The following is a 72,089-nucleotide window of genomic DNA, read 5'->3' on the forward strand; positions in this document are numbered from 1 at the left end:
TACAAATACAATAAAAATCAAGGTACTAAAAGATTAACTGATTAATAAAGGCTAGACAGTTTATTGTAAAAGTTAAGAAGAGAGAAGCATTTCTTTTATTGATTAAGTAAAAATTAAACCTACTCTACGCAGTAAGAAAATGCTTAATAAGCTTGCTTTTGAACGCTACTAAATTCCGACAGTCTCTGATGTCACTGGGTAGGGTATTCCACAAGCGCGAGAGCGAAATTGTGTATGATGATGAATACGATGATGTCTTATGTGTTGGTATGGCTAGTATGCGGCTATTTTGCGTGCGTGCGAAAAGATTATGATATGATGACAGGTAACTGAAACGGGAGGCAAGGTAGGTAGGTGTAGAAGTGTGAAGGACTTGGAAAAGGAGAACAAGAGAATGAATATTTCTACGTTCGTTAAGCCGTATATATATTTATTGATTTATTCATTTATATAATAAATGAATGAATATATGAGGACTACACGGGAAGAAGGATAAATAAGCATTTGAGTGCATGATGTTCCTTGTGCTTTTCTTGCGCGGAGGAAATAGCGGCTACCAAGGATTTGTCCCCTCCTACTCTTCTAGTAATCCGCAGCAAAGAGTTTGCAACGCAATAGTACTTTGTTATGATGTAGTCATAGAATCTATGTTATTTAATGCATAGAATTTACGATATTAATTAACTTACTAACTATAGTAGAGTAATAAAATATATAAGAGAAGAGAATAAATGATCGGGTTAAAGAAGAAAACCAAATAAATTGTTATAATATAGCCTAATAACTACATAAATAGGAACTTTGTTATCTACAGATTGTAGAGACAAAAGTATTAATAATCCTACTTCTCTCATTTTCTGCAATAACTTTGAAATACTGAAATAGCTTACCAGCATGGATTTGTTTCATGTGATGATCGCCGTAATTTTTTCATTCCGTTAGTCAATCTCCCATACACTTTTCTTTTTTTACTTTCAATTTTCGCTTCAAGTATAGATTCACCACTGTCAGATAACATGTGTCTTTTCTTCCTGTATGTGAAAGCATACTATACGCGGTATTCTCGCAGAATGACGCTGTATTCGCTTTGTTTCTGTGTTTACGGCTAGGTCCGGTCTGCTTCTAAGTTTCATACAAAAATGAGATATGACGCTGAATGTTCCGGCAACTCTATTCATCCTTTTTGCCATGTACAGTTCATATACACAGGGACATCATTTCATTTTTACTTCAGTTTTTATTGTACCTGAGTTTTTTAATGTACTTCACTCCCACCCCCTCTACTAGTAAACTTCCAGCCGTTCTCCACACAGAACCAAGGCCGCGTATGCAGTACTGAGTTAGTGGGTATAGTTTGTTCCAAAAATATGTTCGCGTTTTCCAGTGCCGAAAGAGCTTTCAATATTGAATCATATTTTCGCACAGGTACTGTCGTCCGTTTGCCTACGTCGCATCCCGGTTTTCCCCACCTGCTTCTGTTCACCCCTCTGTAAAGTCTAGTGGCTGGGCTGTCTTAGCTCTTTTATGAAAACATTAATTTCTGTTAGGAATTGGACGTCTACATAATATTATACAACTGTTTAAAGTAACTTAAATAAAGGGGTCTCGTTAAGTAATTAAATGTCACGTGATTTCCCCTCCCCTTTCTACGACCCTGCGACAAAACCACTTGGACGGACAGTAGATAGCATGTCTGAGTAATTTTATCTTTTCGGATCGGGCAGAAGTGAAGATTGAATTTACAGTACGTAAGGTACTCTTTTATAGAGTAGGTATAGAATTATTTCAACATGAATTACTCGTACGAAGGACGAAACTGGTAATTGGAATTAGGTACAATAGTCTATAGTGCGATAATATGCACAAAATAACTTAGCCTGTATCGAAATGAACGGCCACCATTTTCAAAAATGTGTTTAAATATCCATATTATGATTATTTTTCAATTTAACTTCATTCTCTATATTTTACGCTAATGTGTTGTAACAGTACAATATACACTGCATAATTAATAAGTCCGAACGGATACCTCAATTCGTGAGTAAAAACACTAAGTGTTAATACAGTACTGTATTTTGATTAAACAAAAATCTAATGAAAATTATCAAACTCAAAATTGCGATATTTCCTAGTTTACGTAAATGGATGAACTACTTTTCTTCCCTCCTATACCTAGTAAAGTGATTTGTATTTTACGCCAGTATCATCGAACTCCAGTCTTGGAAGGGGGAGCAAGCGGTGTTTCCGGTTCTAGACCTTTGATCCAAAGATATAGCCAGGTTAATATTAAAAATGTTAGTAAAAATAAAATGAAGTTCCTGTATAAACTTATAGTTTTATTTATTTATTCTATATGTAATAACGTTGTAGGCCTATCACATTCTCTTTTTATAATGAATTAACAACTCTTAAATACTCGATTATTTACTCTCCATAATATTCCTTGACTTTCTACCTAAGTGGTGTTTAATCTTTTTGGCAGCGTACCCTCAAAATATATTTCTACCCACGAACTGTATTGCAATTATATTAAGAATTAATAAAGAAACTAATGATTGATGTACTAAAAATAAATTTATTATTATTATTATTATTATTATTATTATTATTATTATTATTATTATTATTATTTAAAGACTGGGTAGCTCAGTTCGTAGAGCAGCTAGTTACGGACTGCGTTCGATCCCAGGTAGTGACAGGATTTTTTCTCGTCTCCAAACTTTCAGAACGGCCCCGAGGTTCACTCAGCCTCCTATAAAATTGAGTACCGGGTCTTTCCCTGGGGTAAAAGGCGGTCAGAGCGTGGTGCCAACCACACCACCTCATTCTAGTGGCGAGGTCATGGAAAGCGTGGGGCTCTACCTCCATGCCCCCCAAGTGCCCTCAAGGCATATTACGGGGATATCTTTACCTTTACCTTTTATTATTATTTAAAGTGATAGGTTTGGAAGTAAATCCCGAAAAGACAAAGTATATGATTATGTCTCGTGACCAGAATATTGTACGAAATGGAAATATAAAACTTGGAGTTTTATTCTTCGAAGAGGTGGAAAAATTCAAATACCTTGGAGCAACAGTAAGAAGTATAAATGACACTCGGGAGGAAATTAAACACAGAATAAATATGGGAAATGCCTGTTAATATTCGACTGAGAAGCTTTTGTCATCTAGTCTGCAGTCAGAAAATCTGAAAGTTAGAATTTATAGAACAGTTATATTACCGGTCGTTCTGTATGGTTGTGAAACTTGAACTCTCACTTTGAGAGAGGAACAGAGATTAAGGGTGTTTGAGAATAAGGTTCTTCGGAAAATATTTGGGGCTAAGAGGGATGAAGTTACAGCAGAATGGAGAAAGTTACACAACGCAGAACTGCACGCATTGTATTCTTCACCTGACGTAATTAGGAACATTAAATCCAGACGTTTGAGATGGACAGGGCATGTAGCACGTATGGGCGAATCCAGAAATGCATATAGAGTGTTAGTTGGGAGACCGGAGGGAAAAAGACTTTTGGAGAGGCCGAGACGTAGATGGGAAGATAATATTAAAATGGATTTGAGGGAGGTGGGATATGATGATAGAGACTGGATTAATCTTGCTCAGGATGGGGACCGATGGAGGGCTTATGTGAGGGCGGTAATTTATTTATTTAGATATTTATTTCTTTATTTATTACTTTAGTTATTAATTAATTTATTTATTTATTTACTTATTAATTAATTTATTTATTAATTAATTTATTTATCTATTTATTTATTTAATTTTGCTAATAATTGTAACATAAAATATATTATATACAGAAAACTTTAGCTCGCCCCTGAAAGAGTAGAACTCAGGGGCAGTGAACCTCCGGGTTCCTTAAAAACCATTTGTAAGCATTATTATTATTATTATTATTATTATTATTATTATTATTATTATTATTATACAGTAGTTATTGATGCAATAATAACAGCAATGATTTACGTAAAATGTTATTCAAGCAAGGAAAAAGCAAGAGTTTATATTGCAAAAGAAACAATAATATAATGCAATAAATATCAGCAAGTATAATAAAACAAATACGTCAGCATTTTTACATACGTATTTAATGGGATGTATACCCCTTGAGACAATTCCGCGTACCCCTGGAGGTACGACGCGTACCATAGTTTGAATACCACTGCTCTACCAAAACATGATGCTTGCCGATTGCAAGGTACTAGGTGTTATATCTATGTAGGCCTAGGTAAACACTGACTTTGTACTAAATCGAATAGGCATTGTACATTTTTTTATTTTCAAATGATAATTAAATACAAACTTCTGCTTTCTTTGTACACATCGCGATTCAGCCATATAGTGTCATCTGTGGATTCAGCCATGCAGGCTTAGGATCCGATGAAGTCCCACTAGCCAACCCTTTTACCATCCGAGAGCGAAATATGTCTCCTCACACAGAAACCATCTACAGGCCTACGTCAGTCACAGCAGTAGATCATGCTGTAACGTTTTGGGTAGAAATGATATTGGAATAATGACGATGAATATTTAAGTGGAGAGTGACGATAGAAAAATGGAGGGAGAAACCCGAGAGTTTACTTAATTTTTGCAAATATTTAAAAACAATAATTAACAGTGCAATTTAGGTGAAATTGCAGTGGTAAGTCTCCAATTTATAATTATTACTAAATTGAACGTCTCTAAAAATAATATGTTAAAAGCCTAAAGCAGTAAAATCAATATGTCACTTAAGCGGTAAGAAGAGGGAAATTGTTATGTGTGTTAGGTTGGGAATACTGAATGTGGAATTTTAGACTTTCCGCGGATTGGTTTTGTGCGGAAATCAAGCAAATACGCACGATCTCGCACAAATTATATTGATATATTATTGTCTGTGTAACATAGATTCAAGGAAATAATATTCATGTTCCATTTTGAATCTTGCGTACATCACTTTTAACACTTGAATATAATTAATTGATGAACTAGTGGACTTACTCGTGTTAAATATGTATATATATGTAAATATATTTAACACGAGTAAGTCCACTAGTTCATCAATTAATAATATTGATGTCTTATAATACGACATTATAAGATGTAATGGTATTTACATAAAGTCCCAATTTTTTAAAACAAAATAATATAAATTCATTAATTCAGCCAAAGACTATTTTATATTTACATTTTAATTGTTCTGTTTAACTCAATATAACTTACGTTATCTTTTTTGATGTTGTTATGGTAACCTTACACAAACAGAAGAATATCACGTAATATTACGACAGAGTAAACTCCACTACAACATAAGATCATATTAAAACTGTAGCATATACTGTAGAGAATCTCAATTCATATTTCAGAATAATTAATTCATTTGTAACTTAAATATATGAAAATAATAGATGTCTTATAAAATGACGCTGTAAGTTAAAACTATAATCACTCAAGACCCCAATAACTTGAATAACCATTGTCCACTCCGCAATCGCCGAGATTCGATCCCGGGTCCGCAGTAATCCTAAGCCAGTGCTCTACCAAGGCACGCGCAGACATTTTACACGTAGACTATGTTTATGTAGACACGACGGTTGTACTTTTTAATTTTTCACCTGCTATGTCGCATGTAGTCTTATATGATGAACTTTTCAATGAGTTGCCAACGTAAGAGAGGTGAATGAAGCTAATTACACACTTAGAGATACGTTTTACGCTGTCGTTTATTCGCTATTATTCGTCCACATCTCTTTACACTCGGAAACAGTCTCTTGTTATGATCCAGCTTGCATGATATCTACACGTGCTTTCTTTTGCCAGGCTTACACCAATTAATTACGTTTGTTCTGTTCACATGAACCGACTTGTATTCCCATGAACAGATTTATAATGAAAAAACTTCCGACTAGTCATTGTATAGTCACCTGAGGAACTCTCTTCAAAGGATATCGACTTTCTTTGTAAATGAATTCAGTATTATTGAAATAAGCAATATAGAATATGTCGGATAAGTACAACATGTGGGCTAGAATGAAAATATTTTGAATACTTACTTGGCTTTTAAAGAACCCGGAGGTTCATTGCCGCCCTCACATAAGCCCGCCATTGGTCCCTATCCTGAGCAAGATTAATCTAGTCTCTAACATCATATCCCACCTCCCTCAAATCCATTTGAATATTATCTTCCCATCTACGTCTCGGCCTCCCCAAAGGTCCTTTGCCCTCCGGCCTCCCAACTAACACTCTATATGCATTTCTGGATTCGCCCATACGTGCTACATGCCCTGCCCATCTCAAACGTCTGGATTTAATGTTCCTAATTATGTCAGGTGAAGAATACAATGAGTGCAGTTCCGTGTTGTGTAACTTTCTGCATTCTCCTGTAACTTCATCCCTCTTAGCCCCAAATATTTTCCTAAGCACCTTATTCTCAAACACCCTTAATCTATATTCCTCTCTCAAAGTGAGAGTCCAAGTTTCACAACCATAAAGAATAACCAGTAATATAACTGTTTTATAAATTCTAATTTTCAGATTTTTTGACAGCAGACTATATGATAAAAGCTTCTCAACCGAATAATAACAGGCATTTCCCATATTTATTCTGGGTTTAATTTCCTCCCGAGTGTCATTTATATTTGTTACTGTTGCTCAAAAATATTTGAATTTTTCCACTTCTTCAAAGGATAAATTTCCAATTTTTATATTTCCATTTCGTACAATATTCTCGTCACGAGACATAATCATATACTTTGTCTTTTCTGGATTTACTTCCAAACCTATCTCTTTACTTGCTTCAAGTAAAATTCACGTATTTTTCCTAATCGATTGTGGATTTTCTCCCAACATATTCACGTCATCCGCATAGACAAGCAGCTGATGTAACCCGTTCAATTCCAAACTCTCTCTGTTATCCTGGACTTTCCTAATGGCATACTCTAGAACAGTTAAAAAGTAAAGGTGATAGTGCATCTCCTTGCTTTAGCCCGCAGTGAATTGGAAAAGCATTTGACAGAAACTGGCCTGTACGGACTCTACTGTACGTTTCACTGAGACACATTTTAATTCATCGAACTATTTTTTTGGGAATACCAAATTCAATAAGAATATCATATAAAACTTCTGCCTTAACCGAGTCATAGCAAATTTGATTTAAATAAAGGGAAAATCGATTTAAACACGAGTAATTTCGAACAGATTAATAGACTTAATACTAACTGCCAATATCTTTATTGACATTTTTATTCCGAAGAGTGTAACAGTCACAAGAAAGTCTTGACGTAAGAACATACTATCGTAAATAAATTGATACAATCGCATGTCCATTTTTAAAACACTTTTTCAAATACAATCTATCACTACTAGACAATATTATTTAAATCTTTTGCTACTAAATTTGATCTTTTCAGAAACTTTGAACAATATTGCAATAGTTACTCCACTACAGAATGTCTAATTCAAACTGTACAATTGTCTTCAATATTCTGGGAGTCTGAACACGTATTTAAAATAATTATTGTCTGTGTAACATAGATTCAAGGAAACAATATTGATTTCTTATAGTACGACGCTGTAAGATGTAATGATATTTACGTAAAATCACAATTTTTTAAAACAAAATAATGGAAATTCATCAATTCAGCCAACGATTATTTCATATTTACATATTAATTGTATTTTTTAACTGAATATAACTTAGGCTACTTTATCTTGTTTGATGTTGTTATGGTAACTATACACAAACAGAAGAATATCACGTAATATAACGACAGAGTAATCTCCACTACAACATAATATCATATTAAAACTGCAGCCTATACAGAGTCTCAATTCATATTTCAGAATAATTAATTCATTTGTAACTTAGATGTATGAAAATAATAGATGTATTTTAATATGACGCAGTAAGATATAATTATATTCACTCAAGATCCCAGTAACTTGAATAACTTAAAAAACAAAATAATGTGAATTAATTGATTTAGGTGAGAACTTGTTTTTAATTATACTTATTATAATTATTAGGAACCGTGCTTTATCCCAGGAAGCTACTGTAAGTACGAGTATTAATGGAGTTTTTACTGTAGCGGATGAAGTTGCGTGAATGTAGCAAGCGTTATGCTTAGCGACTCCCGTTTGGTCAAGTTGGGCGGGAGAAAACATAGACCACTTTAACAATTACGCTAATATTTACTATTTACATTATATTATTTAAACTGTGTAAACTAGAATACGCTAATTTCAATATTTACACTATAATAAAGAATGTAGGCCTACGATGATCAAATTTTACACTAATACGTACAGTATTATGTATCGTTTGAATAAATATGGGAAATGCTTGTTATTATTCGGTTGAGAAGCTTTTGTCATTTAGTCTGCTCCCAAAAAAAGCTAAAAGTTAGAATTTATGAAACAGTTATATAACCGGTTGTTCTGTATGGTTGTGAAACTTGGACTTTCACTTCGAGAGAGGAACAGAGATTAAGGGTGTTTGAGAATGAGGTGCTTAGGAAAATATTTGAGGCTAAGAGGGATGAAGTTACAGGAGAATGGAGAAAGTTACACAACGCAGAACTGCACGCATTGTATTCTTCACCTGACATAATTAGGAACATTAAATCCAGACGTTTGAGATGGGCAGGGCATGTAGCACGTATGGGCGAATCCAGAAATGAATATAGTGTGTTAGTTGGGAGGCCGGAGGGAAAAATACCTTTTGGGGAGGCCGAGACGTAGATGGGAGGATAATATAAAAATGAATTTGAGGGAGGTGGGATATGATGGTAGAGACTGGATTAATCTTGCTCAGGATAGGGATCGATGGCGCGCTTATGTGAGGGCGGCAATGAAACTCCGGGTTCTTTAAAAGCCATACATAATTTTTTTTTTCGTAACTTTGTATAGAGTCGAATTATGCCGAATGATGATAGCCTATATACATTGTAATGTCATTCGATATACTTTTTGTACACGCCATGGTTATTTTCTTTTTAACGGGAGCCAATGTGTATCCCTTTTCTTCCTTAAGTTAAAGGGACTGGATTAATCTTGCTCAGTATAGGAACCAATGGCGGTCTTATGTGATGGCGGCAAGGATCTTCGGGTTCCTTAAAAGCTATTTGTAAGTAAGTAAATAAGGCTTCTATGAATAGCTATTTCATATGAATTTGTATAAAAACATTTGTATAAACACATATGTCTAACGTGCAGTTCATAGCTGAAATAAAATCTTTCACTTTTTTTGGAGTTATAAGGAACAAATTTCCTTTTCCTTGTTTATGTTTTATAAATTAGTTTGTCAGTCTTGAACATTGTAATTTCGCCTATTAGCCTATGTTCAATAACAAATAAATAAACAAAAAAAAATATTTTGTGTACAGTCCAGAAAACATTAAGTTTATCTTATAATGAGCGCAATATTTATGATTACATTTCGGTTTTTATTTCAGTAGGTTAATTTACGACGCTTTATCAACATTGTTTAGGTTATTTAGCGCCTGAATGAGATGAAGGTGATAATGCCGGTGAAATGAGTCCGGAATCCAGCACTGAAAGTTACCCAGCATTTGCTCATATTGGGTTGAGGGAAAACCCCGGAAAAAACCTCATCCAGTTAACTTGCTCCGACCGGAAATCGAACCCGGGCCACCTGGTTTCGCGGCAAGACATTTTGGTTTTATGAATTAAAATTGGAATGTCATCTGCAAACCTGATAAAGAATCTAACTGTTGTAACATTTGAAAATGTATCGTAACCCTATAATGAGATTTAATGGACGTCAATTCATACCGATTTTTTTAATTGTTCTTACGCTTATTATATTGTGTTGGCTAGTATGTGGGGGTAAACATGTCATCAATCAACTTGTCCATACCACGCTACTCATTTCAATCAAGGGTAAGTAATTTCTGATCCACTACTTGAATAGTAATATACGTTACAAGAGCGGTATGTTGACGTTTTCATGTTCGAGGAAAAGATTGAAAAAGCGAAACGTAGTTGAGCTTTTTTAATTTCCGAGAACATGAAAACAAACATACGGCTCGTGTATCTTACATTATTTTGTGCGAAGATCGTTTATTACATACCTGAAAGACGAATTTCTAATTAGTTGCAATGAAATCTCCATGTTGGTTTCTGTTTAATGACGGAAACTTCGGAAAACCAAAATATCTTTCTTCAACGGTGTTGCTATAAAATGTTTTCTGTGTTTACTATACTCTAACAGGCCGTGATATACGTCTGTCTTTTTTTCCCCCAGTCTATAAATGCGAACTTAAAACAAACGGTAAGGTTATGTAATGATTTATTTTTAATTTTAATATTTTAACAATATTATTTATATAACATATTGCAGTAATAACATCGGCATCTGGAATCTTGATAATTTTTTCACAGCTTCCTTAATGTTACTTGCATTACAAATGCAGTAACTTTTGTGGTGTTGTAGAGTTTACTTAATTTCTGCAAATATTTAAAAACAATAATTAACAGTGCAATTTGGGTGAAATTGCAGTGGTAAGTTTCCAATTTATAATTATTACTATGTTAAACGTCTCTAAAAATAATATGTTAAAAGCCTAAAGCAGTAAAATGAATGTCGCGCTTAAGCGGTAAGAAGAGGGAAATTGTTATGTGTGTTACGTTGGGAATACTGAACGTGGTATTTCACACTTACCGCGTATTGGTTCTGTGCGGAAAACAAGCAAATACGCACGATCTCGTACAAAATTTATTGTATCTATTGGCGCCTCATACTTCTCGCTCTTGCTAGAATTTTATTGATAAAACGGAAATAACATCGTCATCTCACTGAATCGAGGGTAGGTCAGGGAACCAATATTTCCACACACCACAGCAACAAACTACATTAAGTTCATGAAGTGTCGGTAAACGAACCAAGAAGTCTCACCTCAAAGTGATTATAACGTTTTTCCACGCTCTGGAGTGGCGTCCCCACCAGCGTTATGACGTAACGTCGGCGCTGCCGCCAGGGAATGCCTCGGGGATGGGGGTGCAGATTATGTCCTCGCCCGGGGCAGAACTCCAGTGCTTGAGGATGCTATTTCTCATGTCCAGGCGTGTACAAGCGTATCGAACTCGACGTAACGTTCTACCCCTACGGATGTCATCGTACAGTATTTCTGGAGGGGGTGAATAGATCCATGAAGAGGACAGGGGGAGAAGGGGGAAACGTATGGGCTCCGGGGTTGGTTACAGGGGAGATATAGCCGTAGAGAACACTCAACTGTGATTGGAGGAAAACCCCCTCTGCGACTGTATGGTATATAAAAAGAATATATATACGTACATCCCCCTCCCTTCGTCTTCCCCACCCTACCCGTATAAACAGCAAGTAGCTGCCTTACTGCGCAGACGCTCGGCGTCTGTCTTCTCTCGAGCGTCGCCAAGGTTTCTACGAGAAATACTTCAGACCTAAAGCAAAGTCCATCTCACTTTTTACCTCCTGTTCTTAAAATAGAATCCACGTTGATATCTCTAATAGATATGTTTAATTTAGAACACTGCAGAGGTTATCTGAAGTTCTTTTCTATTACATACATGAATGAAACCTTAAAGCAGATGTTACTGACATAAATATGTGATAGATTAAGATTAGTCCCGATCTAAAACAATATGGTTTCTATTGGATTGACTGCCATAAAGAAATTATAATAATAATAATAATAATAATAATAATAATAATAATAATAATAATAATAATAATAATAAAGGTAAAAAAGGTATCCCCGTAACATGCCATGAAGGCACTTGGGGGGCATGGAGGTAGAGCCCCATGCTTTCCATGACCTCGGCACTAGAATGAGGTGGTGTGGTCGGCACCACGCTCTGACCGCCTTTTACCCCCGGGAAAGACCCGGTACTCAATTTTATAGGAGGCTGAGTGAACCTCGGGGCCGTTCTGAAAGTTTGGCAACGAGAAAAAATCCTGTCACCACCTGGGATCGAACCCCGGACATTCCAATCCGTAGCCAGCTCCTCTACCAACTGAGCTACCCGGCCGCCAATAATAATAATAATAATAATAATAAAAATAATAATAATAGTTTTATGTTCCCTGCCAGAGCTAAGGCCATTAGGCTTCTCTTCCACTCAACCAGGATCAAATCACATACAGAAAAATACATAGGTACTCGTATACAAATATTAACTTAAAAAATAATACACATAATAAAGTAAAAAAGTGAGATTGAATACATATACACAATCAGTATTAACTTTAAAATAATAATAATAAAAACTATGTATATAATAAAAAAAGAGACTGAATACATAATCACAAACAGGAAAATACATTCTAGTATACAAGTATTAACTTAAAAAAAATTAATACATATGAATATAATCCCATAACTAAATGAATAGTACAGGGACATCATTTTATTTTTACTAACATTTTTAATATTAAAATGGCTATACCTTTAGAGAACCGGAAACACCGTTTGCTACCTACTTCCACGACTGTAGTTCGATGATACTGGCATAAAACACAAACAAATCGCTTTACTAGGTATAGCAGGAAAGAAAAGTAGTTAATCCATTTACGTAAACTAGGAAATATCGCTATTTTGAGTTTGATAATTTTCATTAGGTTTTTGTTTAATCAAAATGCAGTACGGTATTAAGAATAAGTGTTTTTACTCACGAACTGAGTTATCCATGTGAACGTATTCATTATGCAGTGTATATTATACTGTCTACAGCACATTAGCGTACAATAAAGAGAATGAAATTAAATTGAAAAATAATCATAATATGAATATTTAAACACATTTTTGAAAATGGTGGCAGTTCATTTCGATACAGGCTTCAGTTCTTTGTGCATATTATCGCACTATAGACTATTGCATCTAATTCCAATTGCAGTTTCGTCCTTCGTACTTTTTTTTGGGTTATTTTACGACGCTGTATCAACATCTAGGTTATTTAGCGTCTGAATGATATGAAGGTGATAATGCCGGTGAAATAAGTCCGGGGTCCAGCACCGAAAGTTACCCAGCATCCTTCATACTAATAACTCATGTTGAAATAATTCTGTACCTACTCTATAAAAGAATACCTTACGTACTGTAAATTCAATCTTCACTTCTGCCCGACCCGCACAGATAAAATTACTCAGACATACTATCTACTGTCCGTCCATTATGCCGAAGGATCGTAGAAAAGGTGGAAATCACGTGACAGTTAATTACTTAAGGAGGCCCTCTTATTTAAGTTATTTTAAACAGTTCTATAACATTACGTAGACGTCCAATTCCTAACAGAAATTAATGTTTTCAGAAAAGAGCTAAGACAGCCCAGCTTTTACAGAGGGGCGAGCAGAAGCAGGTGGGGAAATCGGGATGCGACGTAGGCAAACGGACAGTACCTGTGCGAAAATATGATTCAATATTGAAAGCTCTTTCGTCACTGAAAAACGCGAACATATTTCTGCAACGTACTGTACTCACTAACTCAGTGCTGTTTACTATCTGCGGTCTTGATTCTGTGTGGAGGACAATTGGAACTTCATTAGTAGAAGGGGTGGGAGTGAAGTACATTCAAAAACTCAGGTACAAAAAAAATTGAAGTAAAAATAAAATGATGTCCCTGTACAATTAGTATGATCAACACAGCACGGGTTACATTGAGACAATGACAATTACCTAGATATTAGTGTTAATGGAAAAATAAAGTAATGACTGTGTAAAATAATAATAATAATAATAATAATAATAATAATAATAATAATAGTAGTAGTAGTAGTAGTAGTAGTAGTAGTAGTAGTAGTAGTAGTAGTAGTAGTAGTAGTAGTAGTAGTAGTAGTAGTAATAAATAAAAATTACGCCTAAAAAAACTAATTCCCTGCATTTAAAATATTTCTAAACAACCTAATTTTAAACAACTGAGGACTAAGACTACCCCTGATTTCCAACGGCAGCGAATTCCATGAGCGGGCCATGGCTATTGAGAAAGAACTTGAGTACAGAGATGTCTGATGACGTGGTGTTGATAGCAACAGATTGTGCTGTGAACGTGTATTACGATTATGATGTGAAGCTAGGAGAGTAAACCGAGAGGCAAGGTAGTTGGGTGTGGAATCATGTATAATTCGATATAGCAGGCAAAGAGAATGTACTAAACGTCGATCTTGCAAGCGGAGCCAGGAGAGTCGTAGAAAATATTCAGATATTATGATCATGTCGGCGGATATTGAAAATAAATCGGACGCAGACATTATGTACACGTTGAAGTTTTTGAGAAAGTTCAGCACTTATAAAATATCACAATAGTCAAAGTGAGGCATTACAAGGGTCTGTACTAGAATTTGTTTGAGTTTAGTACGAAGGAAATTTTTCAGGCGTTTCAAAGAATGCATGATAGAGAAAACTTTTCTATATATATATATATATATATATATATATGTCTACAATTCTTAAAGAAATTAAAAACATTTTCATGAATTAAAAATTAACAGCGAAAGAAATAAAAAAAATCAAAATTTTTTTAAAAATATTTGGGGACCCTATGGAATGCCTCAAATATAGCAGCCAGATTGGAAATGGTGATGGAGTATAGTAAGGGAACAATATTAGTTAGGAAAATTAAATTTTTTAGTTATATTTTAGGGAAAGAAGAAAATGATATCACGAAAAGATGTTTCAGATTTGTACAAATGACGAAAACTAAGTCTAATTGGGTAAAAGAATTAGAAAATAACGTAAGCAGTTTAGGAATAAATTGGTTGTGGCAAGAAATTGGTAAAATTATTAATACAAATTTTATAATGTCAGTTAGTTTTTATTTTCAGTCAATCACTTATCATGTTAAGATGGTAGAAGTAGATTCTGTTACATCAAGTTACAATATTAATATACATCACGAATATTTTCGACTTACTTTTTAAGTCATCTTCAGGTGATAGTTTACTAACAATCAAGTACATTTGAACGTAGGTGAAAAATATAAAGATAAAAACACTCATAAAACACAAGTACAGGGACATCATTTTATTTTTACTAACATTTTTAATATTAACTTGCCTATACCTCTGGATCAACGCCGTTTGCTTCCCCCTTCCACGACTGGAGTTCGATGATACTGGCGTAATATACAAACAAATCACTTCATTAGGTATAGGAGAGAAGAAAAGTAGATCATCCATTTACGTAAACTAGGAAATATTGCGCTTTTGAGTTTATTCATTTTCATTAGGTTTTTGTTTAATCAAAATACAGTACAGTATTAACAATGAGTGTTTTTACTCAGGAACTGAGCTGTCCATGTGGACGTATTCATTATGCAGTGTATATTATACTGTCTACAGCACATTAGCGTACAATATGGAGAATGAAGTTAAATTGAAAAATAATCATAATATGGATATTTAAACACATTTTTTTTTTAAATGGTGGCCTTTCATTTCGATACAGGCCTCAGTTCTAATGTGCATATTATCGCACTATAGACTATTGTACCTAATCCCAATTACCAGTTTCGTTCTTCGTACTAGTAACTCATGTTGAAATAATTCTGTACTACTCTATAAAAGAGTACCTCACGTACTGTAAATTCAATCTTCACTTCTGCCTGATCCGAAAAGATAAAATTACTCAGACATACTATCTACTGTCCGTCCAAGTGGTTATTTCGTAGGGTCATAGAAAGGAGGGAAATCACTAGACAGTTAATTACTTAACGAAGCCCTTTTATTTAAATTATTTTAAAAAGTTGTATGGGTATAATATTACGTAGACGTCCAATTCCTAACAGAAATTAATGTTCTGAGAAAGGAGCTAAGACAGCCCAGCTACTAGCTGGCGAATAAAAGCTGGTGGGGGAAACCGGGATACGACGTAGGCAAATGGACGACAGTACCTGTGCGAAAATGATTCAATATCGAAAGCTCTTTCGTCACTGGAAAACGCGAACATATTTTTGGAACGTACTGTTTACTGTGACCGTAAGGCTACTATGACTGTGTATGCGGTGTGGAAGACGGTTGAACTTCGTTAGTAGAAGGGGTGGGAGTGAAGTACATTAAAAAACTCAGATACAATAAAAATTGAAGTAGAAATAAAATGATATCCCTGTAGAAGTTTAACCTTGCTTGCTTTCTTAAAGTGGTCAAATGACGTACATGGTATTAAAATAACATTCAGATATAACCTTCCAGTGAATATAGTTATAATTTATACAGTATATTAAAATGGCAAGCAATGTGCCAGAGTTGTAAAGTTAAATACGGTATTTTAAATTATTATTATGTGAAACTGAAGGCTAAGACTTGTTCATTATAAAGTTCAATATGTTGGAAGACTGTAGTAAAATGGATGTGAAAAATATTCTCGGTCAATTCGCCGCGGTGAAAGGCATAATATGAAAGGTGTACAGTAGAGGTTTTCAGAGGTTGTGGCCTTCTCATCTTGGCGTTACATGGCTCAAGCAAATAAACTTTTATATGAAAAGTTTTCTATGTATGAGAAGATACTAATGTTTTATCAACAGTCATCTCAATAGACGTTTTGATTTTATCGATAAATATGCGAGTGGAACACGAGCAGATTTATCTAGAGAAAATCAAAACTCGAGTGGGATTTAATTGACTATTACACGATTAGAAGAAAGTACAGAGACATCATTTTATTTTTACTTCAATTTTTATTGTACCTGAGTTTTTGAATGTACTTCACTCCCACCCCTTCTACTAGTAAACTTCCAACCGTTCTACACACAGAACCAAGACCGCATATAGTAAACAGCACTGAGTTAGTCAGTATAGTACGTTTCAGAAATATATTCACGTTTTCCAGTGACGAAAGAACTTTCAATATTGAATCATATTTTCGCACAGGTACTGTCCGTTTGCCTACGTCGTATCCCGATTTCTCCCACCTGCTTCTGCTCGCCCCTCTGTAATAGCTGGGCTGTCTTAGCTCTTTTCTGAAAACATGAATTTCTGTTAGGAATTGATCGTTTACGTAATATTATACAACTGTTTAAAATAAATTAAATAAAAGGGCCTCGTTAAGTAATTAACTGTCACGTGATTTCCCCCCTTTCTACGATCCTGTGGCATAACCACTTGGACGGACAGTAGATAGCATGTCTGAGTAATTTTATCTGTGCGGGTCGGGCAGAAGTGAAGATTGAATTTACAGTACGTAAGGTACTCTTTTACTGTATAGAGTAGGTACAGAATTATTTCAACATGAGTTACCAGTACGAAGGACGAAACTGACAATTGGAGTTAGATGCAATAGTCTATAGTGCGATAATATGTACAAAAGAACTGAAGCCTGTATCGAAAATGTGTTTAAATATCCATATTATGATTATTTTTCAATTTGACTTCATTATCTATATTGTACGCTAATGTGCTGTAGTCAGTATAATATACACTGCGTTCGAATGGATATCTCAGTTGGTGAGTAAAAACACTTATTATTAATACAGTACTGCATTTTGATTAAACAAAAACCTAATGGAAATTATCGAACTCAAAATTGAGATATTTCCTAGTCTACGTAAATGGATGTACTACTTTTCTTTCCTCCTGTACCTAGTAAAGTGATTTGTTTGTATTTTACTCCAGTATCATCGAAATCCAGTCGTGGAAGGGGTAGCAAACAGTGTTTCCGGTTCTCTAAAGATATAGCCAGGTTAATATTAAAAATGTTAGTAAAAATAAAATGATGTTCCTGTATATAAAGATTAGAAGTAACGAAGTACTCCAATACAATAAAATATTAATTGACTTACGAAAATACAACTGTCTTCAAATGTATTATTGTACCATCTCAACATTACAAATATTACGCTAGATGCATGCTAAGATGGCAGTAGTGAGCAATGCCTTCTCGTCGAGAAGTTCTCCATCTATACACGATGGCAATGTTACTAGTCAAGAAGGCTTTGTTGATTCAGTTTCATTTTTATTATTAAAACAGTTGCATTCCACTTCAATTATCCGAATCCCAGTAATCAACGTCACTTGGCACATGATTTTCAATAAATCTTATACGTGATACGTGACTATCCATAATATCATATAGCAGAAGCTATAACATAACCTAACTAATATACTGTACACAAGTGTTAGAAAAGTTTTAATTAACGACGATGACATAAAAAATAAAAAATGAATAATTTTAAAAGGAATAATTATTGAATGTACAATTTTCAAATTTTAATGTGATCGGTGGTTCAATTGACGTTATATTGGACGTGTGCGTAATAGAAGTGGAACTCGTTGATTTAGGTCTACATGGTGTATTCAACTTATTCAGGATTTCCGAATGAATAATTTTGAAAGGAATAATTATTGAATGTACAATTTTCAAATTTGAATGTGGTTGGTGGTTCAATTGATGTTATATTGGACGTGTGCGTAATAGAAGTAGAACTCGTTGATTTAGGCCTACATGGTGTATTCAACTTATTCAGGATTTCCGAATGGTGCTCTTCACTTATTTGTAAATCGAATTTCAGAAGATGCATAGGTATGATCAGTGATTTTTATTAATTCTTGTTCTTGAATGCCAATGCGAGTCATATTTGAAACTGCTGTGCATCGACTGGAGTGTTTTGTAATTATATATATATATACATATATATATATACATATATATATATATATATATATATATATATATATACTTTTTTTTTGACGTCCAGACCAGCGCAGTTTCAAATGTTGGCAAACAAAGAAACAAATGCTAGGGTCGCGATAAAATTAAACAAATGCTAGGGACGCGATAAAATTGTGCGATAAGCAGCCATGATTGGTTGAAATACGTCCTTTCGTACCGTTTTATTGGTCAAAAGTAGTATGACGTAGTAAGAGTGTAATAGTCATTTCAAAACTTTATAGTCAGGGGATAGAGATTTGGAATAGTCATGGAATAAAAGCTTGCAAGCTCTCCTTGGTTCGTAGTGCTTCATGAGGGCTAATGAGTATAAATTTTTTATTGGATTATTTTACGACGCTGTATCAATATGTCAGGTTATTTAGCGTCTGAATGAAATGAAGGTGATAATGCCGGTGAAATGAGTCCGGGGTCCAGCACCGAAAGTTACCCAGCATTTGCTCGTATTGGGTTGAGGGAAAACCCCGGAAAAAACCTCAACCAGGTAACTTGCCCCGACCGGGATTCGAACCCGGGCCACCTGGTTTCGCGGCCAGACGCGCTGACCGTTACTCCACAGGTGTGGACATGAGTATAAAAAATAGTGTATTAATTGCCTATATTTACCGTTTATTTGTTATTATAAGCTGCGTTAATAAAGATTATTATTTAATCTTAAGCTGAAATTACATTTTAAAATTAAGAATTTTTGTTAGAATCTAGGGGAAAAAAATGAAGTATTTTAGGGACTTTTAGTCTAAACGGATTGTCAAAACTAAACGCAGAAATGACCCATTTGTAACCCTCCTTTCACTGGGAATCAGCATCGAAACTTCCGTAATACACAGTATCTCAGAATACCGACGTTGTGGAAAGAGTTCAGCTGTGTAAATACAGATAGAATATAGCTAGGTACGTATGCGTGCATACATATCTCGCCTTGAGGATGTGTCCGCTCTGTTTTTATGTTTTGAGCTCGGTGAATAAATAAGGTTTTTTCACGATGTGTACTCAATCATTATTCAATATTAATTCCATTCCATTGCCCAGTATGGAAATACTTCTCTTTCTCCTATAATAACAAAATATTTAGGCACTGAAATATGTAAGATAATACCGCATAAAAAGAAGAATGAACGACGAAATGATTTGAAAAATTCATTACATTTATTTAAGATCACATCGCTTGAATAGACATATGAGATCGAAACACAAATAATGGAAATCAGTGAAGAGGAAATACCCTCCAGAAAAATTAAGAATGAATATCCATCGCATGTACATAAACTAAAACACGAGATAGGCTACATTTTGTATTGCATTGTCTTGCAGAACTTTCAACTCTAACGGATTGACCATATATAAGTAACAACTTATAATTGTATTTAATATGCACACTCCCTGGGCGAATTTACTGGTGCATATTGAGTATGAACAAAATACACTCAATACTTTAGGGAAAAAGGTTGTAGAAAAATTAACGTACTGTCTAGAGGCATTCTAGAGATGTTTGCATAGGTCTATTGCAGAGAAAAATCATTTCAACAACCCACAATAGACTAGAAGTTCAATTACTTTATTACTATTCCTTTTAAGTCCGATCAAATTAAAAAAATGGAAGTATTTAATCATCTTAATGGCACTATAAAAGGTACGATGAAAGGTACGATCCCGGCGCCGGGATTTGAACCCGGGTTTTCAGCTCTACATGCTGATGCTTTATCCACTAAGCCATACCGGATACCCACCCCAGCGCCGGACAGAATCGTCTCCGATTAAGTTCCAACTCTTGGGTTCCCTCTAGTGGCCGCCCTCTGCACTACGTCATAGATGTCTATGAACGTAGGACTGAAGTCCACACATGTGCTGAGGTGCACTCGTTATGAGTGACTAGTTGGCCGGGATCCGACGGAATAAGCGCCGTCTTAAATCACGAAGTGATTTACGCATATCATATATATTATTTAATGTACCGAAGTACATATGGTACTTCTGCGTCATCATACGATGAAAGAGTAATAGAACGGAGGTCAGAGAGCGGCCACTAGAGGGAACCCAAGAGTTGGAACTTAATCTGAGACGATTCTGTCCGGCGCCGGGGTGGGTATCCGGTGTGGCTTATTGGATAAAACATCAGCATGTAGAGCTGAAAACCCGGGTTCAAATCCCGGCGCCGGAGAGAGTTTTTGTCCGTTCCATTACTCTTTCATCGTGTGATGACGCAGAATATCTGCATGGAAATATCATACGTACTTCGGTACATTAAATAATATAAATAATATATACTATAAAAGGTCTTTGAAAAATAATACAAGAAAAGACACAATATTCAAGTTTTATAAAGTAATGTCAGTGCCAAAACTATTGTATGGGAGCGAAACTTGGATCATGACAGAGAAAAATAAAAGCAAACTTGAAGCAAATCAAATGAGATTTCTAAGAGCAGTTGCTGGCTATAAGAAAATAGACCATAAAAGAAGTGAAGATATAAGAAAGGAATTAGATATATATAATCTGAACGATAAAACTAAAGAGTATAAAACCAAGTGGATAAACCATGTACAAAGAATGAACATAGACAGACTACAATTTCATTTTAATAATTATAAACCGGTAGGGAAAAGAGATATAGGGAGACCCAAAAAGCGGTGGCATGAACGAGATATATAGATTGCTACAGACAATAATGTCTAACGCGTGAAGGAAGAAGAAGAAGAAGAAGAAGAAAAAGAAGAAGAAGAAGACTATTCCTTTTTAACTTTCATAGCATTAACTACACTAATAAACCTCGCTGAAATTACGTAAATATTAATTTAGTTTTTTAAATATTTTCGATACTTTGTGAACCGCTATTAATCTCACACATCAATAGATTCAGTGACGCATGCAGTGATATGGTCTGGGGAAAATACTCCAGTAGTCTACATAAAGAACTATTTCTACTTCAACAACCATAGACCACCGACGTAATATCGGCATGTGTTCGACTCACAATTCGAAGTTGCTATCGAGTGAGGGTGTATATTTTCGCTTGGGCCGATTACTTGATTGAGATTTTTCAGAGATTTTCCCTAACAATGAGACGAATGTCAGGTAATACCATGGAGAATCCAAAATCATCTCGCCAAATACCTCTCTACCGTAATAAATCTTACCGACGTCAGATAAACTCGAAGTTCATACAGCGTAGTAAAGAAAAGTACAAAAATTAATCTTATAATAATAATAATAATAATAATAATAATAATAATAATAATAATAATAATAATAATAATAATAATGGTTTATTTTAACTGGCAGAGTTAATGCAATTCGGCCTTCTCTTCCACTCAACCAGTGCGATACAAAAATACAAAATTACTATATTGCTAAGGAGTAAAACATAATTAATACAATACAATACAATACATAACAATTCTTTTACCTTCCCAAGAAATAATTATGTACTAATAATATTAATAATAATAATAATCATACCTAAATATAATTAAATCATTAAACTCGATTATGATTATAATTACAACTTCAATTTGTCTGCGTCAGTAGGCTGACTTAAATATAAGAAAAGTCTACAAATAAGTTAATCCCATGATTAAAATAAAATGTTCGCAAAATGTCTTTTGGTAGGCCTATCACTTAGCATTCTAATGGCCACCGGAGTAGTTCAGGCGATAGGCGCACGTCCTCATTTACGTATTAGTCACATGGGATGGCAAACACGGAAAAGTTGTGAATGTTTTTATGAAAATTAAAAATAGAGCAGAAATTTTTTTTTGTTCCTACATTTTAAAATTCCTTTTCAGAACGAAAAGATACATTTGTTCGGATCAAATTTCTGCACATTCGAAAGACAAAACTACATTTCTTTCAATAATTTATTATTAGAGCCTGGATATTTAGGCATTTATTTTGGTTAAAATAGGCAGGCATATAGGCACTAAAATAGTAAAAATAGGCAGTGAAATAGGCACTTATTATTCATGGAAACAGACAAAAATAGACAAATACTCAATAACTATCCCATACGGTACCCACGTTCCTTGGTTACATGTCACAACAAGATGCTTTTTAAGTTGTCAACTGTCATAGTGAGCCGCCTGTCAGAGAGAACGTTTTCTAAGTCTACTGAAATGATTGGAGCAAACTTAAAACAACTTATTTCAGAAGGCCTGTCTCTACTTTCTTTCAGAGACTGGGAAAAACCGACTGTGTATTGTCTCAAAAAGAGGGGGTGTGAGAAGGGATTAGAGACTTCAAAGTACGCGTGACTTGTGCGTGCAAGCGATAACAGTAACAGGACCTGGAGACTTGCTTTTAATACTTCCTTCATCCCCTTTCTTTCGCTGGTGACCTGAGCACTGAGAATTATACTGTTCAAACATCTTTGTTAAGTGACATAAAAGATGGAATCGGTAGAGGAGACATATGTATTGCTACTTAATATTGCTTTTTGAAGGAGATCCAATACAGTTCATGAAACTATCGGATTTCCTCCAAGAGATCATCCATCCACTCTCAGTCTTCAAGAGAACATTGAACCCAACTGAAGGGGCGATAATCTCTTAACACTTGGTTAAACCACCGCTCAAATTAACACAAACACACATAAACCCTATCTTTACAGAAGGAAAATTCGAGACCAACGTCTTTTCTCTGCAGAGTATACAACACAGATCCTATACAGATCTATAGCCACAGAGTTAAAAAAAAAAGTTTGTATTATGTTAAACACGTCAAAAAAAAGTTTCATTTTTTTGTCTTTTGGTAGCTAGTATTGATTTGTAATCCTCACAAGAGAGGAACATGTGTTAAAAAGTATGAGTGACATTATTGTTATTATTATTATTATTATTATTATTATTATTATTAATCATTCAAAGATTTCTAAGGGCAGATCTTTTACTACAAACCCAGCATTGTCCAATCTTTCCTATTTTCTGCCGTCCTCTTAGTTTCCGTATATGATCCATTTATTATTATTATTATTATTATTATTATTATTATTATTATTATTATTATTTACTTACTTATGTCTTTTAGAGAACCCGGATGTTCATTGTCACCCTCACATAAGCCCGCCATCGGTCTCTATCCTGAGTATGATTAATATCCAGTCCCGACCATCATATCCCACCTCCCTCAAATACATTTTAACATTATCCTTCCATCTACGTCTCGGCGTTTCCAAAGGTCTTTTTCTCTCAGGTCTTCAGACTAAAATTCTACACCCATTTCTGGATTTACCCATACGTGCTACATGCTCTGCCCATCTCAAACGTCTGGATTTAATGTTCCTAATTATGTTAGGTCTAGTTCGAGTCCTCATGGGGGAAGAAATTTTCTCATGAAATTTCGGTCAGTGTATGGGACCGGTGCCCACCCAGCATCGTGATGCACTTGGGGAGCTACGATAGGTAGCGAAATCCGGTTGCGAATACCAGCTATAACGGCTGGGGGGATCATCGTGCTAACCACACGATACCTCCATTCTGGTTGGATGATCGTCCACCTCTGCTTCGGCATGTGGGCGTGAGGCCAGCAGCCGGCTGGTCGATCTAGGCCCTTCACGGGCTGTAGCGCCACGAATTATTAATTATGTTAGGTGAAGAATATAATGCGAGCAGGTCTGCGTTGTGTAACTTTCTCCATTCTCCTGTAACTTCATCCCTCTTAGCTTCAAATATTTTCCTAAGCATCTCATTCTCAAAAACCTTAACCTCTGTTCCTCTTTCAAGTACAAGTTTCACAACCATACAGAACAACCGGTAATATAACTGTTTTATAAATTCTAAATTTCAGCTTTTTTGAGAGCAGATAGGATGACAAAACTTCTCAACCGAATAATAACACGCATTTCCCATATTTATTCTGCGTTTAATTTCCTTCCGAGTGTCATACGTATTTGTTACTGTTGCTCCAAGATATTTGAATTTTTCTACCTTTCCAAAGGATAAATTTGCATTTTTTATGTTTTCATTTCGTACACTGGTGGCCATAATTCTGGAAACTTTTTGTTTTTGACTGAAACATTATAACATTTGTATTGGATTCACAGATTTATACAAGATTTTGTGGATTTGTACTTCTGCCATAACTTCTGGATGCCAGACACTGTAGCACCATTACCAAGTGTTCTTGCAATTTCCTTGACTACGCAGCTTTCTTCTCGAAGTGTGACTGCCCTAGAAGGTGTTCAGTCCTTACGTGGAGCCATTGTGATAAAATGATCAATAAAGTGTGTTGTAAAGCACTCAGGTGTTAACCTAACGAAATCTTAAGACAGATTATTGATAGAAACATACTAATAATGTCCATATTTTATACTAACAGTGTTCAACAATGCTTCTACTGATCAACAATCTTAAAATCAACAATGGACCAGTTTTTATTACAGTAAATAGTAAGAACTTATAATGAAATCTGAAATTAATATTTAGATCTTAAACGACAAGAACATAATTTCCCACACATTAATGATTATTTATTGTTAAAATATTCAGGATATTATAACCCCATACTTAACGAATCAGTCACGAGTAACATTTTCAATTGTATAAATCTGTGAACCAATACAGATGTTATAAATATTCAGTAAAAAAACAAAAAGTTTCCAGAATTATGGCCACCAGTGTAATATGTTATGGTCACGAGACATAATCATATATTTTGTCTTTTCGGGATTTACTTCCAAGCCTATCTCTTTACTTGCTTCAAGTAAAATTTCCGTGTTTTCCCTAATAGTTTGTGGATTTTCTCCTTAAATATTCACGTCATAAGTTTGTAAGTTTGTTTCTATTTTCTTTTTCAAAGATTTCTGCCCAAGGGCAGGTCTTTCACTGCAAACCCAGCAGTCTTTAATCTTTCCTATTTTTTGCCTTCCTCTTAGTTTTCGCATATGATCCATTTTTATTAATAATAATGTTATTATTATTATTATTATTATTATTATTATTATTATTATTATTATTATTATTATTATTATTATTTGGTTAGGCCTACTGGTCTCAGACGTATCTAATGACAATGAACTGGTTTCTTGATCCTAGTTACGCTCGAGCGTGGGTTCGAATCCGCTTGGGTTGATTACATGAGGCCTATCCAACATTGAACTTCGCAACCTCGCAACATTTCACTTTTCATTTTTCAGGTTTGGAAAAGTGAAAAGTCTTTCTGTTCCTCCATAAATTAGAGACTGATTTGCAATTTTCATTCCATTCTGCAAATTTCTGCATATCAGTAGTCATGGCAACTCCATGTTGTTGAGCTCCATTTCCTAGCCAAGGAAGACATAACTTATGATTAATAAAATTGTCTTTAGATAAAACAGATAAATTTCTTGTCTTTTGGTTCTAAAATAGGCCCAATTCTTTCAAGAACATAATCTGCTTGAGTTGGTGTAATTAAGAAAATTTCACAACATTTAGACAGACTGAGGTTATGGAAATTTATCCTGCTTTTATATAAATACTCTTTTGTTGGGCTTTTCGGCATTTTGAATCACTTAATAGAAAATCTTCTCTTACTATTATATTTGTTCTCTAAATTATTTTGAATCCAAAGCAAGAATATAGCCCACTGAATATAATAAATTTAAATATAATGGCAAAAATACTTGGTTCTTTCCAAAAAATCTCATTCACTTTTCAGCATATGACTTTGCACTTTAAACAATTTTTGTAATGGTGAAACTGAAGTAATATTATATATTTCAAAAGTTTCCTCTACTTTTTCTTTCCATTTTGCGAACCAGTTTTTAAAAGTGATAGTGGAACAGAAACTACGATGAAAATTGCAAGCTGCAAAGTGAAGAATAACTTTGAGGGAAAACTTTTCCGGGGCTGGGTATCGAACCCGGAACCTTTGGTTAAACGTACCAACGCTCTACCAACTGAGCTACCCGGGAACTCTACCCTACACCGATCCAACTTTTCCCTCTATATCCACAGACCTCAAAGTGGGCTGACAACAGTCAAGCAACCAACATTGAGTGCACACTAACTCTGTGTGACTTAAATTGTGGTTTTCTGTTAACGAACAGTGACGTGTATTATGCAAATCAAGCAAAGTGAAAAGTTTATAAGTCTAGTCAGTGGTGGACAGCCATTAGTTGAGTTTCTCGAGGTTTTCCTCAACTGTAATGCGGATGTCAGGTAATCCCTTGCGAATAGTGGGTCTCATTTCTCAATATCAACAATTACACCGGCGGCTCTAGAAAACCACGCAGTTGATGAATAGTCATGTCAAAACTGATTTAAGTAAACATAATAATAAACATGTCTTAATAGTAATTATTAATATTATCAAAATGGTTAAATTATGTAGGCCTACTTTATGTATTATCTCGTGGGATATTGAATAAAGATAAAGGGACACAAAAAAGATAAACACTTTCTTATCGTACGTTTCTCTTCATGAGTGTTATTCGGCTTATGGGACACAGTTCGCTTTATATCTTTGCTGTACAAGAAAGATTACATAAGAGTGAGTAGAGACAATTACAGATACGGTAACGTTATATAACAAGGATAACTACCAAATAAATCGAACGGGGGCGTAGCTCAGGTGGTAGAGCGCTCGCTTAGCATGCGAGAGGTACCGCGATCGATACCCGACGCCTCCAAATTTTTAAATAACAACTGAAAATGTCATTGACCTAAGGTAGCAAATACCGACACAAGAGATCTGTTGCCTTAAACTTATACTACCTTTTTATTCCTCTTCTTCCTCTTCGTCTTCATTCTGTTTCCCTTCGCCCACCTCTTACTTACTTACATACTTACTTACTGGCTTTTAAGGAACCTGGAGGTTCATTGCCGCCCTCACATAAGCCCGCCATTGATCGCTATCCTGAGCAACATTAATCCAGTCTCTACCATCATATCCCACCTCCCTCAAATCCATTTTAATATTATCTTCCCATCTATGTCTCGGCCTCCCTAAAGGTCTTTTTCTCTCCGGCCTCCAAACTAACACTCTATATGCATTTCTGGATTCGCCCATACTACATGCCCTGCCCATCTAAAACGTCTGGATTTAATGGTCCTAATTATGTCAGGTGAAGAAAACAATGCGTGCAGTTCTGTGTTGTGTAACTCTCTCCAATCTCCTGTAACTTCATCCCTCTTAGCCCCAAATATTTTCCTAAGCACCTTATTCTCAAACACCCTTAATCTCTGTTCCTCTCTCAAAGCGAGAGTCCAGTTTCACAACCATACAGAACAACCGGTAATATAACTGTTTTATAAATTCTAACTTTCAGATTTATTGACAGCAGACTGGATGATAAAAGCTTCTCAACCGAATAATAACAGGTATTGTCCATATTTATTCTTCGTCCACCTCTTCCTTCTTTTATAATTTCCCCTTCTCATCTCCCTCCTGTTGTTTCTTTTCCTGGCCGTCTGTTTCTTATTTTCTTTTAATTGGTCATTTACCGACTTTGTATTAATTACATTATTATTATGACGACAGCAGAAATGGTGATAAGATAACGGATTGAGACAGGGAATTCAACAAAGGATTATTTTGACATTTGCCTTGCTGTTGGAGAAAACGTAAGAAAAATTGAAGTAGGTAATTGGTTCCCTCGAGATTCGAACCCACACCCACGAATTGATCTCATTAACCCGTGTCTTCTTGTAACTGTTTTCATTTGTATTGGTTGTATCGTAGTCCAAGAAATTGTAAAAAGCTGTGAAAGAAACAACAATAGGTCTATTGCTATCAAAACTACTTTCTTATGAGTAAGCAGGGTGAATCTACAGAGGGTCAAAGTCATGAGCAACCATTTTTTACAATTCCAATTCCAACAATGTAAGAAAAACAACAGCATGATCGTAATCTTCAGAGTTTAAACTACGTGTTGACGTATTGTGACGTCAGTAGCTTATATCATGTGACCACAGGCAATGTTTGCAAAATGGTCGACAACGATGGTTCGTTTCGACAGCGTGCTGTCATTAAATTCCTTGTTAAAGAAGAAAAATCTGCTGCTGAAATTCACCTCAGACTTCAGCGTGCATACGGAGATGTGTGCATGGGCGCCAGCAGTGTTCGGAGATGGATGAAACATTTCGAAGATGAGCCTCGTAGCGGTCACCCTCGAACTGCCTTCACGGAACGCAACAAGGAAAGAGTTGATGAGTTCTGAGATACGTTCTAGTTGAATTTCCTGAACCTGGAGAGACCATAAATGCTGTCCGCTATATTCAGACAGTTTGAAGCTCCGTCGTGCATTGCGCGAGAAACGATCTGAAAAGAAGATAATCCTGCAACACGATAATGCGTGACCCCACATTGCTCATGTCACCATGGAGAAAATCAGTACAGTTGCAATCTTCCTACAGTCCCGACTTGGCACCCTCCGACTATCATCTTTTCGGTTCTCTAAAGTAACAGCTACGTCAATGTCTTCAGAAAGCTGGAACGGACTTCTACCGCAAGAAAATTTTCGAACTTACAGAACGGTGGGAAAAATGTGTGCAAAAAAAAAATGGAGGCTATGTTGTAAAGTGACAGAAAAGTCTGTAGATTAAGGTGATGTACCTGGTTTGTCTAAAAAATAAAAATTAAGATTTATAATAATAGGTTGCTTATGACTTTCAGTATGATCCTCGTATATAGGCCTATGTAGGCAGGTTTAGTTAAAAGTCCCGCACCACCTAAATAACTTTTGAAGCATACGGTTCAGTGACATGAAACTTGGTAAGTGGGGATAACCACATACTAAGAACTCAATAATGGTATTACCGAGTTTTTTCTACTTCCGGTTTAACCGGAAGTAACTCCAACTCTCTTATTTTAAATGGAACACCCAATATATATTTTTTATTTTTGAATAGTAGGCTACTCATTAAGAGCTTTTCAAAAAGTACCCACACTTGATACTTCTGCACAAACTCAGTGTTGCTAAATAAAAATGGAAGTGGTGCAAGATATTCCTAAAGCCTGGTTAAATCATTCCTTAAATGGTTTCTATGATCGAGCGACACATTGTAAAGCAGCTGAGGGCTACCAATTTGAACACATAATTTAGAAAGTGAGCTAGCTTTGTTTTGTTTTTTGTTAAGGAAGGAGTATTTTATTATTTTAATATTCGATACGCTTTTCTGTTTTCTTGACTTAGCAACACTGAATTTGTACAGAAGTATCGAGTATGAGTACTTTTTGAAAAGCTCTTAATGAGCACTATTCAAAAATAAAAAATATATATATTGGGTGTTCTATTTAAAATAAGAGAGTTGGAGTTACTTCCGGTTAAACCGGAAGTAGAAAAAACTCGGTAATACCATTATTGAGTTCTCAGCATATGGTTATCCTCACATACCAAGTTTCATATCACTGAACCGTATGCTTCAAAAGTTATTTAGGTGGTGCGTTTATTATTTTAATATTCGATACACTTTTCTGTTTTCTTGACTTAGCAACACTGAATTTGTACAGAAGTATCAAGTGTGGGTAATTTTTGAAAAGCTCTTAATGAGTACTATTAAAAAATAAAGTAATATGTTGGGTGTTCCATTTAAAATAAGAGAGTTGGAGTTACTTCCGGTTAAACCGGAAGTAGAAAAAACTCGTTAATATCATTATTGAGTTCTTAGTATATGGTTATCCTCACATACCAAGTTTCATGTCACTGAACCGTATGCTTCAAAAGTTATTTAGGTGGTGCGGGACTTTTAACTAACCCTGTACATAAAAGTTGCTAAGCTAGTTGGCCAACTCGTGCCCTTTGTGCAAAAGCATTCTTCGCTGCACACGAGCAGTACCTATGCGAGATCAAATAGGTCCAATGCTTGCAATGCCAACGTTGCTCGTTTTTGCTCGCGAGTACACGTGTGTGCAAATAGTCCTTCATAAGGACAGCTGAATTGGTTGCCACTGATCTAATTCTAGTCGATACTACATTTGATTTGAAACAAACTTTTTTCAAAGAAATGGAATAAAATGAATAAATGAATGTGTCCTGTACTAACCTTCATAGTAGATGTTGAAAGTGCCCTCCACCAACATCTAGACACTTATGTAGGCCTACACATCTTAACAGGTTCATATGGACACATGCCAATACCTCACGGGTGTTAGTGGATGCTATTCCTGATGTTATCCTTCAGTTCATCAATAATATGGGGATTTTACTCGAACACTTTCCCCTTCAAGTACCTCCATAAATAAAAATCAAAGTCGACAAATCTGGTGACCGCGGTGGTCACAAGCCTTTGCTCACAGTCCGCTAAACATCTGATGAATACGCGTAAGTGACCTCTCAGATGTGTGATATGTTGCTCCATCTTGTTGAAAGAAGCAGTAATTACGCTCCCCTTCTGTTAGTTGGGGATAAAATTCATCCAGGAAAGTCAAGAATACATCCATGTTGACTATGGTGTCGAATATTGGACCGATAATACGTTTCGCAGTCATAGCGCACTACACACCGATCTTCAGAGTTCGCTGAAGAGCGGACTGTGAGCAAAGGTTTGTGGCCACCGCGTCACTAGGTTTGTCGACATGTGACTTATATTTATGAGGGCACTTGAAGGGGAACGTGTACGAGTAGAATCCCCATACTATTGATGAACTGAAGGATAACACCAGGAATATCACCCGTGAGGAATTGGCACGCGTCTTTATGACCCTGTTAAGACGTGCACAGAAGTGTCTAGATGCTGGTGGAAGGCACTTTCAACATCTATTATGAAGGTTAGTACAGGACCCATTCACTTATTCATTGGGTATTCCATTTCTTTGAAAAAAAGTTTATTTCAAATCAAATGAGATGAGACGGGCCGGTTTTATCTGCCCAACCCTGTACCTACTCTGATGCTGTGAAACCATGAATCTGAATAGTGATGTGCAACGTTTCTCTCCCTTTTATGACATTAAGTTACGTCCATTTTCGGCTTCTTTTTTAAATTCTTTTATGATTCTTCATTGAAGCAGGGACAAACGAAATAAGACAAGTGGTCTACCGACTTGAAGCCCACATAGATTGTTTCTCATAGCCTCAAATCCTCTATAACGGACGACCGCTTGCTTACCTTTTAAATTTTCTCACTTTAACTTTGATTGACCTCTAGATTAATCTAATACTGAGTTGTATTTATCTGTATTCTCAACGCACATCGGCTCCACCATGCAGCGAGGATATATCAAAATTTTTTTACGCTGCTTCAGTAGAGTACAATAACATAGCTGTCTTCAATTCTATTACGTCTACATAGGCCTACATGAGAGAAATATCATGATAAATGGGTAATATGACAACAAACGTTCGTTAAACGAAGAGAAAAAATTTTGTTCAAAATGTTCAGCTAGCACAATATTAAATGTTAAAGTCAGGGGGTTATTCTTTGAGATACTTCTAACAAAAGAGTTTAATACAATTTTACTCGTTTTTGTTTCCTTTTTGAGATAAATTTGTTTTATAAGAAACATTTCATAGCGTGTTTTGGGAAAGACATTGATTTAATTTCCAATAAACTCAGTCAATTTAAGAGAGCAATGTATTATGATAATAAATAGAGCCCGGATGTTAGGCAAAATGTCTTTTTTTAATCTTAATGTATGTATGAAAGACCTGTTAGAGATAAACACGTTTCCACACATTTGGGGACGATAGGCCCAATTTTTATTTTGCCTTTTTTGCCTATTTTAGCTCTAGTTGCCTATTTTAAGGTTAAATGCCTTTTTTTTAGTCTTTTTACGTCTTTATTGTACATTTTCTATATTTTAATGCATTTAAAATAAACTTAACATAAATTATACAAAAAAAAAAAAAAACAAAAAAGGACGGCTGTACAAATTAAAAATATATATTCACCTCACACAAATATTTGCTGAGAACCTTATTCTTCAGCAATACAGATGTCTCGAAGAAGTCGCAAACTTTTCTCCTCTACCGATTCCATCTTTTATGTCACTTAACAAAGATGTTTGAACAGTATAACCTTCAGTGCTACAAAACAATATTATTATTATTATCAATTAAGTTAAACACATTTTCCCCTTGTTCTGAATTCAGTCGTCTTATCCGTTCTTTCCTGGATTTTTGCTTCGGTATTTTAATACAGCCTCACAACACTTGAGCAGGTCTACTATTGAGGAGAGTCTGATGTTCACTTTGTCTACTCCTTCAGACAGTAGTAGAGACACTCGGCAACGGGACGCATTTTGTAAACAATGCATATAGAAATTATTTACTACCCTGATACCAATACCTTTCTTCAGCCCTATTTATGATAAATGATTTGAAAGAATTTTAGTTTTGTAATTTAAATGTGCAGAAATTTTATCAGAACAAAAGTAACATTGCAAAATTCCTTTGCAGAAAGAAAAATTACGTTTGTTCGGATCAAATTTCTGCTCATTTAAATTACAAAACTAAAATCCTTTCAATCATTTATTATCATAATGCACTGTTCTCTTAAAGTCACGGAGCTTTTTGTAGACATTTTGTTTTTCACACATTAACTTCCCATGATTGTACGAGAAGATTCGAAGAGAACGACAGTTACGTACTGTCTTCGCGCTACGAGTTGGCGCGGGGAGTAGATAGGCGGGACGGGGGAACTTTACGCTACACTCTGACCTGAAAACTTCGTCCACTTACTTGGCTACACGGGAACGGAGTCAGACATAAAAGATTCCGCATCTTCGGTGCTGTCGCTATGACTATTATGACATTTTTCAAAATTTCTGGAGTATGATCTGTCCATGATAATCGTCTGTTTATGTTCCAGCCGTGTATATTAATTCGAATCTCTCAACAATGCCATTAGTCCCACCGCTCCCATCCTAATGGACAACAATGAGGGTTCTGGACACATTTATGGTAGTCAGAACTCTCGTAACATTTTTATCGTGCCAGCACTTGGGAAACGTTAAATTGGTAGCCCTATCTATCCGCATTTCGTCCAGATACAAAATCGGTTTTTCGACTTTCCTAAGCTTTCTTATTTGCTGTAGATATCTTCACGTATTCTAATTTACAGTGTTTTCCTCAATTTTTTTAGCTGCACACTTCTTCCACCTGAAATCCTTTTTCTTCAGTATTCGTCCTAATGTTGTCTTTCATTTAAAATCAATTTTCTCTTGTAAAAGGGTAGACGTTTGTTGTAGCTTGGTACTATTTTTTTTACTTGTTATTTAACGACACTGTAATAACTACTAGCTTCTTCAGTGTCGATTGAATTGATGATGGCGAGATGGTATTTGGCGAAATGAAACCAAGGATTCACCATAGATTACCTGACATTCGTCTTCCGCTTGGGAAAACCTCGGAAAAAACCCAACCAGGTAGTCAGCGCAAACTGAAATCGAACTTACTCCTGAGCACAACTGCAGATCAGCAGGCAAAAGCGCTACCTCCTGAGCTACGCCGGTGGCCCTCTTTCTTTTTCAAATAAAAATTCTCAATTATATCTTTTTTGTCAATCTCCCGTCGAAGTCATCTACATTTGCGTTTCGGTAGTCTGGACGTTTACATTTTTTTTCTCCCTCAGGTGTCGACAACGCACTTTCTTCTGTGCAGTCTTTCATTTCATTCCTCATACGCTGTATTGTTCTTGTGGATAGATTAGAGTACTTTTCTACCTTTGCTGTAGGTTTCGTAAGAGGAATGCAAAGGCACTGTTGTTCTTTTTCTTCATCACAGAATTATTTTGCATTTCTAATAATATTCCTTTCTTCGCTATAGATTGTCAATCTTTGTTTCCTCTTTGTCGACATATTTACAATAAACAAAAAACTGCTATAAACCTAAATAACGGTATACAATAACATAAATTCTATTAACTATATTATTACCAACACTATTAACACGAAAAGCAAAGAATAACTAAAGCAATACAAGATTTGTGGTATGCTGAAAACAATTGTCTTGTTGAAACTAATAAAACACTACAGTAAAAACCCCACTATTATTTTCACAAAGTCGCAAAGATTCATAGATACGTGCAGTAGATGTTTGTGAAACAGGAATATTGCAGTGAACAGCGCGGTGCGCATGCGCGACTGTTTCCCCTCCGCCCCGTCTAAGTACTTCAGCCGCCTTCTCCTGGCGTGACAACAGTACACTTTCGCCCCCCCCCCCCCACTACTAATAATGCATAACACAATGTCAATACGGCGGTTGCTGTCGTCTGCGATACAACGAACTTTTCTGTTGATTTTCGAGTTCGTCATTTTTTTTTCTGGTTATTATATGCTTATTTAAGTTGTGTTAACTCTCGCTAATGGTTTTATATTTCATTTTATCCGTCTTAGTATTTATTTTATTATTGTAAATATTTTTGTTTTATTACTATTATTATTATTACTATTATTATTATTATTATTATTATTATTATTATTATTATTAATGAATTAATTTGTATTACTCTCTTTGTATCATCTTCGTCACGGTTATTCTATTATTATTATTATTATTATTATTATTATTATTATTATTATTATTATTATTATTACTTACTTACTTACTTACTTACTGGCTTTTAAGGAACCCGGAGGTTCATTGCCGCCCTCACATAAGCCCGCCATTGATCCCTATCCTGAGCAAGATTAATCCATTCTCTACCATCATATCCCACCTCTCTCAAATCCATTTTAATATTATCTTTCCATCTACGTCTCGGTCTCCCCAAAGGTCTTTTTCCCTCCGGCCTCCCAACTAACACTATATATGCATTTCTGGATTCGCCCATACGTGCTACATGCCCTGCCCATCTCAAACGCCTGGATTTTATGTTCCTAATTATATCAGGTGAAGAATACAATGCGTGCAGCTCTGCGTTGTGTAACTTTCTCCATTCTCCTATAACTTCATCCCTCTTAGCCCCAAATATTTTCCTAAGAACCTTATTCTCAAACACCCTTAATCTACGTTCCTCTCTCAAAGTGAGAGTCCAAGTTTCACAACCATACAGAACAATTATTATTATTATTATTATTATTATTACTATTATTATTATTATTATTATTATTATTATTATTATTATTATTACTACTACTACTATTATTTCTATCATCAACATAATTATTGATCTCTGTAAAATTTATGTAGACTACTGGACTGTACCCGAGCACGAGCATATGCTGATTTCGGGTATACATTCATATGTAATCATTTCAAATGTAAATTGTGAATAAAGTTGAATTTGAATTTGAATTTGAATATCAGAAATTCAGTCTATGACTTTCCCAAAACACGTTATGAAATGTTTTATATAAAACAAATTTTACTACAAAAAGGGGGCAAAAACTAGCAAAATTGTAGACAATTAAACTTTTTTGTTTGAAATATCTCAAAGAATAACCCCCGGAAATTAATGACATTACTTACGGTTCACCTTGTATCCCAATCCTGTATGTATAGCATATGTACAGGGACATCATTTTATTTTTACTTCAATTTTTATTGTACCTGAGTTTTTTAATGTACTTCACTCCCACCCCTTCCACTAATGAAGTTCAACCGTACTCCACACAGATCCAAGACCGCATATACAATCATAGTAGCCTTACGGTAATAGTAAACAGTACGTTCAAAAATATGTTCACGTTTTCCAGTGACGAAAGAGCTTTCAATATTGAATCATTTTCGCACAGGTAGTCTACTGTCGTCCATTTGCCTACGTCGTACCCCGGTTTCCCCCACCAGCTTTTATTTGCCATCTAGTGGCTGGGCTGTCTTAGCTCTTTTCTGAGAACATTAATTTCTGTTAGGAATTGGACGTCTACGTAATATTATACCCATACAACTGTTTAAAATAACTTAAATGAAAGGGCCTCGTTAAGTAATTAACTGTCACGTGATTCCCTCCCTTTCTACGACCCTACGACAAAACCACTTGGGCGGATAGTAGATAGTATGTCTGAGTAATTTTATCTTTTCGGATCGGGCAGAAGTGAAGATTGAATTTACAGTACGTAAGGTACTCTTTTATAGAGGAGGAGCAGAATTATTTCAACATGAATTACAAGTACGAAGAACGAAACTGGTAATTGGGATTAGGTACAATAGTCTATAGTGCGATAATATGCACATTAGAACTGAAGCCTGTATCGAAATGAACGGCCACCATTTAAAAAGAATGTGTTTAAATATCCATATTATGATTATTTTTCAATTTAACTTCATTCCCTATATTGTACTCTAATTTGCTGTAGACAGTATAATATACACTGCATAATGAATACGTCCACATGGACAGCCCAGTTCGTGAGTAAAAACACTCATTGTTAATAGTGTAGGTTTGATTAAACAAAAACCTAATGAAAATGAATAAACTCAAAAGCGCGATATTTCCTAGTTTACGTAAATGGGTGAACTACTTTTCTTCCCTCCTATACCTAGTAAAGTGATTTGTTTGTATATTACGCCAGTATCATCGAACTCTAGTCGTGGAAGGGGGTAACAAACGGCGTTGATCCAGAGGTATAGGCAAGTTAATATTAAAAATATTAGTAAAAATAAAATGATGTCCCTGTATATATTTATTTTTGGTTAGGAAGAAAACTACGGTACCATAATGTAATAGTCTTGTACACAATGTCTCTTTAGGATGTGCTAGGAATCGAATTTCAGCCCGTTTGATGAAAATCCGTCATAGTAGGCTACTAAACTACAGCCAGGACTCTTTTTCAGTGGTTTATAATAGCGCCTAAGTTGAGTGATTTCTGTGGGATTTCGAGAACAGAGGTGCACACATCAGTAGATGGCTACGGTGACTTCAGACGATTCCGCCCCAGACAGAAGGGTTGGAACCTTCAGTTCATTAACACGCTAACCTAACAAGAGAACATTCGTAATTTTCCTCTGGATAGTGGGGGAGCAAAAGAAAAAAAATGATGCCAAGAGAAAGGGGTAAATACCCGACGTCCCATCCCCTTGTTTATTATAACAAATGATTTTTTAAATTATTTTATAAACGCCGACATGTCTCACTTTCATCTGAAACCGACGAAGGGACGTCAAATGTCTGTGATTCCAACCGCCGCCACACACATAACAAAGGCTCTGTGCGCATCCAAACATTGGTAGAGTAGGCGTAGAGGGGTTCTGTGAGTAAAATAAACTTGAAAAAGAAGATCGCTTACTCAAAGGTGCAACCAGATATATGTGATGCTAGAGCAACAGTGACACAGGTGTAATTTAATATCTTCATAACTTCGACATTTTCAAACTCATCATCCATCTCCGCTGGGAAGCTTAGTCCCGTCTTTCCCAAACTAGCGTCCATGATCTTCACTTGTCCAATGTATTTTAATCAATAGAAAATGACTAGAATTTTAGGGCCGTATTCTTAGACATTCTTAGCACGAGCTTCCGGTGGATGATCAGCGAACTAATGTTTTTCGTATTCATAAACCAGTGTTAGCGATATGATATGATATGATATGATATGATATGATATGATATGATATGATATGATATGATATGATATGATATGATATGATATATGATATGATATGATATGATATGATATGATATGATATGATATGATATGATATATGATATGATAATGATACGATAATAATACGATAACGATACGATAACAATAACGATACGATAACGATACAATACGATATATGATATGATATGATATGATATGATATGATATGATATGATATGATATGATATGATATGATATGATATGATATGATTTGATATGATATCAATCCTGTACAAGTAATCAGTCGATAGCCGGGGCTAGTTTAGCACGCTCGTAGCGCGGGCTAGCGAAATGTCTATGCATAGCACCCTTAATGTTTAATATAAATGCACTACATACATTTACTATGATTTCTTTCTTTAATTATGAACTTAGACTTTAGGATATCTTCATTATTAATATTTATATTACACAAGTTTATTACAAACCTCTTACAATTTCAGTTTTTATATTAAAGGGATTTGCTTCAACTTCTTGACAGCTATACATACTGAGCTACCTGAAACAGTTTTCAAGTGTTTGGACATGTCACGTGAGAAAGAAGATAAGCTAGCATGTAAAGACAGAGCATGCCGGCTCTGCATTCGCCTGGGTTGTGTGAGTTTGTTGTATTTTGACAAAGAATTTGAAGAAGAAAAAAAAAACTTCTGCGCGATGGGTCCCTCACTGCTTAACTGCTGAACAGAAGCAGAAACGCCTGGACATTGCAAACTTGCAGACAGGACCATCATGAAAGCGAGTAGCTCAACGAGAAACTGTACTAGGGTGCACCATTTCCACTCAAAGCGCTGTGGAAGTGTGGATTTCTGTAGGGGGGAGGTTTTGCCAGATAAAGATTCTATCTTTGGTCTTCAATCGTCACAGTACCCTAGACACGTGTAGGCTCCATTTCTAGCTCTCGTTAGCTAAACACAGAGTATGCTATGGATGAAACGAACACACGTGCTTCTTCTTCAATCCTTCAACTGACGTAATTTTCATTGGTGTTGCGTTATCTACTTCACAGTTCTGTCAACTTGTGCATTATTTAGCAAATGATTAATAATAAATTTAAGTACTATTAATAATTTTAATAATGAATAATTTATCATTCAATTTTATTTTTAACATTCCTCTCGGTTTTCATTTAAACATAAGGATAATGTTATTATCTAAATATCTTATCTTTTAGGATATTCTAGTGAATATTTATTATAACTTTTGCATTTATTTTCTTAAATTTTTTGATTTCATAGTTTCAAAGTACTTCTTTCAACGACGCCCAATTCTTAGCTACTGTAATTCAGTGTCGGTGAAGAGTGTCGTTGTTGCTGATATTATGAACGTGTAAAGGTGGTAAAATTAAGGGGTCGTAGCTCAGATGGTAGAGCGCTCGCTTAGCATGCGAGTGGTACCGGGGTCGATACCCGGCGTCTCCAAATTTTTGTTTAATGACAGTGGACAAGCGTCAGCGTTTGGAGCAAATTTACACACCGAGTTGTGTTAATCATTTTTAATGTAATTACGTAACTATGAATTTGGGGTTGTTATACAATTTTGGATTACATCTTCTACTACTGTTAATGCCTGTTGTCCTCCGCGATGGCTAAGTACCTGGGTAGCGTGTATGTTTCGTATGTCCGTCGTATGTAACTTAAGTATCGAATTACTTACTTATTTACTGGCTTTTAAGGAACCCGGAGGTTCATTGCCGCCCTCACATAAGCCCGCCATTGGTCCCTATCGTGAGTAAGATTAATTCAGTCTCTACCATCATATCCCACCTTCCTCAAATCCATTTTAATATTATCTTCCCATCTACGTCTCGGCCTCCCCAAAGGTCGTTTTCCCTCCGGCCTCCCAACTAACACTCTATATGCATTTAAGTATCGAATTACATTTAAAAATATATAAATAACACCACAGTTGTATGTCAGGTCTCCTTGAGAATTTAATAAACCTTTGGAGGCGCCGGGTATCGATCCCGATACCTCTCGCATGCTAAGCGAGCGCTCTACCATTTGAGCTACGCCCCCACACGCTAACGCTCTTCATGGATCCATGATATCATTGAAGAATAACACTTTTATCTCCGATAACAAAATCGCGGTAAGTAGGCGTAACGACATGGCGCGCGATCGCCCAGAAACGGACTTCCAAATCAGGCAAATTACTAGAGAGTTCAGAAACCACGTAAGCTAACATTTTACTTTTCAAACAATTTTGGCAGAATTATTCTAGTTAGACACATACATCTTTCATAATAATAATAATAATAATAATAATAATAATAATAATAATAATAATAATAATAATAATAATAATAATAAGAAGAAGAAGAAGAAGAAGAAGAAGAAGGTAGTTTGCTAGGAGATGAAGTTTGCATATAGACCACTTTTACACTAAACCTAACCTTAGTATATACAGCGTATACTAAAACACTAACCTAACCTAACCTAACGTAACCTGTCACAGATTAAGGAAAAGGTTAGGTTAGGTTAGGTTAGGGTTTTAGTATATCTTGCAAAAACAAATTTTAGGTTTAGTGTAAAAGTGGTCTACATGCAACGACGTCTCCTAGCAAATTACCTAATAATAATAATAATAATAATAATAATAATAATAATAATAATAATAATAATAGCCACCGGCGTAGCTCGGTCGGTTAAGGCGCTTGCCTGCCGATCCAGACTTGCGTTCGGGCGCGGGTTCGATTCCCGCTTGGGCTGATTACCTAGTTGGGTTTTTTCCGAGGTTTTCCCCAACTATAAGGAAAATATCAGGTAATCTATGGCGAATCCTCGGCCTCATCTTTCCAGATATCATCTCGCTATCACCAATTCCATCGACGCTAAATAACTTCGTAGTTGATACAGCGTCGTTAAATAACCAAGAAAAAAATAAAAAAAACATGAAGTAGGCCTATGCTATGGACAAAAGGGAACACACGTGCTTCTTCCTCAGTCCTTCAACTGCAATTTACGTAATTTTCATTGGTGTTGCGTCATCCCTTTCACAATTCTGTCAACTTTTTATCAAATCAGCGTCGAATTACATTTAAAAATATATAAATAACACTATAGTTGTAAGTGAGGTCCCCTCGAGAATTTAATAAAACCTTGGAGACGCCGGGTATCGATCCCGGTACCTCTCGCATGCTAAGCGAGCGCTCTACCATTTGAGCTACGCCCCCACAAGTTAATACGTTTCATAGATCCATGGTATCATTGAAGAATAACACTTTTATCTCCGACAACAAAATCGCGGTAAGTAGGCGTAACGCCATGGTGCGCGCTCGTCCAGAAACGGACTTCCAAACCAGGAAAATTACTAGAAAGTTCAAAAACGTAAGCTAACATTTTACTTTTCAAAAAAATTTCGGTAGAATTATTCAAGTTAGATACATAGGTCTTTTATAATAATAATAATAATAATAATAATAATAATAATAATAATCATAATACAAGGATTAGGCTTCAAGGTCATTCCAAATCTAATTAAGATTTCTGGGTCAATTTTTATTACTCTACTGCCACTTCCAACGGACTCCTAACGAATATTCACACGTTTATCACTGGGATTGTGGCGCTGGAAATCAATTTAGAACACTTTTATCACAGCCACGACACATTTCAATTTTTATTGTTCAATATAAATGCAATTATCACTACAATGACACAATAATTCTTGCAGCTAACACAGAAACAACTTCTGAAACGTAATTAACAGAATAGCAGTTTCACTTCACTTCCACTAGATGACTCTTGAGTTCCAGCAGACGCGTAGCAGTGATGCCAATGCAAACGAAATGAAACTGTGAGGAATCTTACAACAGGTGTGCTAAACGTTAGGAATGTTACAAGAGGTGTGTAGCACGTTAGGTTAGGTTAGGTTAGGTTAGGTTAGGTTAGGTTAGGTTAGGTTAGGTTAGGTTAGGTTAGGTTAGGTTAGGTTAGGTTAGGTTAGGTAAGGTTAGGTTAGGTTAGATTAGGTTTTGTATGACTTGAGGCTTTCCCGGCGTTTGATGTAGAATAACTCTTCTCGGGTTCTCAGCCAGGTGAGTTGGAGATTAGCTTCCAAGCTTTCGACGGCTAGCTCTGCCATCTTCTTCGTCCCTGAAGAAGATGGCAGAGCTAGCCGGTGAGTTGGAGATTAGCTTCCAAGCTTTTGACGGCTAGCTCTGCCATCTTCTTCGTCCCTGAAGAAGATGGCAGAGCTAGCCGTCGAAAGCTTGGAAGCTAATCTCCAACTCACCTGGCTGAGAACCCGAGAAGAGTTATTCTAGATTAGGTTTTGTTAGGTGTGTAAGATAATATGAATGGTTACCACAGTTGGCGACACTGCAATAATTCTCCCACTCCACCTCAAATAACGTCACAACGACGGAATATGGCCGCCTTTTTCCTTCAAGTACAACGATTTTCCTATATAAGTAAGGAACCTATTTAGGGCGAGTTGGGTGGGACCACAGCTCTCCCAGTGATCACATCGAGTTTCTACTACTCCACACAACAAAAATAAGGTATTTTCAGAGTTTGTTTTTAATTTCCTATGCTGGCAGTACATTAATAAAAATTCACCGATTTCTGTTGTAGAGGCACAGAACCAACCTTTCAGGTGTGTTATCAAAAGTCCATGGAACTTAATGCACTAAAAAACTTGAAAATAAGCCTGCAACTATACAATAAAAAAACTGTTAAAATATGCGTTTAAAATTGAAATATGTCCAGTAAAAAACTTTATAGAGGTTTATTTGGTTTAATAATGTGATATAAATTAAAATAATAATTTAAAGTAACAATTAATTGTCATCAAGCCAACGTCAGTTTTAATAAATTCATTTTTACTATAAATGTATTAATTAATCATTTCACACTTTACAAGCATATTTGAATTCGTACATTTTTAACCTTTCCAGCTTTTTTAAGGGAAGACTCCACTGAAAGTCATGAAAATTTTCCAAATATTTTTTAGTTATTTCACTTATTCAGAATTTATATTTTCATACCCCAAATGGATTCAGCTCAATTCTGATTACAAATACTCGTATGTTTACACTTTTTAAATTAAGGCTGGAAGGGGGCGTGGAATTTAAAGAACTGTCAAAATTGTTTTTCAACGAAGAATTCTTTTTTAAAATGTCTGATTACAAATCTAGTAACTTTTTGTTGGCTCTCTGAAGTTACTAGATGAATGTAGCGGAGGAGAATATATTAATTTGCATAAATATTCATTTTATTTCAAATCTATTTTTCTGTGTTCATTTTTGTTGGTTCAACACCAACTTTCTTATGCCAAATATTAATCAATCTGGATGAAATTTTTACTTCAAGTATTTATGAGGTAGCTGCATGTTTCTATGCATTTAGTTTGTGAGAAATGCTGCTATTTATTTTATTAATATTTTTCTTAATGCTGCTGGTTTATTTTATTAATAGTTTTTCTTAAGAATAATATTAATAAAATAAGTAGCAGCAGTTCTCACAAAATAAATGCATAGAAACATGCAGCTACCTCATAAATACTTGCAGTAAAATTTTCATCCAGATTGATTAATATTTGGCATAAGAAAGTTGGTGTTGAATCAACAAAAATGAACACAGAAAAATAGATTTGAAAATAAAATGAATATTTATGCAAATTAATATTCTCCTCCGCTACATTCATCTAGTAACTTCAGGGAGCCAACAAAAAGTTACTAGATTTGTAATCAGACATTTTAAAAAAGAATTCTTCGATGAAAAACAATTTTGACAGCTCTTTAAATTCCACACCCCCTTCCAGCCTTAATTTAAAAAGTGTAAACATACGAGTATTTGTAATCAGAATTGAGCTGAATCCATTTGGGGTATGAAAATATAAATTCTAAATAAGTGAAATAGCTAAAAAAAATTGGAAAAATTTTCATGATTTTCAGTGGAGTCTTCCCTTAAAGTTTCTTTGCCATTCACGTAATTATTATGGCAGTAAACAACCAAAGATTTTCTCCAGTTCTCTATTGTGAAATTTTCTCCTGTTATCTTTCAAAATTCGTTTTAATGCTCAGAACGATCTCTCGACATCACATGATATGAATGGTGCATGCTTGTAAGCTTGATTGTTGTAGTAAAACTTGTTCAAATGAAAATTTACGTGACTTAAACGCTGACTCTTGTTCACTGTCATCGAACAAAAATTTGGAGGCGCCGGGTATCGATCCCGGTACCTCTCGCATGCTAAGCGAGCGCTCTACCATCTGAGCTACGCCCCCTTACTTTTGATACGTTTACACTTTCATAATACCAGCAACAACGACACTCTTCGCCGACACTGAATCACAGTAGGTAAGGATTGGTCGTCGTCCAAAAATGTACCTTGAAACTATGAAATCAAGGCATTTAAGAAAACGAATGCAAAAGTTATAGGAAATATTCACGATAATATCCTGAAGAATAAGATATTTAGATAATAACTTTATCCTTATTTTTAACTGAAATCGAAAGGAATGTTAAAAATAAAACGGAATGATAAATTATTTATTATTAAGATTATGAATAGTACTTAAATTAATTATTAGAAAGTTGAAAGCTTACGGGCTAATTTTACTTTCCATACATACAAAGAATTATCTAATTTAGAGACATACGGCTCTCTCCGTAAGCCAGTGATGTCAACTGATACCCATAAGGAGCAAACGCGCGCTTTAGAGCCCAGGAGAGTCTGAGCGCTTTACAGCGGAAAGGAAAGAGACGGACGAAAGAGGTGGTATATGCCGCTTGGTAGAGTTATATACAGGGATGGCCAACACTGATTCAATGGATAAAGGGAAGAGAACTTATTAAAACTGTATCCATGTTAATTTTTAGATTTGTCTGAGGAGTATAATTGCATAATAAGAATGTAAGTTTTAATTTTAATATTCATTTTTCACAAGTTTGCTTTTTTATCCAAAAGGAATATTTTCTCAACTTTTTTACAGAAAAGTGACATTTTCAGATATGTTTGTTTAGTAGCCTTACAAGTACTAAAACAATGTTTTCGTAAATCTAATATATCGTAAATACGTATTACTGAAGATAGTGTATTAAAATGTTTAAAAATATTTGCATCGAAAATGTTTGTAAGGAAATGAATTAACAAAGCAAATACTGTTACATCACAAACAAAAGATATGTGTCTATGTGTTGGTAAAACGTCAGCTCTATAGCTTCAGCAGATTTCGAGATAATTTAATATTCTGATAACAGAAAGTTGCGCACCAATATCACCTAAAAGCATAATGCGATAAGAGTTTTATTATGTAATATTAGTTACAGTTAAAACATATACCTAGGCAACTTTGCTTTGTACTATAATATTGTTTTCATTACTTTTATAAGGCTAAAGATACTATCAATATCAATTTCAACTTATCATGTCATATTCAGTGTCTTTCTTTGGGATAACACTTTCTTTATTAATGATGTGTTTAATTCACTTAGTACTGTATAGTTGTAGTTATTATGGAATTTGTGTGAATATTCCTTCTTTACTCTTTATTATGTTATTAACGTTTAAAACACAACTACAATATTAGGCTAAGAAATAGGTGTTAGTACTTTTGTTTTACAGACAATATAGAAAATAACAAACAGAAAGAAGTCATATAAAAATAACGACATAAAATTTCACGTTCCGTTTGAAGTTTGTGCACCACTGTTTTCTTAATCCAACTGGCTGCTTATTCCTCCTAGCATACCTAGCACCTAATGCCCGCGCACGACGTCAAGGTCAGAAAAATGCGCTTGCATTGACATCACTGTCGTGAGCCAAGGGATATGATGTCTTGTCGCTTTGCAGGGACCGAAAATCCGCTGTCTAATCATGAGTTACAATCCCGGATAGTGCCTGTACCTATGGATGTTCTTCCGGATGTCCAGTGCTTTCTTAGGCTGAAGTATGAATTCATGTCATCTGATGAAAACGAAAGGAGAGAGGTGGCCTGAACAAATTCACCTCTAGGAAGAAGGAGGAGAGGTAAACCGAAGAGAACGTGGAACGATGAATAAGAGAAGCTTGAATATTAAGTAACGTATAGGACAAAACTATTTAGATTTTAAATGAATAATGTTGGAAGGCGTAACGAGTTTACAATCCCTACGCATAGGCCTAGTCAGTAATTCGATTATACTTCATCACCCACGAAGTATAACAACAATAATAATAGTCCACTGACATGGAGTAACGGTTAGTATTCCTGACCGAAAAACGAGCGGGCCCGGGTTCAAATACTGGTCAGTCAAAGTTACCTGGATGAGGTTTTTTTCCGGAGTTTTCCCTAAATCCATTCAGAGCAAATGCTGGGTAACTTTCGGCGCTAGACCCTGCATTCATTTCGCTGGCATTATCACCTTCATCTCATTCAGACGCTAGATAACCACATCAGTTGATAAAGCGTTGTAAAATATCCAATTAAAATAATAATATCTTTAAAAAATGTTATGTTTTATTTAACGATGCTCCAAACTGCAGAGGTTATATCAGCGTCGCCGGATGTGCCGGAATTTTGTTCCGCAGGAGTTCTATTACATGCCAGTAAATCTACTGACATGAGCCTGTCGCATTTTAGCACACTTATTTTTTTTAATTGGGTTATTTTACGACGCTGTATCAACATCTAGGTTATTTAGAGTCTGAATGAAATGAAGGTGATAATGCCGGTGAAATGAGTCCGGGGTCCAGCACCGAAAGTTGCCCAGCATTTGCTCGTATTGGGTTGAGGGAAAACACCGGAAAAAGCCTCACCAGGTAACTTGCCCCGACCGGAATTCGAACCCGGGCCACCTGGTTTCGCGTCCAGACGCGCTGACCGTTACTCCACAGGTGTGGACAACACACTTAAATGCCATCGACCTAGCCAGAGATCGAACCCGCAACCTTGGGCATAGAAAGCCAGCGCTATACCAACTCACCAACCAGGTCGACATATATATATATATATATATATATATATCCAGGAAGCTCGGCCTTATAAATTTTGATGGTAACATCTTTTGTCAGGTTTATTATGCTGCCATCTATTTGTTACATAAGGAGTCACGTCATAACTCCCATTTGAATTGCATTAGCGACTGTATTGCCATCTCGTGTTCGTTTAAGGCAAACGATGGCGATCCTGGAGGTTGTTCTCTTCAAAGTGCTGCCGATTTTAACATAGGAATGAGCCCATCTGTTACATATATGATCTAGGACAATAGTAATAATAAATAGTTATAAAACAAAAAAGAAGAAATTCTATGCAAGAATTGCTACATCCTAAATTTAATGCGAGAGCTGGTATGGCTGTGAAACTTGGACTCTCAGTTTGAGAGAGGAACATATGTTAAGGGTGTTTGAGAATAAGGTGCTTAGGAAAATATTTGGGGCTAAGAGGTATGAAGTTACAGGAGAATGGAGAAAGTTACACAACACAGAACTGCACGCATTGTATTCTTCACCTGACATAATTAGGAACATTAAATCCAGACGTTTGAGATGGGCAGGACTTGTAGCACGTATGGGCGAATTCAGAAATGCATGTAGAGTGTTAGTTGGGAGGCCGGAGGGAAAAAGACCTTTGGGGAGGCCGAGACGTAGATGGGAAAATAATATTAAAATGTATTTGAGAGAGGTGGGATATGATGATAGAGACTGGATTAATCTTGCTCAGGATAGGGACCAATGGCGTGCTTATGTGAGGGCGGCAATGAACCTCCGGGTTCCTTAAAAGCCAGTAAGTAAGTAAGTATATGTAATTTCTTCAATGTTCAAACATTAATAAAAATATATTACTGCTTTAGGTATAATTCTCTAGCAATAAAACTATGCTGAATACAGCCACTCTAATGCTCCATTTCACAGCAGAGATATTAATGAATAATTATGCCAAATTTCATTACTCTAGCTTTAACCACTGAGAAGTAAAATGAATACTTGTTGAAAAAGTAGAAAATTTTTTTTTTTTTTTTTTGGGATAATTAAATTTTAAAGTTTTGGTTGCGTTGTGCATTAACACAACTTGTACGAATTATATAAACGTATAGGCCTACTTATAATTAATATATCGAGAGAAAATTTTCATGAAATAGTAAAATTTTTAGCGCTAAAATAAAAAAGAATGATAAAATTTGTGACAATTCGACTATTTTCAATAGCACATCGCCTTAACACGCTCTAGTTTCTTTAAATATTTTTACAAGAAATCGAATTTTCCTCCGTCAAAGTATTAAGTTTACCTCACAATCGCTTTAAATACCCGACCTTGCGTGGGGACGAACCCCTGACAGTTGGAGGTCGAATTCGTATGTGGACCAGCATGTGACATACGTCGCTCTTGACGTGAGCGGGTCTGCATGTATGACGGCGGCTAGCCACATAGCCGCACTAAAACTATAAATATTTATGTTACTCCGCGCTATTTCCGCCCCTAGGAAGCACAAAGATGTTATTCAGACTCCAAAAAAGGGACACCCCAATAAATGGAACACACCCTAATCAGTACTTGTTACTAAGTACAACCCTTGCTTGCTCCTCGTGGATTTAGAAACAAGGCACTTGTCGTAAAACTCCAATCTACAGGAAGTGTATTCTTCCCCCTCGCCCCTCGCCGCGATCTTCACACGCTACCGCGGACCTGCACATTGTAATACCGGTACACGTTTAATGACTTCTCGGACGTTACCGCTCTCAGAGGAGTTCATTCTCGGAACTTACAAATCCACGGCGCTTGGACAAAACGTTGAAAATTTCTTTGAGTTTGAATTTTCACATCGCTTATTTATAACAAATTTGAGGTTATGGTGAGGACCACATAAAACAGACAAACTGGGAATTCCAGTAAAGAGCTTTTTTTTTCAGAAATATTAGCTTATTATTAGTGTAAGACATAGATAAGGTTCTAAATTTAAATATTTTGGAGCCGTATTCGAAGACATTCTTAGCGCGGCTTCCGGTGGATGATCAGCGAACTAACGTTTTTCGTATTCATAAACCAGTGTTACCGGTATGATATGATATGATATGATATGATATGATATGATATGATATGATATGATATGATATGATATGATATGATATATGATATGATATGATTTTTATTTATTAATTTATTTATTTAACCTGGTAGAGATAAGGCCATCAGGCCTTCTCTTCCCCTCTACCAGGGGATTACAACTACAATATTAAGAATACAATTACTATTATAATTACAATTAATATTAAATTTACAAATACAATAAAAATCAAAGTACTAAAAGATTAACTGATTATTAAAAGTTAGACAGTTTATTGTAAAAGTTACGAAGAGAGAAACTTTTTTTTAATTAAATAAAAATTAAACCTACTCTACGTAGTAAGAAAATGCTTAATAAGTTTGCGTTTGAACGCTACTAAATTCCGACGGTCTCTGATGTCACTGGGTAGGGTATTCCACAAGCGCGAGAGCGAGATTTTGTATGATGATAAATACGATGAAGTCTTATGTGTTGGTATGGCTAGTATGCGGCTATTTTGCGTACGTGTGAAGAGCGTGATATGATATGATATGATATGATATGATATGATATGATATGATATGATATGATATGATATGATATGATATGATATGATATGATATGATATGATATGATATGATATGATATGATATGATATGATATGATATGATATATGAAATTACAAATCCACGGCGCTTGGACAAAACGTTGAAAATTTCTTTGAGTGTGGATTGTCACATCGCTTATTTTATGACAGGTATTTATATAAGGGCATAAAGGAATTTAAGTATGGATATCAGGCAAGGGTAAACGTGATCAAGGATGAGAATGGTGACTTGCTTGCAGACTCTCATTCAATCCTCAACATATGGAAAAACTATATTGGACAACTACTAAATGTACATAGGCCCATTAGAAATGATCGGGACGAAATTCAAATTCAAACTGCTGAGCCATTTATACCCGAACCCACACTTTCTGAAGTCGAAATTGCGATAGAAATTATGAAAAATTATAAGTCTCCAAGTATCGATCAAATTCCAGCAGAATTAATACAAGACGCTGGAAGCGCATTATCTAACGAAATTGATAAGCTTGTACTTGCTATTTGGAAAAAGGAAATTATACCAGAACAATGGAAGAGTCCATAATCGTACCTATCTTTAAGAAGGGGGACAAGACTAACTGTAGTAACTTTCGAGGAATATCACTTTTGTTGACGTCGTACAAAATTTTGTCCAATATTCTTTCGAAAAGATTAACTCCGTATGTAGATGAAATTATTGGTGATCATCAGTGTGCTTTTAGGCGTAACAGATCAACTATTGATCAGATAATTTGTATTCGACAGATAATGGAGAAAAAATAGGAGTATAAGGGTACAGTGCATCAGTTATTCATTGATTTCAAAAAGGCACATTGCTCGGTTAAGAGAGAAGTTTTATATAATATTCTTATTAAATTTGGTATTCCCAAGAAACTAGTTCGATTAATTAAAATGTGTCTCAGTGAAACGTACAGCAGAGTCCGTATAGGTCAGTTTCTGTCAGATGCATTTCCAATTCACTGTGGGCTAAAGCAAGGAGATGAACTATCACCTTCACGTTTTAATTTTGCTCTAGACTCTAGATTATGCCATTAGGAAAGTCCAGGATAACAGAGAGGGTTTGGAATTTAACGTGTTACATCAGCTGCTTGTTTATGCGGATGACGTAAATATAATTGGAGAAAATCCACAAACGATTAGGGAAAACACGGGAATTTTACTTGAAACAAGTAAAGAGATAGGTTTGGAAGTAAATCCCGAAAAGACAAAGTGTATGATTATGTCTCGTGACGAGAATATTGTACGAAATGGAAATGTAAAAATTGGAAATTTATCCTTTGAAGAAGCGGAAAAATTCAAATACCTGGAAGCAACAGTAACAAATATAAATGATACTCGGGAGGAAATTAAACACAGAATATATATGAGAAATGCCTGTTATTATTTGGTTGAGAAGGTTTTATCATCCAGTCTGCTGTCAAAAAATCTGAAAGTTAGAATTTATAAAACATTTATATTACCGGTTGTTCTTTATGGTTGTGAAACATGGACTCTCACTTTGAGAGAGGAAAGTAGGTTAAGGGTGTTTGAGAATAAAGTGCTTAGGATAATATTTGGGGCTAAGAGGGATGAAGTTACAGGAGAATGGAGAAAGTTACACAACACAGAACTGCACGCATTGTATTCTTCACCTGACATAATTAGGAACATTAAATCCAGACGTTTGAGATGAGCAGGGCATGTAGGACGTATGGGCGAATTCAGAACTGCATATGGAGTGTTAGTTGGGAGGACGGACGGAAGAAGACCTTTGGGGAGGCCGAGACGTAGATGGGAAGATGATATTCAAATGGATTTGAGGGAGGTGGGATATGATGATAGAGACTGGATTGGTCTTGCTCAGGATAGGGACCAGGCGGGCTTATGTGAGGGCGGCAATGAAACTCCGGGTTCCTTAAAAGTCAGTAAGTAAGTAAGTAAGTAAGTAAGTAAGTAAGTAAGTAAGTAAAGTAAGTAAGTAAGTAAGTAAGTAAGTAAGTAAGTAAGTATATCAAATGTGTTCCTTCTTCGTGATTTCGTCAGTTCTCTTTTCCGCTTCATTTCTTCCTCTATTATTTATTTATTTATTTATTTATCTTCCATTTTTATTTTTCATTTTACCATCACTTAGGTCTATCTTTCTTTTCCTTCCTAACATTTCCTTTAAATTTTCATTTTCTCATACCTTCCTATACTTATCATTTCTCTCTGGTCTACATTTCTTTCTACTGTATTTCTGCAATTCTATTCTTCTCTATTCCACGTTTTCTTTCTTATTAAGCTACATTTACCTTCCCTTTTTTTCTTTTTATGTCTTTATTAATTTGTCGTATCTTCTCTCTTGTTATTTATCAACGCCTATTTAATTTCTTCTCTTTTCCAATTTTTCTATCTTTCTCCAACTTATTTCTTTTCACCGTACTCCGATTATTTTCCTTTTCTCCACACTGCATCTCTCTTTATCTTTTATGTCTTAGTTTTTCTTCACTTTCGCTCTCGTTTATTGGATTCTTCTTAAACTATCTTCTTTGACCAAGCAACTACCCATTCATAGCACATGACTGAATATTCCACAGGCCTATTCAGAATTAAAAACATAACCGTTGAATGTGACTAGCTGCCTCTCAATAAGATACACTTAAGGCTTACAAATTTTGCCAGGGTAAGAACGATCGTGGCTTACACAACGAACACGCACAATTTCGACTCTAAATCTGTCATCTGTAACTTGTGTAATTAGCAACATTTTAATGATAACGTTTACATTATAATTAGCATGCCTTCAGCTAATGACAACGCTTGCAATAATTTATTTCGACACTAGAAGCCCTAGGGACCGCTTTAGTCGACAACCTTTAAAAGAACGCTGTTCAAGTCCTCACTCGGAGGGACGTCGCATCTACGTCCGTAATGAGATCAGTCCTTTTTCAGAATGTACAGAAAATAAATACGAAAAAAAAAACTTTCCAATACACGTAACATCAAAAGAATACCAAACGTTCGCGTACAACGCACGACAAAAAAGATATAATCAAATTTTTGTTGTAATTTACATATGAGATCGGTAATCATCAACCCGGTTGGGAGCAACAGTGACTTACATCATCCGCTTTCTTGTAATGACGGATTACATGGCTCTTACGTCACAAAACATCAGATGATCCATTGAGAGCACATTGATTTTTCAGCATGGTTAACAGAACGGTGTGGCCCAAACACGTGTGCACGTGCGGTCTGAGGTCGCACTGAAGAGGAAGGAGACGTCGATGGAAATGTTCATGCCACGTGAGATGGCTTTCACGGTGCTAGGTTGTGGGATGTTTACGTTTTTTAACTACCTACCTGTTCTGCTTTTAAGGTCATAGAAAACAGAGACATATTATTATTATTATTATTATTATTATTATTATTATTATTATTATTATTAATCTATAATCTAAACTGACTGGAAGGTCCGGGGTTCGATCCCAGGTGGTGACAGGATTTTATCTCGTTGCCAAACTTTCAGAACGGCCCCGAGGTTCACTCAATTGTAACAAAACTAACATAATTCAATTTAAATCCTGTCCAAATTCAACGTCGCAAATTTCTAGCGCAATAATTAACAATAGATCCCTATTAGAAACAACAACAACCATATTTCTTGGATTAAAAGTCGATAATGTGTTAAATTGGAAAAATCATATTAAAGAAATTACCCCTAAACTAAATTCAGCTTGTTTTGCTATTAGATCTATGCAAAAGATAGTAAATATCAATACCTTAAAAACAATATACTTTGCATACTTCCACTCGGTAATGAGTTTTGGAATAATATTCTGGGGAAATTCCACAGATAGTAACTATATATTTCTATTACAAAAAAGAGTAATTAGAATAACAGTAGGTGCCAAATCTAGGGAATCGTGTAGGACTATTTTCAAAAAACTACAAATAATGCCCATGACTTGTCAGTATATCTTTTCATTAATAGTCTTCCTCGTATATAATCGTGAAAACTTTGTAACTAATTCAACAGTTCATAGCATAAATACACGTCAAAAAATGAATTTCATACTCCATCGGCAAGTCTATCGTGCTATCAAAAAGGAGTGCGTTATATGGCAGTAAAACTTTTTAATAGCCTCCCTATCGATATAAAAAATGAAACTCAAAACATAAAATTATTTAGGGCCAAATTAAAGAAGTACCTAATTTCTCACGCCTTCTATTCTGTAGGTGAATTCATGACATTCAATAACACTTAATGAAATTGATACTAAAACTTTGTGTTGTACTAGTAGACTATATTGTAAATCTCGTCTGTATATATTTCATCTAGACTGTGACTATAAATTAAGATTTTATAATAGTATTAAGTTTTTTGACTTGTTCCATATTCTAGCTGTGAGCATGTATGAATACCATGGAATGTTAATAAATACAATACAATACAGCCTCCTATAAAATTGAGTACCGGGTCTTTCCCGGGGGGTAAAAGGCGGTCAGAGCGTGGTGCCGACCACACCACCTCATTCTAGTGCCGAGGTCATGGAAAGCATGGCGCTCTACCTCCATGCTCCCCAAGTGCCTTCATGGCATATTACGGGGATACCTTTACCTTTATCATCTAAACTAGACCTGCAGACTGATTACCCCCCCTTTCTCACCCCACCCACCTTTTCTACCAGTGCGGTCATGACGTTCTAGTTACGCTCGGCTGCATCGACATTCATTCTCGCGGCGGCAGGTGTACAATACGTTATCAAGAATTACAAATGAACAGATAATAAAATCCTTACGAACATACCTTTAGAAAGCAAGAGAAAAATGAATGAGGAAAATAAATAAATTAAAGATATATAAAATGAATTTTAAAATGTATGTGTGTATATAATGTAAGAAGGTTTCCCTATGTATATATCGTCCTATTACTACAGGGACATCATTTTATTTTTACTTCAATTTTTATTGTACCTGAGTTTTTTAATGTACTTCACTCCCACCCCTTCTACTAATGAAGTTCAAACGCCCTCCACACAGATCCAAGACCGCATATACAGTCATAGTAGCCTTACGGTCATAGTAAAGAGTACGTTCCAAAAATATGTTCGCGTTTTCCAGTGACGAAAGAGTTTTCAATATTGCATCATTTTCGCACAGGTACTGTCGTCCATTTGCCTACGTCGTATCCCGGTTTTCCCCGCCAGCTTCTATTCGCCAGCCAGTGGCTGGACTGTCTTAGCTCTTTTCTGAGAACATTAATTTCTGTTAAGAATTGGACGTCTACGTAATATTATACAACTGTTTAAAATAACTTAAATAAAAGGGCCTCGTTTAGTAATTAACTGTTACGTGATTTCCCCCCTTTTTACGATCCTGCGACAAAACCACTTGGATGGACAGTAGATAGCATGTCAGAGTAATTTTATCTTTCCGGATCGAGCAGAAGTGAAGATTGAATTTACAGTACGTAAGGTACTCTTTTATAGAGTAGGTACAGAATTATTTCAACATGAGTTACTAGTACGAAGGACGACACTGGTAATTGGAATTACATACATTAGAACTGAAGCCTGTATCGAAATGACGGCCACCATTTTAAAAAATGTGTTTAAATTCCATATTATGATTATTTTTCAATTTAACTTCATTCTCTATATTGTACGCTAATGTGCTGTAGACAGTATAATATACACAGCATAATGAATACGTCCGCATGGACAGCTCAGTTCGTGAGTAAAAACACTCATTGTTAATACAGTACTGTATTTTGATTAAACAAAAACCAAATGAAACTTATCAAACTCAAAATCGCGATATATCCTAGTTTACGTAAATGGATGAAGTACTTTTCTTCCCTCCTATACCTAGTAAAGTGATTTGTTTGTATATTACGCCAGTATCATCGAACTCCAGTCGTGGGAGGGGGTATCAACCGTTGAGCCAGAGGTATAGCCAGGTTAATATTATAAAAGTTAGTAAAAATAAAATGATGTCCCTGTAGTAAAGCCGATTAAATCCACTTTTTGTACAAAATTAATTAAGTACAGTTCCCGACTTGTCTTTCCGTGCTCTGTATTCTACTAAAATGAAATAAGTCCGAAATGTGCATGCAGGCAACAAACCAATTACTTTATTTGAAGAATTTATTATGATTTTTCGTGCATTAGTAAAGTTTTAATTCCTGCTTTTACAAAACTTGTAATACTGGTCTTAACTGGTTTTACTAATAATATGACAATAAATAAATTGTACGTTGATAAGTGAGTGATAGCTATATGACCGGATGTCAATGCTGTCATTCAACATTTTTTTTTTTTTTTTTTTTTTTTTTAGATTTATTTATTTAACCTGGTAGAGATAAGGCCGTCAGGCCTTCTCTGCCCCTCTACCAGGGGATTACAATTAATATTAAATTTACAATTACAATTACAATAAAAATTAAAGTACGACAAGAATACCTGATTAATGAAAGCTAGACATTTTATCATAGAAGTTAAGAACAAAGAATATTTTTGTATTTACTAAATTACAAATTAAACCTACAATAACAAAATTCTATAGTGATGAAATTACCGGATATTGAGATATTTTGTGGTAGATTAAAAGAACTATTTACAAGAAACCATGTCTGAACGAGTCTCAATTACTGACCAAGTGCCTAGTAAGTTTGCGTTTGAATTCAATTTTATTTCGACAGTCCCTGATGCTAGCAGGTAACGAATTCCAGAGTCTTGGCAGGGCTATTGTGAAAGAGGATGAGTATGAGGAGGTGCGATGGGATGGTATTGTTAGTATTGTTTCATGGCGAGAGCGTGTGTTCAGATTGTGGTGGGAAGAAAGGTAAGTGAAGCGAGACGACAGGTACGAAGGAATAGAAGAGTTCAAGATTTCGAAGAGAAAGAGAAGTGAATGTAAATTTCTTTTCTTATCTAGTTTAAGCCAACCTATTGCTTCCAGGGATGGGGTAATATGATCATATTTACGAACATTGCTTACAAAACGTACACACAAATTATGAACGCACTCCAGCCAAATAAATAAATGAACAAATAAATAAATGAATAAATAAATAAAAGTAGGTAAATAATTATAAAGTAAATAAGTAAATAAATAACTAAGTAAGTAAATAAGAAAATAAAAAAAACAAACAAATAGGTCTAATACGCGTACTGCAGCTTAAAGAGAACTAGAACATGGCAAAATCTAAACCCGTGAAGGAATACTAATTCCAAAGGAAATGGGAATATGATTATTTTGTTATTGAAGACGAAATAATTGCTTGTTTACTGTGACCCATCCAATTTATTTCTACTCGTCATTTCAATATGAAACCACATTTCAACAAAGTCCATATTAAGAATTATGGAATGCACAAACTTTCGGGTAAGTTCAATATTACAAACTGTATATTGATTATTTATTTATAGGCTATATTGTAAAATTACGAACGTCACTCGTTATGTTCATTTTGAATTGAAATTCATAGCGACTTTCGAGTTTCATTACTTAAATATTGTAACTTTAAAATTCAAAACAATAATGTAGTTTTATTCTTACAACAATAACTCTTCACTCTCTACAATTCAATTCTACTCCCGTCAACAATGGGATTTCCACTCCAATCAGTAACACAGTATTCGTTATTGCACTCCACAGACGACAATGACAATTTACTTGGATTATTGGATTATTTTAACTAATGTTCACAAAGCACTATTTACAAATTAGAACTGTCAGTTCTCAGTTTACAGTTCGTTTGCCTTGGCTAGTACTTCTAGCTCAGTCACTCAAGTTCACAGTATCCTGAACCACAGACCTTCAGAGACAGTCCACTGAACCTCGAACTCAGGTCCCCCAACTGCGGTCAACTGCACTCGAATTCAGGACTTCGGACGCTCGCACAGCTGCAGATACACTCAAGTCGAACTCCGGTCTCGAAGCTGGCTTCACTGCTACACAAGACTGGCTGGCTTGCTGTTCACCGACTACACAACACTGCTGCTAACTAAACTGCTGCTCAAGTTCACTCGCGTGTCGTAATTTATAATCACACCATAGTTGCGAGAAAGTACGATTGCTCGAAATTTCCGGAAGATGCCACTCTCGAATTATCTGGATATCTCCCCTCTCTGCCGCGGTCGCTCTCTCTCCTCTCATCTCTCTGCCACAGTACATGCCCCAGGAAGCAGATGCGCGCGCAACCCGCCCGAACCACGGCCGACCTAGCCCTTCCTCCGCCGGTCGTGAGATCGAATCTCACGTGGCCGTCACAATATTATAAATTTATGTTTCCGTAGGTGATGGTAGGTGAAAAGTTTTCGAAAATCTAAAACAGGTTAGGTGCAAAGAAATCTCAGAGAAAGTACCGACAGGAAATCTAGCATTATTGTAAACCTTGAAACGAGATAACGCATTATAAAAACAATGAATTTATTACAAACCTTTTTGAAAATTACACGCCGCCACTGATCGGCCAGAGAATGTAAATAACTCTACGCGGAAGTCGATCATCCCCAATAGAAGTGGAGTGAGGCTGACGTCATATTTCCCCTAGTTAACGAGTTGTGCAGGCCTGATCTATACAATATATTAATTAACAGAAAAGATTGTTTTAGAGACCTCGGTGTATTAATCTACAATCAATTATATTTTCACAACCACATTGATTATATTTATCGTATACAGAACAACTAATACTCTACAAAAACATCTCAATACACAAAAAACACAAACAAACAAATACAACCACACAGGCATATACAAACTCAAATGTAACACCTGCAACAACTTATACATAGGACAGACAGGCAGATCATTTCAAACAAGTTACAAAGAACACATCACAGTCATAACAAAATTACAAAACACCTCCACATATGCAGAACACATCACAAATGATAATCACACCTACAGAGACATCAACACAGACATGGAAATACTGCACATCCAACCAAAAAGCCAGAAACTAAACACACTAGAACAATATGAAATATACAGACACACAAAAAACACCCAAATGAAATTCTCAACACATAACTGAATTTCAGAACACACACACTTTTTGACTCCACATTACACTACACAAACACACCCCTACAGGAAACAAAACAAAAGGCTCCAAGACCAGCAACAACCAGTTCTGAAGAAGGTCGATAACAGACCGAAACATGTTAATCAGATACGATAGAATTTAACACGAGAAAGATATATAATACGTATTCCGAAGTGATATAGTGTTAAAAGTTGTGTAATCAAGATGTATGTACAGGAACATCATTTTATTTTTACTAACATTTCTAATATTAACCTGGCTATACCTTTGGATTAATGGTTGATTACCGGAAACACCGTTTGCTACCTCCTTCCACAACTGAAGTTCGATGATACAAACAAATCACTTTACTAGGTATAGGAAGGAAGAAAAGTAGTTCATCCATTTACGTAAACTAGGAAACATCGTGATTTTGAGTTTGATAATTTTCATCAGGTTTTTGTTTAATCAAAATACGGTATGTATTAACAATAAGTTTTTTTACTCACGAATTGAGCTATCCATTCGGACGTATTCATTATGCAGTGTATATTATACTGTCTACAGCACATTAGTGTACAATTTATAAAATTAAGGTAAATTTGAAAATAAACATAATATGGATATTTAAACACATTTTTTTAAATGGTGGCTGTTCATTTCGATACAGGCTTCAGTTATTTTGTGCATATTATCGCACTATGGACTATTGTATCTAATTCCAATTACCAGTTTCGGTCGTCGTACTAGTAACTCATGTTGAAATAATTCTGTACCTACTCTATAAAAGAGTACCTTACGTACTGTAAATTCATTCTTCACTTCTGCCCGATCCGAAAATATAAAATTACGCAGACATGGTATCTGCTGTCCGTCCAAGTGGTTTTGTCCCAGGGTCGTAGAAAGGGGGGAACTCACGTGACAGTTAATTACTTAACGAGGCCCTTTTATTTAAGTTATTTTAAACAGTTGTATAATATCACATAGACGTCCAATTCCTAAGAGAAATTAAGGTTTTCAGAAAAAAAAATCTATGACAGCCCAGACACTAGTCTTTACAGAGGAGCGAGCAAAAGAGGTGGGGAAAACCGGGATGCGACGTAGGCAAATGGACGAGAGTACCTGTGCGAAAATATGATTCATTATTGAACGCTCTTTCGTCACTGGAAAACGCGAACATATTTCTGGAACATACTATACTAACTCAGTCCTGTTTACCGTAAGGAGACTTGCATACGCGGCCTTGGTTCTGTGTGGAAACTGTTCGAAGTTTACTAGTAGAGGAGGTGAGAGTGAAGTACATTCAAAAACTCAGGTACAATAAAAATTGAAGTAAAAATAAAATGATATCCCTGTACCTCTAGAGAAATTAATTGCAACTAATTTAGCTTGTAAATTTATCGGTAATATCAAAACTTCTTACGATATTACAGTATTTATGATAATGAATTGGAGATATTATGGTAGGGGAAACTAGGAATTCTGCTACAATTTTCTGTTTCATTTTCGAGGACGTTTATCTCGATCTCCGATGTCCAAAATCGACTCTCCTAGCATTTGTACTATCGTTGTGCTTTTAATTCAAGTGTTAGTCGATTTAAAAACACAAATTACACAATCTGAGGACAGTCATAGCCAGGCCATATTCAGCCTCTGCTGTGTATTCCCACCAGCGCAATAGACTTATATCTATTATTTGGCGCATAATTTTATTAGTGCAACTGAACCCATCAATAACGCGGGCTGAGGTAGATTGATACGGGGGCTTGGAGCATAAACACATGTCAGTCCCATGAACTGGGCACCCCACAGCTATTGTGTTGACCAGCGCTCCTTCTATAAAGGGAAATGGCACAGTGTTCCATTTCGTTGTGATTTGGATTACGAACTACTGAAATATCTGGATTTGCTACACTAACATTTTTATTCTAAACATGAACAGCACTTCAGTGTAAATTTATAAGATTTCATAATTGTGGAGCTTGCGTCCAAAAGCAGATGTCTTACAACTCTACATACACTCACGACCAGACGAAATTGATGCAACTATTGGCAAAATTAATCATGCCTTGAATCAAGTTTCTTCATGGGCGAAAAAGTTCGGACTTAGGTTAAAAGCTAGTAAGTCACAAGCTATAATAATTGGACATAAGAGACTACTGATCACAATGAACGACAGACATATCCCAATTATTACAGTAAATAATGCCACTATTCCGTACCATTCCGTCGTCAGAAACCTCGGCATTTTCTTGGACGGAAATTTAAATTGGGAATGCCAAATAAAGGAAATATCCAAGAGAGTGTGCTATACCATGAATTCTCTTAACCCATTCAGAAACTTCCTCCCGCCAGAATTAAAACAGATTTTAGTGCAAACCCTCGTACTACCACTGTTTGACTATTGCGACGTAATACTTACAGACTTGACAACTGACCTTTCGAACAAGCTGCAGCGTGTGCACAATATGGGTGTCAGATTCATCAGCAATGCTCACAAATTTGACCACATTACACCCTCGTTCAAATCTTTATCCTGGCTGCAACTTAGTAACCGTAGAACAATTCATTCGCTCTCTCTTCTGTTTCGAGTTCTCCACACTTCTACTCCAAATTATCTTCGTTCCCGGTTTAACTACTTATCCTCCAATCACAATCTAAACACCAGGTCACAGGAGAGCCAAATCCTAGCAATTCCTGCCCATAGAACATCCCACTATTCATCCTCTTTTACTGTCTCAGTCCCCCGTGAATGGAATTCTCTACCTCAGAAGATTAGGGGCTGCCAGACAATAACCACTTTCAAGAAAAGGCTAAACGATTTCTTACGGGCGCAGTCAAATTGAAGTTATAATTGTGATCGAGTTTAATAATTTAATTTAATTTAGGTATGACTATCATTATTATTATCATTATTATTATTATTATTATTATTATTATTATTATTATTACATAATTATATTATTGGTGCTGTGAAGATGAAAAGAATTGTCATTGTATTATATTAATTATGTATTATATTGTCTTGTATTGTAGTATTGTATTGCTTTGTATTGTATTGCATTAATTATGTTATATTCATAGCACTGTAGTAATTTTCTATCATACTGGTTGAGTGGAAGAGAAGGCCGAATGGGCTTAACTCTGTCAATTAAAATAAACCATTATTATTATTATTATTATTATTATTATTATTATTATTATTATTATTATTATTATTATTATTATTATTATTATATCCATGTTATAACTTGATTTTTTTCAGGAAACAAGAGAAACTGATATTGGTACTCAAATTAACAGAAAAAAAATCGGAAAAAAGAATATGGAACGCCTGATTCATTTTTACTAATCTAATGTGTTAATGTTTGTTCAAAGTAAAGACAAGTAATTAAAATTTCTTTGACTTCAGTAAATAAAGAAAGAGATAGAATGAGAATAAAGTGCATAAAGAGAGTAAGAAAGTGATAAAATAAAAGAAAGGGGAAGAGACTGAAAAGGAAGGTGTAGGGAGAGGAAAATAATGCAAAAGTGTAGGGAATGGAGGGAAAAAATGTACACAATAGTGAAAGAAAGAGAAAGAGGAATATAAAACAAGGAAGAAAGAAGAAAGAAAGGAAATGAATGGAAAACCAAAGACGGAACAAGAAAGAAAAGGGACAAAGTGAATTGGAAACAACGTATAGAGGGGGAAAATGCTATAAATATCAGAAATTAGATCATAAAAATTAGGTATAAGAAGGAAGGGCGAAGGAATGGATTGTGGTTAGATGTGTGAGTTCTGGAGATAAAAGAAACAAGTAAATGAACAATAAATGAAAAACAGCAAAGGAAAAAGAAAGACAAATTTAGAGAACAATAAACTATATTTTAAAATGTAGAAGGATAAATGACAAAGAAAGAAGAAAATAAAGAATGAAAGAAACATTGGAAGATAGAAGTAAAATAATAGATTTATTTACTTATTTATTTATTCACTTACTTACGTACTTAATTACTTATTTATTTATTCATTCATTTAATAATTCATTTATGTATTTATTTATGTATGTATTTATTTATTTATGTATTCAATTATCTATCTATCTATCTATCTATCTATCTATCTATCTATCTATCTATCTATCTATCTATCTATCTATCTATCTATCTATCTATCTATCTATCTATCTATCTATCTATCTATCTATCTATCTATCTATCTATCTATCTATCTATCTATCTATCTATCTATCTATCTATCTATCTATCTATCTATCTATCTATCTATCTATCTATCTATCTATCTATCTATCTATCTATCTATCTATCTATCTATCTATCTATCTATCTATCTATCTATCTATCTATCTATCTATCTATCTATCTATCTATCTATCTATCTATCTATCTATCTATCTATCTATCTATCTATCTATCTATCTATCTATCTATCTATCTATCTATCTATCTATCTATCTATCTATCTATCTATCTATCTATCTATCTATCTATCTATCTATCTATCTATCTATCTATCTATCTATCTATCTATCTATCTATCTATCTATCTATCTATCTATCTATCTATCTATCTATCTATCTATCTATCTATCTATCTATCTATCTATCTATCTATCTATCTATCTATCTATCTATCTATCTATCTATCTATCTATCTATCTATCTATCTATCTATCTATCTATCTATCTATCTATCTATCTATCTATCTATCTATCTATCTATCTATCTATCTATCTATCTATCTATCTATCTATCTATCTATCTATCTATCTATCTATCTATCTATCTATCTATCTATCTATCTATCTATCTATCTATCTATCTATCTATCTATCTATCTATCTATCTATCTATCTATCTATCTATCTATCTATCTATCTATCTATCTATCTATCTATCTATCTATCTATCTATCTATCTATCTATCTATCTATCTATCTATCTATCTATCTATCTATCTATCTATCTATCTATCTATCTATCTATCTATCTATCTATCTATCTATCTATCTATCTATCTATCTATCTATCTATCTATCTATCTATCTATCTATCTATCTATCTATCTATCTATCTATCTATCTATCTATCTATCTATCTATCTATCTATCTATCTATCTATCTATCTATCTATCTATCTATCTATCTATCTATCTATCTATCTATCTATCTATCTATCTATCTATCTATCTATCTATCTATCTATCTATCTATCTATCTATCCATTTATTCATTTACTTATTTATTTATCTATCTATTCATTTATTCATTTACTTATTTATTTATTTATCTATTTATTTATTCATTTATTTATTTACTTATTTATTTATTTATTCATTCATTCATTTATTTACTTATTTATTTATTTATCTATCTATTCATTTATTCATTCATTCATTTACTTATTTATTTATTTATTTATTCATTCATTCATTTATTTATTTATTTATTTATTTATTTATTCATTCATTCATTTATTTATTTATTTATTTATTTATTTATTCCAATGGCAATTTAACAATGAATGCAATCATAAAATTTGTAACAATTCAATCGCTTCCCAATAACTCCCAGATTCTGTAGTCCTGGAAAGTGCTGGACATTTTTCAGGTGGCTCTGTCCATGTTAGAAGGCTATTCATATGCAGCAGAGATGTTTTCGTAAGAGATCATTCCCCGCGATGAGACTGAAGGTGGCAACTGCTTCACTTCTTGGGTTAATGGGTGTTGTATGAATCTTAACATTTCACTGTTTGCTCTCTAAACAGTGACAGATTTTTGAAGATCTTTTAAAATTCTAATCTTTGCTGTATTGTATGATGTTTCTCGATTTGATAATTGTTTTTATTTCAGAATCTCATAAAAATAGAAAAAGACAAGAAGAATAAAGCCTCATTCACAATGAAAATTAAACATAACGTAAGCGTTAACTTAAGAATATAAACGTTACGGTAAAATCAAGAAGTCATACCATCATTCACGATGGGAACATAAACATAACAGAAAACATACTTGGTAACCATGGAAACATATCAACGACGCCATTTCCTCATATTCTGTCGTATACTTCATCGCTCCACGATAGTGTACTGTTTGCAAATCACGTAAGCATAAGCATGAAAGTTTGGAGTTTGCAAACTTTCATGTTAACTTCTCACGGTAATGTTTGTCAATGCTTATGTGAATAATTGTGAATGATCCTATTTGGTAGCCTGGGCTCAAACTTCTGTTTTTATGTTACGGTTATGTTTAATTTTCATTGTGAATTGGCCTTAAGGTTATACAAACGAAGATAAAATAAGAAATAATGATAGCAAAAAACAAAAGCAAGGAAGGGAGTGAAGAAAAATTAAAGAAAAGGAGCGTCAGGAAGAAAGAAAAATGTTGGAGAAGAAATAAAGGGGCAAATAATGAAAAAAGAGGGTGAAGGGAATACAAAGAAATACAGAGGAGATAGAGAAGGCAGGAGAAAGTGAAAGTATATAAGAAATGAAAAACGAAATACACGAGAAAGTAATATCAGAAGCGAAATGATTTAGTTTATCGCACTAAGGGTGGAATCCATAGTCGTCACTTAAAAAAATGAGTGAACCCTTAAGTAATAAGTGTTTGCTTATAATAAGGAAACCCTTAAGTCAGTTCCGAATTCATAGACAACACTTATTTTCACGTAATGAGTGCTCACTTACAGCTGCCGGACATGACGTCATAACAAAAGCTGGCTCTCATTGAACTAATCGAAAGCAGCTCTACATGTGGAGTTGCTATAACAACGAGTTATCAATATTATTGTACTGGATAAGTTATATACAGCAATAGGTTCATGATATGTTAAATTATAGTTGCATGTTAGTTATAGCTATAATCAGATATCCTACTAAATGGAAGAAAAGTTCTGTAGTAGTGAATTTCTTAAATAAATTAATTAAGCCTATTAGGCTTACTATACAATACTGTATATTGAATTTATTAACATAGTGTTATATTTACTCTGTAATTTGCCAATTATAGCTACATTTTACATTTTTGGCTATGATATCTATACTTAACCCATTTAATTTATTTTTATTTGGTATTTTTCATTTATATCTAGAACTGTTCTTTTATTCAGGTAGTATATACTTGTTTTTTTTTTTATTTTTAATTTGTAATTACACTTGCATCTGCATTATCTCTTTTTTCATGTTATATGTAATTCTATGTTTTTTTAACAAATATATGTACTATGCAAATCAAGCTTTTCAGATATAACTCCCTGTAAAGTTGATTTGAATAATTTTGAGGGAAAAAATGTTCCGGGGCCAGGTATCGAACCCGGGACCTTTGGTTTAACGTACCAACGCTCTACCAACTGAGCTACCTGGGAACTCTACCCGACACAGATCCAATTTTTCCCTCTATATCCACTCACCTCAAAGTGGGCTGACAACCGTCAAGCAACCAACTTCGAGTGCACACTAACTCTGGTTGGTTGGTTGGTTGCTTGACGGTTGTCAGCCCACTTTGAGGTCTGTGGATACAGAGGGAAAAATTGGATCGGTGTCGGGTAGAGTTCCCGGGTAGCTCAGTTGGTAGAGCGTTGGTACGTTAAACCAAAGGTCCCGGGTTCGATACCTGGCCCCGGAACAATTTTTCCCTCAAAATTATTCAAATATCTGTACTGTCTACTGTAATTGGGGCTTTGCCATGTTATAGACATAAATAAATAAATAAATAAATAAATAAATAAATAAATAAGTGCCGGTAGGTAATTAAGTAAATAAATAAATACATAAATAAATAAGTAAATAAGCAAGTAAGTACTGATAAGTAAATAAATAAATAAATAAATAAATAAGTAAATAAGTAAGTACCGGTAAATAAATAAATAAATAAGTACCGGTAAGTAACTAAGTAAGTAAATAAATAAATACATAAATAAATAAGTAAATAAGCAAGTAAGTACTGATAAGTAAGTAAGTAAATAAATAATTAAATAAGTAAGTAAGTACCGGTAAGTAAGTAAATAAATAAATCAATAAATAAATATATAAATAAATAAGTACCGGTAAGTAAATAAATAAATCAATAAATAAATAAATAAATAAGTAAGTAAGTAAGTACCAGTAAGTAAATAAATAAATAAATCAATAAATAAATAAATAAATAAGTAAGTACCGGTAAGTAAGTAAATAAATAAATCAATAAATAAATAAGTAAGTACCGGTAAGTAAGTAAATAAATAAATCAATAAATCAATAAATAAATAAATAAATAAATAAATAAATAAGTACCGGTAAGTAAGTAAATAAATAAATAAATAAATAAATAAATAAATAAATAAATAAATAAATAAGTAAGTACCGGTAAGTAAATAAATAAATAAATAAATAACGATCAATTTGGCTAGAGCAACAATTTCGAATTGATCTGAAAACGATATCGATTCTTAAATTGCAGTTCACTATACATTTCCAGAGGATTCTCCATGTCTCTAATGTACCTTTTTGGGACACGTATATTTTCCTCATTTCGTTCAACAAAATCCTCAAAATCATTCTCAGTATCCATTTTGAAAATGAGTGGTCACTTAAGGGTACAGATAAGCTCACTTAAGTAATCACTCATTATGTGAATGAGGGACAACTATGAATTAGAAATGAGTATAAGTAACCACTTAAGGGTTCACTCATGTATAAGTGACGACTATGAATTCCGCCCTAACTGCCTGTCAGAATGAAATGCTGATACCCAAGTAACCAACAACCGTCACCACGAAGACAAGAGAAACACAGAGACTTAGACCACTGCTGCGGGCAAGGAGTTCGCCAGTACAAAGCCTTTGATGTGTACGCAGGAGAGAAAATAAAAATCAAAATTCGTCTGTGACAGAAAAAATCAAAATCTATCTGTCACAGGGAAAAAATTACACAACAGCACTTTGATGTCTGGTGCGCGCTGATGACGACGTCGACGACGCTTCCCGTGTTGGCAGGATAAAGAGAAAAGGAGCAAAAAGGATTTTTAATCGAAATCCAAACTAATTCACCGTCTCTCAACTAGAAATCGAAAATGCACGCTCTGACGCCTCAGCCATCGAACGTGGCGTGTTGAAACTACATCACGCACTCCAGTTGTTCAGACCAGGCCCAGTAAAGCCTCCAACGTGGCGTCTCCAGAACCCACACATCAACGGAAATCTTCATTCTTCATTTACTGGAATCCTAATGTGAATGACACGGGTCAACACATGAAAATAAAATGGGGGAGAATATTTAACCAAACACGGGACCTTGGTTATTGTACAAAAGGTTATTTATATAAAAAAAAAGAACCATAGTCCAAAGAAATTCAAATTTGACATAGTAGTAAGCACGTGGTGAGCGTATTGTGGCGGCCATCTACTGAATTATAATCTTTTCGCTGTAAGAAAAATCCTAATGTAAACAATAGCACGTGGCTGAAGTGAGGCTTCATTGGCCGCTGTTTGGCGCCACAGATTCTCAGTACGTGTTCCCGCCTACTGTTGTACATTCTGTTTCATGTTAAACATTTCCCGTTACTAGTCAAGTAGGCCTAACCTCGCTACTATGCATTCGTTTGCTTAGGAAACATTTATTTTATAACTATCCGTACCCGTGAGCTCCGCTGCACCTGTTAGAAATAAATATAAAGTAATTACATAATTAAAATAGGACGTTTGATCCAGGGAACGTTCGTGTTTGTTAGAAGGATAAATCGTTTAATATGTTACTTAATTGAAATTGTATTTAAATAATTAAAATGCGATCATTTTGGTCCAGAGAGCACTCATTTGGTGCAATGACAATTCCTTTAACATGTTTCTTATTTGTTATTACATGCAACCATAGTTTAATGAAGATTGACATATAATTTAGTTTTAATGTGTAAACTTTACATTACTTGCTATAAGGTTCAATTGAATTATGGTAATAACTTAATTTTAACCCTTGTTTTCTACGTATTCATAAATGGCGCTTGGCCCACTATGGTTCTGAACCCTTCAAATAACATAAATAGTGATACAGCATAAACAGTGATACGTAATTATATTTCTTACTTTCGAAAATGTAAGAATTCACGATCTCCTATGTACCATTGCCCTGGAATGAATAAATGTGTTTTTCCTTCCTATTCAAAAATTTTGTATTTTGTACATAAGATTACTGCAGGAACAACAAGGCTACAATCTGAGGCGGCGGTGAAAATGTATTGTATTGTTTTTTTTCCAAGGTCCTTTATAGACGAAGTCATTTGTCATTTCATTGCACCGTCTTAGATGGCGTTATTTTAATTTTAAAACTCATTTATCTCATTAAATATCAGTCCTATCAAAATCTTGGAAATAATAAACCTTATCAGAAATCATTTTAAAGAAACTTTTGTTATGTAACATTTTTTACAAAAGTCAATAATAAGCGAGATATTTCGATTTATTTAATTCAGGCCCCCTTATAACCCCCGTTTTAAATAAAGTATTTTGAATGCCATATAGCCTAAAATCTAAGTTACAACGAACTTAATTTATATTCCAATTTTCATATAAATCGGTTCAGCCATTATCGCGTGAAAAGGTAACAAACATCCAGACAGACATACAAACAAGAATTTCAAAAAAAGCGATTTTCGGTTTCAGGGTGGTTAATTATTTATGTTAGGACCAATTATTTTTGGAAAATCGAAAATTACCAGAAAATTTTCAGATACAGATTTATTATTAGTATAGATTTATTTATTTATTGTATTCTTCATCTGACATAATTAGGAATATTAAATTCAGACGATTGAGATGGGTAGGGCATGTAGCAAGTACGGGCGAATCCAAAAATGCATATAGAGTGTTAGTTGCGAGGCCGGAGGGAAAAAGACCTTTGAGGAGGCCGAGACGTAGATGGGAGGATAATATAAAAACAGATTTGAGGGAGTTGGGATATGATGGTATAGACTGGATTAATATTGCTCAGGATAGGGACTGTGAGATAAAAGAAATGAATAAATAATTCTAGTTAGATAAAATCGATTAAATAATAACAAATTGTACAAACAGCATATGTTCATTGTACATTTATATTTCACTTTAATCATACGAATCGTAAAAATTGTAAATATTGCAAAGAGATTGAGGAAATTCCAACATGGCGGGCTTATGTGAGGGTGACAATGAACCTCAGGGTTCCTTAAAAGCCATTTGTAAGTAAATAAGTATTTATTTATTTATTTATTTATTTATTTATTTATTTATTCATTCATTTATTCATTTATTTATTTATTTATTTATTTATTTATTTATTTATTTATTTATTTATTTATTTATTTATTCATTCATTCATTCTGGTGGAGTTAAGGTAAAGAGGCCTTCTCTTCCACACTACCAGAGGCACCGTCCTCAGTGGATTATTGATTACTATAATAGCCACTGGATGTGAGGTTCGCAGGTTCAAATCCATCCTAGAGCGGTATAGGCCTAGTGTAAAAGACGATAAAATTTTAGCATGGCTTCCTTAGAATAGAAATAAACCTATAGGTTTCGTGTTGCAGATTAACTTCACTTAATAACCCTACCCCTGATAGACGGCTTTAGCAAAATTTGTCAATCATTTCTCGCTTTTGTTGAATTTCAATTCTGAATAACATCTAGAGTTGGAAAGCATCGTTAGCTAAAATACTTCTGCTGTCCTTCAAATGAAAATTAAATGTGATAGTAATGTACAGAATAATAATAATAATAATAATAATAATAATGATTTATTTTAGCTGACAGAGTTAAGACCGTAAGGCCTTCTCTTCCACTCAACCAGCAAAAAGTATATATACATATGCATGAACTTACAAAGAATTCAACAACTTGATTTAGATGAGAGTTACATATATACTTACTTACTTATTTACTTACTTACTTACTTACTGACTTACTTACTTACTTACTTACTTACTTACTTACTTACTTACTTACTTACTTACTTACTGGCTTTTAAGGAACCCGGAGATTCATTGCCGCCCTCACATAAGCCCGCCATTGGTCCCTATCCTGAGCAAGATTAATCCATTCTCTATCATCATATCCCACCCCCCTCAAATCCATTTTAATATTATCCTCCCATCTACGTCTCGGCCTCCCTAAAGGTCTTTTTCCCTCCGGCCTTCCAACTAACACTCTATATGCATTTCTGGATTCGCCCATACGTGCTACATGCCCTGCCCATCTCAAACGTTTGGATTTAATGTTCCTAATTATGTCAGGTGAATACAAGAGTTATTTACGAATTAAACAACAAAATTCTATGAACTATTAATTAAACACTGAAATACAAACTATGTAGCAGAATTAAGCTAAAATACATAGAATGTGAATATATTTCAAATAATATTAGATAATAGAAAGAGATTATTATGAGACAATTTTGAAAATACAGCACTATCAGGAGTAACAATGTAGTCAGTGATAGTTTAAATCAGTATGATTGGAGTGAAATGCTAATAAGGTTATCTTTTAAGCTGTTTTTAAAGGTGTTTATTGTCTTGCAGCCCCTAATACTTTGTGACAAGGAATTCCATTGACGCGAGGTGGATACTGTAAAAGATAATGAATAATAAGATGTTCTATGAAGAGGTATACTTAGCGTGCCACAGATAAGTGATCTGGTATTTACGTCGTGGTTAGAGTATAGATAAGAGAAACGAGGCGAAAGGTAATTTGGTGTTGAGGTGTGCAGAATTCGAAAGCGTGAAGACAATCTGAGCCTAGAAGATGCTCTGGAAGTACTAAATAGGAAAATCCCTTGCCTATATGCAGAATAGAAGACGTGTTCTAACACTTTGCACAGTGTCATGCTGTATGATTCGGAAAAATACGGCAACTGAAGCGTTGAGAGTAGAAAATTTATTGTGAACTTGGTTCTCTGACCAGAGCTTTGGATTGTACTGGCCTTTGTCTGCGAATACGAAGGCTAATAATGGGCAAATTAGGCAGAAACATGATAATGAAAGACCATTTATATTAACGAATCGTTAGAGTGAATAAAATACGGAAGAGGGCGGACAACCCCCTTGAAGAACGAGATCCCTGTTCAGATAGACAGCGGGGCATCTCTATCTGAAGAACAGCAATGTTTCAGTTTATTAACAAAGAATCTCGTAAAATTATTATAACTGAAGATAGAACTGAATACAAACCCACCCCTTAGACATCAGCGTCATGTCTGCATGAGGGGTTGTGGAGGGAGGGGGTTTGCATATTGAGGTAGACCGAGCATGAAAATATCCTCCACCCTCGCACAAACCCCATCCTAGTGAGTTTCATATTGCCGCAGGGGGTGCTGGGCTACCCTGGCCTGTAGTTTCAAGCATCATGGCGTCATGGAACCAAACAGCGGCGGCTCGGAGGGTCTGTGCCCTCTAACTCAATATAGCACGGCATTCGTACACTTTTTCTTGCGATACTACTTCCATATCTC

At 35.0% G+C, this 72,089-nt stretch overlaps 4 non-coding genes across 4 annotated transcripts; 1 reads left to right on the top strand and 3 right to left on the bottom strand.

Annotated features, from left to right (window-relative positions):
• The first annotated feature begins 39,408 nt into the window (after positions 1 to 39,408).
• TRNAA-AGC (transfer RNA alanine (anticodon AGC)) lies at positions 39,409 to 39,481 on the top strand. The gene has a single exon. It is a non-coding gene; the product is annotated as a tRNA-Ala (tRNA).
• A 524-nt stretch (positions 39,482 to 40,005) lies between these two features.
• TRNAA-AGC (transfer RNA alanine (anticodon AGC)) lies at positions 40,006 to 40,078 on the bottom strand. Its single transcript has one exon. It is a non-coding gene; the product is annotated as a tRNA-Ala (tRNA).
• Positions 40,079 to 41,162: 1,084 nt separating this feature from the next.
• Positions 41,163 to 41,235, bottom strand: TRNAA-AGC (transfer RNA alanine (anticodon AGC)). Its single transcript has one exon. It is a non-coding gene; the product is annotated as a tRNA-Ala (tRNA).
• A 2,984-nt stretch (positions 41,236 to 44,219) lies between these two features.
• On the bottom strand, positions 44,220 to 44,292 carry TRNAA-AGC (transfer RNA alanine (anticodon AGC)). The gene has a single exon. It is a non-coding gene; the product is annotated as a tRNA-Ala (tRNA).
• Between the last annotated feature and the right edge of the window lie 27,797 nt (positions 44,293 to 72,089).

The sequence above is a fragment of the Periplaneta americana genome, chromosome 3 (genome assembly GCF_040183065.1).
Source record: "Periplaneta americana isolate PAMFEO1 chromosome 3, P.americana_PAMFEO1_priV1, whole genome shotgun sequence".
NCBI classification, from domain to species: domain Eukaryota; kingdom Metazoa; phylum Arthropoda; class Insecta; order Blattodea; family Blattidae; genus Periplaneta; species Periplaneta americana.